A 72089-nucleotide genomic window follows, 5' to 3' on the forward strand; every position below is an offset into this window, starting at 1 on the left:
GACAAAAGGTAAGAAATACTTGCTAGTCAAGTACAAGAATATGATGACCATGGAAATGATTTGTATTACCTGCTGGTGCCAGGGAGACTTGAAGATATTTGTCATCATTTTAAAGTGAGATTCGTCTGTATGTGAACCAGAGAGCTAATTTCCATCCATCTTTGTTCCAAGGTGTCACCAGTGAAATATAAATGGTGGGACTGGCAGGCAGTCTAAAGGAAGAGAGCATGCCCTTCATCTTCACATTCATTATCCTCTTATTTGGGTTGGAGGTGTAATATCTGGAACCTTACCAACTGTATTAGGCCATGGAGATAAGTACACCAGTCTTGGGGTGGTAGAACATTGAGCTGGAGAGAAGTTTACTTCTTGATGATGCCATCAAAGTGCTGAAGCAGTTCTGGTCCCTTTGCCTGCAGACCTTCTCTAATGTGAGCCCAAAACAAACTTCTGTCTTGTCTAAGCTTGTTTGGTAGTCTTTCTTTTGTGCAGACAGACATAATCGTAACTCATCCAAAATTTGTTTCCAAGAGGGGATTGCTAAATGGGGTTCCTGGCTTGCAATCATTCCCTGCTACCTGTATTTTCCTGCCAGTTCTCCGATTTCTTACAATGAGGCTCCTCATCTCAGCAGATCTGCCTTCTTACTGTCTCTTGAATACTTCCTCCTTGCACTCATTTCTATGTCTTTTCTTTTGCATCACTTTTCCTTTGCATGTAATAACCTCTAGTTCGCCAACCTGTTTTTGTAACTCTCTTCAAGACTCTATTTAAAGTTTCATGCCTTCCCAGAAATCTTCACTTACTAGTTTCATCGCAATTGAGATAACTACTTACATCAAGTTCCTATAATATATGTGTATATTTTACCTTCTTATACTTTTAAAATTCTTCACTTTTTTGTTGATTTTATTTTAAGCTTGTCTTAATTATCTATTTAGGATGTAAAACCTTCCTTGTCTTCATTATACATTTAAGGCATAAAAAATTCTTTTACTTAAAGGAAGACAAAATAATTTCTTCTCTACTCTCACCTGTATTGTGTTTTATAGTGCTATGACTATGGGGAAAATTTATTAATTTTTGCACGCTGAATTTAATGTTTAAAAGCCTTTAAATAAATGACGATCGGTACTAAAATGTCCCGTATCTTTTTTTGTTTTAAAACTCTAACAGGCTTAATTACTTTAAACATTTTAACCTAGCTTTATTTTTCTTGTATGTTTTCTCTAAATTCAAAATTTTATATTCCTCTTTAGTTGAAGTCCACAATTACCCACACTGCCATCATGTGATCAAATTTATGAAGAGTTGATTGGACAATTTAATTCCCAATATCTCCCCCTTAGCTTTGCTTCTAATTTTTAATTTTAATTTAATTTTAATTCTAAATGTCAACTTAAGGTTAATCATTTATAATAATGCATAAAGTTGATGCATTATTAATTAGTTGTTATGTCTTTACTATGTATTCTTGTCAAGCCTATAGCTGAACATTGCGTATCTTGATATGTTTGAATAATTATATAAATTGCATATGCACTGGGGGCTAAAATAAAGGAGTAATTAAAGTGGGATATGTTAATCAATGAAAACTTCTTGGACATGTACAAAATGAAAACAAATTGTAGGTTGTATTTATTTTATATTTTTAATTGAAGTGAAATTCATGTAACATTAAATTAACCATTTTAAAGTGAACAATTCAGTGACATCTAATGTAAGTTATATTTTTATTTCACTTTACTTTTTAAGCAGCTTTATTGAGGTTTAAATTACATACCATACAATTACACTCATATACAGTAGCTTTTAGTATATTGACAAAGTTGTGGAACCATCACACAACCACTTTTAGAACATTTTCACTAACCCAAAAGAAACTTCATACCCCATTAACAGTCATTTCTTATTCCCCCATCCATACCAGCCCTAGGCAACCACTAATCTACTTTCTGTCTCTATAGATCTGCCTATTCTAGACATTTCATATAAATGAAATTGAACAGCATGTGGCCTTTTGTATCTGTCTTCTTCCACTAAGCGTAATGTGTTCAAGGTTTACCCATGTTGTAGCGTATATCACTACTGCATTCATTTTTATTGCTGAATAGTCTTCCATGTTATGTATATACCACATTTTATTTATCCATTCATTGTTTGTTGTTCATTTGGGTTATTTCTACTTTTTGATCACTGTCAATAGTAGTGCTATGAAGATTTGTGTACAAGTTTTTGTTTGGATAGCTGTTCTGAGTTCTCTTGGAATATAACTAGATGTGGAATTGCTGGGTCATATGGTAATTCTCTATTAAACATTTTGAGGATCTGCCAAACAGATCCTTTACTGTTTTTTGTTTTTTAATTAAGGTATTTGAGCAACCTACAGATTTAATGCAATCCCTGTCAAACTACCAATGGCATTTTTCACAGAACTAGAACAAAAAATTTCACAATTTGTATGGAAACACAAAAGACCCCGAATAGCCAAAGCCATCTTGAGAAAGAAAAACGGAGCTGGAGAAATCAGGCTCCCAGACTTCACACTGTACTAAAAAGCTGCAGTAATCAAGACAGTATGGTACTGGCACAAAAACAGAAATATAGATCAATAGAACGGGTTAGAAAGCCCAGAGATAAACCCACGCACATATGGTCACCTTATTTTTGATAAAAGAGGCAAGAGTATACAATGGAGAAAAGACAGCCTCTTCAATAAGTGGTGCTGGGAAAACTGGACAGCTACATGTAAAAGAATGAAATTAGAACACTCCCTAACACCATACACAAAAATAAACTCAAAATGGATTAGAGACCTAAATGTAAGGCCAGACACTATCAAACTCTTAGAGGAAAACATAGGCAGAACACTCTATGACATACATCACAGCAAGATCCTTTTTGACCCACCTCCTAGAGAAATGGAAATAAAAACAAAAATAAACAAATGGGACCTAATGAAACTTAAAAGCTTTTGCACAGCAAAGGAAACCATAAACAAGACGAAAAGACAACCCTCAGGATGGGAGAAAATATTTGCAAACGAAGCAACTGACAAAGGATTAATCTCCAAAATATACAAGCAGCTCATGCAGCTCAATATCAAAAGAACAAACAACCCAATCCAAAAATGGGCAGAAGACCTAAATAGACATTTCTCCAAAGAAGATATACAGATTGCCAGCAAACACATGAAAGGATGCTCAACATCACTAATCATTAGAGAAATGCAAATCAAAACTACAATGAGGTGTCACCTCACACCGGTCAGAATGGCCGTCATCAAAAAATCTACAAACAATAAATTCTGGAGAGGGTGTGGAGAAAAGGGAACCCTCTTGCACTGTTGGTGGGAATGTAAATTGATACAGCCACTATGGAGAACAGTATGGAGGTCCCTTAAAAAACTAAAAATAGAACTACCATATGACCCAGCAATCCCACTACTGGGCATATACCCTGAGAAAACCATAATTCAAAAAGACACATGCACCCCAATGTTCACTGCAGCACTGTTTACAATAGCCAGGACATGGAAGCAACCTAGGTGTCCATCGACAGATGAATGGATAAAGAAGATGTGGCACATATATACAATGGAATATTTTTCAGCCCTAAAAAGAAACGAAGCTGAGTTATTTGCAGTGAGGTGGATGGACCTAGAGACTGTCATACAGAGTGAAGTAAGTCAGAAAGAGAAAAACAAATACCGTATGCTAACACATATATATGGAATCTTAAAAAAAAAATAATTGGTTCTGAGGAACCTAGGGGCAGGACAGGAATAAAGATGCAGACGTAGAGAATGCACTTGAGGACACGGGGAGGGGGAAGGGGAAGCTGGGATGAAGTGAGAGTGTGGCTTGGACTTATATACACTACCAAATGTAAAATAGATAGCTAGTGGGAAGCAGCCGCATAGCACAGGGAGATCAGCTCGGTGCTTTGTGACCACCTAGAGGAGTGGGATAGGGAGGATGGGAGGGAGATGCAAGAGGGAGGAGATATGGGGATATATGTATACGTATAGCTGATTCGCTTTGTTATAAAGCAGAAGCTAACACACCATTGTAAAGCAATTATACTCCTATAAAGATGTTAAAAAAATAAATAACAAAAATAAAATTTAAAAAAGTTAAGGTATTTGTCTTTTAATTATAGTTTCAATTTTGCTTATATATTTGACCATGAGGTTACTGTATGATATTAGGTATCTCCTGATTTCTTTATGCTTTGGTTTCATCACTAAGTAACAAATTCCTTGAACTTTTGAGGGACATTACATCATTTATGGAGAAATATGAAAAGACTTTGTGATTCTTAGAGATGGACACTTTCCAAAATAGAGGTACTGTTATCCCCATGGTTACACATTGAGAGAAAAGGAAAACTAGATTTCTAACATTCTGTTAACTTCATTTGCTCTCTATATCTCTTCTGTAATGCTGCCCCTGAATACTTTAGCTAAACTCAAATGCTTGCCAATGGGATGCAGCTGAGAATTCAACTGTGATAGGTTTTTCCTGAACACATATGTTATGCTGACCCTTCTGCTAATTAAATGGATTTGTGACAGTTTGTGTTATTTAATTCCATGGGGAATCTGGGGAAAATATAATTTGCTAAATAAGTGCAGTTGAAATAACCAAAGTGGGTACTGTTCAGATTTTTTGGGAGTTATTCTCAACTTAGTCCACCATGGAATGATGGTTTTTAAACCTTTTTGTCACAAATTAAATAAATAAATATTTGGGCACAACCTACTCACTATGCCATGTAAGTTACTGAACTAACGAGAGAGTGGAAATATTAATTTATGGCTTAGTTTGCATCTTTTAAATATGTAAATGTTATTCTTTGGCATTAGTTGGAGTTTATAATTTACAACACAGTTTGTAATCTTTACAATTCAGAAAGGGAAGAATTCCAACACTAAGCTGGCAAGAGAAAAGCAGCTTGATTCTGCTTGGAGTGAATGGAAGGAACATAATAGTATAAAGAATGTAAACAGCAAGTTTCTGAGTGGGAGAGAAATTATTTAAAAAATACTTTAGGACATGTCTTAATGAGATAACAGACTAGCTAATCTAACCCCAGTTGACAAAGTACTTCCCTTTAAAGTGTTTCTCTTAGAGTTTTAAAGGTTTGTATGTTACAGTAGGAGCAGGCCAAGTCTTGACTGCTTGTCTTTTGTTTTCCTTTATTCATGTCTTGACCATGTTAAGTTTAGTAAAATACAATCTTGGCTCATAAGTGCTTGTTCAAGTAGAAGAACCATGTGCTTGCAAAAATGTTTATTTCCTGAGCCCTAACCTCTTGGGGTGGGGCCGAGGAATGTGAATTTTATCAGGTCACCCCACGTGAGTCTCACATATGCTCAAGTTTGAGAACCACTACACTGCATTGTACATTCTGCTTGTAGTGGCTACAATCTAACAAAATGGACTTTGGTGTCAGGTGTATCTGAGGCCAGGTCTTAGAACTGTTACTTCATTGTGGTATAACCATGGACAAGCCATTTAAATCCTTTAAGTGTTCACTTTATTCAGCTATAAAGTTTGAGATAAATGGTGACCATATCCATATTTGCTTGAGAGAGAGTCCATGTGTAAGGCTATAATGCTGCCCAATTATTAATGGCATCTTCCCTCATTCTCAACGTGATCCTAGTTTGGATTATAAATTATATGATCACTTTGCCATGTCTGTGTATTAGTTTATTGTGATGCTTGTATGATATAACTTATGTGATCAATTTAGCACAATTGGCAGATAGTACATATTTAATAAATGTTCTAATAAATAATGCTATTTTTAAGAAAGCAAATAAAATATGTGGTTATTTATGTATCTTACTAGCATAATCAGGATTGTCTACTGCTTTATTTACTTTAAAAAATGGTTTTTCATGGAAAGGGAGTCTCACTGAATATTGATCGTTGGCCAGTTTTGTCGTCTGTGGGAATAGGTCCTTAAATTAAGTCATTTTGTCTTCGTTGTTTTCACTAGCTTGGTCATGCCATTTGGCACTGTCTTGTTCTAAAAGGCATTTTGGAATAGAGATTTTGTGGGAATAAAAAACATTCAAGAGGAGGACAATAAAAGTCTGTAAAGTGGAACTCTAGCATGACACAAAATATTATCTATAAGCCCCATTATCTACAAAAGAGAAATAGAACATTTTTCTTCTCTTATTAGCTTCTTGATGGAAAACCTCATTATGCTGCCTTCTATTTGCGTTTCATTTTTAAGCAAGTATGTTCCAGCAAGGAGAAAGAGGTATTCAGGGGTTATTCTTCTAGATAGATGAAATTCCTAGACTCTCAACCCAGACAGACCTATGTCTGAATCCACGTACAAAATAAGGAATCTGCAGACCTTATACCATTCTCAAAAATTAATTCAAAATAGATCATAGACCTAAATATCAAACACAGAACTCTAAAACTCCTAAATAAAATAATAACCTCGAAGAGGTATCTGCATTCTCATGTTCATTGCAACATTATTCACAGTAGCCAAGATATGGAAACAACCTAAGTGGCCCCAACAGATGAATGGATAGAGAAAATGTGGTGTGGGTATATATGTACAATGGAGTATTATTAAGCCTTAAAAAAGGAGGAGATCCTGCCATTTATAACATGGATGAACCCGGAGGACATTGTGCTAAGTGAAATAAACTGGATACGGAGGGGAAAAAGCATGATCTCACTTATATGTGGAATCTAAAAAAAAAAAGTCAGACTCATAGTAATGATGATTAGAATGGTGGTTTCCAGAGGTTGAGGGGTAGAGGAAAAGGGAAAATATTAATCTAAGGGTACAAACTTTCAGTTATAAGTTGAATAAGTTCTGAAGACTTAATGTATGACATGATGACTATAGTTAATAATAATATATTTCATACTTGAGATTTGCTGAGAGAGTAGATCTCAAGTGTTCTTACCATACACACAAAAAAGTTAACTATGTGAGATGCTGGATACATTAATTCGTTTGATTGTGGTAATTCACAATGTATGCATATATAAAAATATGTTGCATTCATTAATATATACAGTTTTTATTTCTCAAAAAGAAAAAAAGAAAAAATTTGAAAAACCAAAATGAAAAAGCTCCATAAAACTCCTAGAAAATAACATAGGAGAAAACCTAGATGACCTTGGTTATGGTGATGACTTTTTAGATACAACACCAAAGACATTATCCATGAAAGAAAGAATTGGTAAGCTGGATTTTATTAAAATGAAAAAAAAAATGTTCTGTGAAAGAAAATGTCAAGAGAATGAAAAGACTAGCCACAGACTGGTAGAAGATACTTGTAAAAGACACATCTGATAAAGGACTGTTATCCAAGATACACAAAGAACATTCAAAACTCAACAATAAGAAAACAACTCAGTTAAAAATGAGACAAAACAGTCACCTCATCAGGGAAGATATATTGATGGCAAATGAGCATATGAAAAGTTGCTCCACGTCATATGTCATGGTTTAAAGCAAATTAAAACAACGATGAAATACCACTATACACCTAGTAGAATGGCCAAAATCAGGAACACTGACAACATCAAATGCTGGTGAGAATGTGGAGCAACAGGAGCTCTCTCGTTCATTCCTGGTGGGAATGCAAAATGGTACAGCTACTTTGGAAGACAGATTGGTGGTTTCTTAGAGAAGTAAGTATACTCTTAAGCTACAATCCAGTAGTCACACTCCCTGGTATTTACCCAAAGGAAACTTAGATCCACACAAAATTCTGCACTTGGTTGTTTATAGCAGCTGTATTTATACTTACCAAAAGCTGGAAGCAATCAGAATGCCCTTCAGTAGGTGAATGGGTTAATAAATTGATACATCCAGAAAATGGAATATTATTCAGTGCCAAAACGAAATGACTTATCAAGCCATGAAAAGACATGGAGGAACCTTGAGTGCTTATTACTGTGTGAATGAAGCCAGTCTGAAAAGGGTATATGCTGTATGTCTCCAACAATATGACATTCTGTAAAAGGCAAAACTATGGAGGCAAAAAGATCAGTGGTTACCAGGGGTTGGAATGGAGGGGAGGGATGATCAGGGAGAACACCGAGGATTTTTAGGGAAGTCATATTACTCTGTATACTATAGTGATGGCTGTATGTAATTAAACATTTGGCCAAACCCATACAGTGTACAACACCAAGAGTGAACCATAATGTAAACTCTGAACTTTGGGTGGTTATATGGTGGTAATGTAGGTTCATCAGTGGTAAAAATTTACTTCTCTGATGGGGGGTGTTGATACTGGGGGAGGCTATGCATGTGTGGGAGCAGGGATTATATAGGAAAGCTGTACCACCTTCTTAATTTTGCTGTGAACCTAAAACTGCTCTAAAATAAAGTCTTTTAATTAAAAAAAATAGTATAGCATTAAGTCTGAGGTATCCTCCGTAATATTTATTAACATACTCCTGCTATTAAAAATATAAAAGGAAATTAGAAGCATAAGTTTCTATAGATACTACTCTCATAAATTATAATCTTCAAAACTGTTATAGTGTTTCAAATATATATATTTCACATATGTGCAAATGATGATAAATTAGAGAAACTTTCAAGCATGGATTGTCTATTAAACAATCATACACAGGTTATCTTGAATTATTTTGTACCAAAATTGACTATGTGAGAACCACGTGTTTAGTGTGTAAGCCATACTTTCAGTAATGTTTGCACTTTGTGCAATATTTTTCAATGAACCAGCATCCTTATAATGAACATGGTGTTATTGTAAGGAAGCTGGCAGTACTAGTGGTACTTTGTGTTTTCTCATTTCATGCTTTCATTTAGGTTTAAGATGTTCTTGGTTTCACTTCCAAGTTGGCATGAATTAGCAGTGAATAGGAATCTGCTGGCTTGTGTTAAATTTGCTTTTCACATACCTCTAGGGGAAAGAATAGGGAGAATTCAGAATAGTAATCAGTTTTGATTGAGGTTACCTAGATATAGGTCTTTCCTATATCAAACATCAAGCCAAATTTCTTAGCATATAATCAGAAGGAAGCATGTTGATTTCATAACTTATTGATGGGTGTATTCTTTAATTAAAGAGTCACAGGGAAAGGAGATCGTGATATTCTCATAGATTAATGATTGTGGGTTTTCAGCAGTTAAGAATTTCATTCAACCTAGAAAACAGTTTCTAAGAAGCACTAATCGTGCAGTTCTTAGGAATAGGGTTGATTAAAATTATGAATAATGTATAAAAGGTAATATCTGGCTAGAAATAACACATTGGTTTTAACTCATGATTAGGCATACATGATTAATTTCAGGTCCTTCCTTTAGCATTGACTTTTAGATTTTGGAGAGAGAATGCCTCTAGAGAGTTAAAGAATAGCTTTCCTGGCCCTCCAAAAAGAGCAAAGACAAATGCTTAATAGGAGATACTCCTGATAACTTGGCATCATGTAATGGGTTTCCATCAACCTGACTTGGTGTATTAGTCAGCATAGTCTAGGTTACATTGCAATAACAAACAGCCCCCAAATATCAATGGGCTAAACAACCAAAGATGTGTTTGTTGGTGGCTCTGGCCACATGTCCATTTCAAGATGGCGATAAGGGACGTGGGCTGTGCTGCATGTTTTCCTCACTTAGATTCAGGCCTGACAAAGATTCCAACGAGTGGACTGCTGCTGGTCACTGTGGCAGGAGGAAGGGGAGTGCTGGAAAAATCTTTCAGTTAAACACTGTGGTCCAGAAGTGACCTGTAACACTCTGTCCACATTTCTTTGGCCAGAATTACTCTCATAATCCTTCCCGTGACAAGGTGGCAAAGAAGTATAATTGTCCCTTGAGGCCAGAAGGGGAAAAGAACCAGCCATAGAAGAACATTAGACATCTTTATGATATCAGAGGAACAAATTAATTGCCAGAGCAAAGGTCCAGGCATCACACCTTGGCAAACATAACATGATTAGCCCTAGAGCCACCGATTCTGAGCTCACATTGACCTGATACCCTCCATTCACCCCATACTGGCAGCTGTGGCTTTGCAAACATGGATAATGCTTTTCTGGTCAGAACTGAATTGAGTATTGGCATCCACAGAACCTGCAAGCTGCAGCCCTTTTGTGTATCCAAGCCTAATTTAATTCTTATTGAATGAAATGTGCACTCATTTTATTCTTGTTAGGAAAAAATGACAACATAAAAGCTAGTCCAACTATCAAACCAAGATTTTCTACAAGATTCTGTATTATTTCTTTTGCCCGTCCTTCCACAAGCCTGAAACTGATTTTATTTTTCAGTTGTGATTCCTTTTTGATACTTTGAGTGTGAGAAGCAGACAAACTCTGCACCATATTTATTTTCCTGACTCATGTTTAAGGCAAGAGAAATGTAGGTATCTCTAAAGAATATAGTAACCTAGTTCTATTGATTGCCGGAGGCAAAGAATGCTTTGTGGCCTTACGTGTTGCCTAATCTTGACTGTGCAACAAAGTCCCCCAGCAAGATTTAAAAATACATAAATTCCTGGCCCCTACTTTCAGAATTTCCAATTAAGGAGGTTTAGAGTGAGGCCCAAGCATTCATATTTTTAATGTCACCAAGTGATTCTGATGGGCAACTGGAATGAGAACTGTTGACTTGGAATGTTATGTAAGAAAAACTTACTTATTTTGGACTTGTTTTCAAAATAATTAATCATCCAAATATCATTTTTTAAGCATCTTCCAATCTTAACAATAAGGTCATCCATTTAGTAAAACAGAATCTATGTTTGCATTGTTTCCGGTTTACTTAAGTGACAAACACTGAAATTATTACATAATTCATAGAGTGTTTTGGAATCCTGTCAGTCTCTATATGTTTCATATTCTGGTTTATAAATCAATTGAGTAGGGCTTATGTCCCTCCTCAGTGTGCTACACAGTGTCATATTTAGTGCACAAAGATCCCATTATCATAGTTATTCAAATATTTGATTCACCAAAATACTCGAGAAAATGTTGTAACTAACACTTGATTTGCTTGCTCTAAGCTCTTTCTTTAAAACACTGCAACAAAGCGTGAAGCGTGTTTTTTAAAATATATTTTGAGTTTGGAAACTAGGGTTAAAATGATTCCTAGAAAGTAAACAATGGAAACTCCAATTATGAGGCCACTAATTACAGGAATCCAGGTGGCAGTGAAATTTTCTTCTTTCTTTAAAGGACATTTGCCTCATCCTTTTCAAGGCTACCAGTTGCAGGTATGTCATTTTGGAAGTGAATGAGTCTGAACACCATTCTGATGTCCATAGTTCAATGTAGTAGATAAAATATACATGTTATGAATGAATCTTACACTTATCCATCTCTTTGTTTGCTTTAAAATAATCTTCAATATATGTAGAGGAACATTTCATAGAAGTAAATAGTAATCCACATAATGCTGATATTGTCGAGCACAAACGAGTCTGGATGTAGGTAAAGAGAGACTTTATTCAAAAGGATTATTGCAAGAGAGACTATTGTAGTAGGGAGAACAATCCAATCAGGATATCTCTAAGCATTTCTTTGGTCAGGCAGAAAAGGACTTTTCTTTTATAGGGAGGAGTGAACAAGTCTAGGGAAAAAAAACGGGTGTGGGGAGGAGGGATGAAAGGGTGGCATCATCACATGATCATACAGTTGATTAGGGAATGTTTTTCCCCAAGGTTGGTAAGTGCTCTGGAGGGACCCTTAAGGAGGGGTTGTATGCTGGTCAGGCTGAGGGTGGGTCTAAGTTCAGAGGCCTGAGAGAAGGAAAGAAGTTTTAGTTAAGCTGGTCAAGCCAAGGTATTAAGTATTTTATCCAGGTTGGACAAGGGGCACAGACAGTTCAAGTGATCATTTACAAGACAAAGAATGGGAACTTGGAGGGTCTGTGTCTGGCTTTGTCATAGGTGAACAAGGTGGGACACCTCTGAGTCTGGTCTAAATCATATGGGGAAGGCAGTAAACTTCCGGAACAAAAAGAGGTGGGGGATTTTTTAAACCATCACTGTTTTCTGGGATTGAAGGGCTCGGGTAAAGTTCAACTTCATCAACATAAAGCAGTAGGATCTAGTTGACTCATACAATAATAGGTATCATTTAATGATGGCCTGGCCCTCACCTGAGTACTTCACATGCTCACTTTTCCTCAACCCTTTGTGGTATGAATTCTTATCCTTTTGTTCAGGTGTGAAAATAGAGGCTTAGAGAGGCCCAGTATGTCATAGGGATTTAGTGTTTGATCTGGAATTCAAACTTGTGTGTCCTTACTATACAAGTCAAACTAGTAGGCTGTGGAGTACCTATTCAAGAAAAAGGTACTCAATGTTTAATAATACTATTGGATTTAACATTGAGGCAAAGAAAAATGCTTTATACAGTCTTAAACATGTGTATTTTGTGTTCTGAAATACAGAGATTGAGTGAGAGGGATACACAAATGAACAGGACCCTAAATCTTTACAAAAGCATGACTGTGGAGGAATTCACCTCCCAAGTGAACTTATCAGATTCTCTTCATTTTAAACATTATGGCAAGCTCTGTTCTTCTCCTTTGGACCATGCTGTGAAATCACACTGAGAAAGTTCTCTCTGCAGTCTGCTAACAGACATTTATAGTGGGATTTAAAACTATCCAATTCATATATGAATAAGCATATTGTATGCAGAAGCTACAGATTATATTTTTTGTCAGTGTATGCCTTTGAACTGTTTGCATTAAAAATGAAGTGAAAATTAAGATGTGACTAGGAATTTAAGCTCGATTGTTTTTAAGGAGTGTGATATGTGATATCCAGTTAGCATCTAACCATAGAGTTTAGAATTGTGAGAGAGCTGAAAGGTCATGGAACCTAACCTCCTACACAGCGCTGGAATTCCCTTTGAAGAGATTCTTAGTAACCAGTCATCGGAGCATTGTTTGAGTATCTTTAGTGTTGGGAATCACTCTAGGGGCAGACATGCCATTTTTGATTAGCCGTAATTGTTGAAAATTTTCTCATACTGGTCTGAAAAATAGCTACCTAGCAAAGAAGACTACTTTATTTGCACCAGTGCTTTGAAAATCTGAAAGCAAGTAAATGCAAAATAACAAATAATCTCTAAATTGAATACCAGCTCCATGAGCCAGAATTAATCTTAGTCTCATGCACCGTCAGTGACTCTTAATACTGATTCCCACATAAACCATAATTTCTGTATTATAGGGTTTTCCTACTTTATTTTGTTTACAAGTAAATTTTACGTAGGAAATGTGTGTTTCAGTGAAAGAGTATGCATTTTCACAAATAGCACATACTTCTGGACTTTCATTGCCTTTGAGCTATTGTACAAGTCTGAGTAAATTCTGTCTTGTTCCAGGGAATTTCCCTTGACTTTCCTCCCAATTGGAAATAAACCAGTTTGCCCCCATTTGTGATTCAGTTCATTTATTCCATAGAAATTTCTGCTTTTTGATTTTTCCTTTGAACCAGTTATAACATCTGTCTGGTTTCCTCATTTAATGAGTAAAAATAAAAATTTTAATATGTGCTCATTTTCATTTTTATATCTGTATTAGTCATTATATTATCTTTTCCTGAAAATTATCTTTTAAAAGTTTTGGAGGTCTTCCGGCAAGATTGTCAATGGTTTCACCTACCAGAGCCAGGTAAACTTCCTCACCAGAGAAGAACACCTTGTGGGCAATTTAAATCCAGGCTGTTCCTTTTCTTGGCTCCCAAAGGTGAATCCTTAGTGACAGTAAAAAAAAAATTTGTTGACTCTCTGTTTTTCTCATCTTTATTTTCTGCTCTACTCATCTTTATTTTCTACCCTACCAGTTTTGTGTTTTGGTTTGTTTTTGGCCAATTAATTATTTCCCATTGCTGGCAGGAGAGGTTGAGAATTTTGTTTTATGATCTGACCATTTAGTGAAGTTATTCTCCATCACTGGCAACACTGGCTGGTAATTTGAGCTCAGTCTTATCATTTGATGAGCTTTGTAAATGCATTAATGGTTCATAGAGATCTTATCTCTGTTGGGTGCAAGATGACAGAGAATCTGGTCTGTTAGAATTTTCTGTTTGTCTTATTTGTCTAGTTTGAGCTCACATCAATTATAAATTTCATGTCCACCAGAAAGTGGATATCTAGACTGATGAGTTTTATATTTCTATTTATGCTTGACCCATGGCTGAAATTTTAGAGTTGAAGTTATAAGATTTCCCTGTATATCTTTATGTTTATATGTCTGTAATTCTGAAAGGCCTTTACTTCTCATTGTGCAAATGTGTAATAGTTTCTTATCTTTGGATGGTATTCCCAAATTAGGCTGTAAAATCTCTTAAAAGAGCTCTATTCTAATTGGCTTAGAGAAACAAGAAGTTGAACTTCTAACACTTTCAATGTGCTAAAAAAAGTATGTTTACAGAAATGAGCTTGAAATATTTTAAGATTTTAAGTTCACATAATTTAGGTAAATCTTTAGCATATGAGACTAGTTTAGACTAGTTTTGTTTATTAAAAACAAGCTTTGCTTTCTCTGAGTTATCATCATTAAGTATAATACAAGTGTACATTGTTTATTCTACATGGGTGTATTCTTCCAAACTGTATGAGATTTACTGATTGAATTGTTAGCATTACTTCTACTTAATGTTTAAAATTATTAAAAATGCAGGAAGGTGGTGGAATAGGAAGCCCCAGGCCATCATTCCTCTATAGAGACATTGACTTAACAATAATATATGCACAAAGTTGCCCTTGAGAGAACTTTAAAAACCAGTAAAAAGGGACTTCCCTGGTGGCGCAGTGTTTGAGAATCCACCTGCAAGGGACACAGGTTCGATCTGTGGTCTGAGAGGATCCCACATGCTGCGGAGCAACTGGGCCTGTGTTCCACAACTACTGAGCCTGCGCTCCTGGAGCCCGCGAACCACAACTACTGAGCCTGCATGACACAGCTACTGAGGCCCGCACACCTAGAGTCCATGCTCTGCAACAAGAGAAGCCACCCCAATGAGAAGCCCGTGCACTGCAGTGGGGAGTGGCCCCTTCTCACCACAACTAGAGAAGGCCCACACAGCAGCGAAGACCCAATGCAGCCAAAAATGAATGAATGAATGAATGAATGAATGTTCCTTTAAAGAAAAAAAAAAAGAACCAGTTAAAAGATTGCTGCATCCCAAGTGAGCACAAAGCCGAGAAGACCTGCATCTAAGTGGATAGGAAAATTAGTGGCATGTTGCATGCCCTAGCCTATTCTGCTCTGGCACAGTGCAGTATATATGGAGAAAACTGCCAGCTCCTGGCTTCTCCCTCAGGAGGGAAAAAGAAGAGTAGAACACACATCCAGTGTTCTGGCTTTTTGGCAGACTGCCTGAGGGACTGATTTCTGTCTCACTTAACTTGGAGGGCTTATGGGAACAGTAATTTGAACCTCAGGTTGTAGGCTGCTGAAAAGAAAGGTGAGCACCTTCTTCCCTTCCAATTTGGATGGCTTTTATTTCTTTTTATTGCCTAATTGCTCTGGCTAAGGCTTCTAATATTATGTTGAGTAAGAGTAGCAAGTGTGGGCATTCTTGTCTTGTTCTGTATCTTGGGTAGTTTTCAGTTTTTCATCACTGAGTGTGATGTTAGCTGTGGATTAGTCATATATGGCCTTTATTATGTTGAGGTATGTTCCTTCTATACAAATTGTATTGAGTTTTTTTTTATCATAAGTAGGTATTGGATCTTGTCAGATGCTTTTTCCTCATCTGTTGAGATGATCATAGGATTTTTATCTTTCATTGTGATAATATGATGTATCACTTTGATTGGTATATCACTTTCCAATCTAAACTGGAAAGGAAGAAGTTAAACTGTCACTATTTTTGGATGACATGATTTTACATATAACAAACCCTAAAGACTCCACCAAAAAACTATTAGAAATAATAAAAATGAATACAGTAGAGTTGAAGGGTATAAATTAAATATACGAAAAATCAGTTCCAATTTTATACACTATCAATGAACTAACAGAAAGAGAAATTAAGAAAACAATCCCATTTATAATTGCAATAAAGAGAATAAAATATCTAGGGATAAATTTAACCAAGGAGTTAAGTGTACACTGAAAACTATCTTGTTGAAAGAAATTAAGAAGACACAAAGAGGACTTCCCTGGTGGCACAGTGGTTAAGAATCCGCCTGCCAATGCAGGGGACATGGGTTTGATTTCTGGTCCGGGAAGATCCAACATGCCGTGGAGCAACTAAGCCTGTGCGCCACAACTACTGAGCCTGCGAACCACGACTACTGAGCCCGCGTGCCACAATTACTGAAGCCGTGCGCCTAGAGCCCATGCTCCGCAACAAGAGAAGCCACCACAATGAGAAGCCCACACACCGCAATGAAGAGTAGCCCCCGCTTGCCACAACTAGAGAAAGCCCGCACACAGCAATAAAGACCCAACACAGCCAAAAAAAATAAATAAAAATAAATAAAATTCAAAATAAAATAAAATAAAACTGTATCAATGAACTTAAAAAAAAAGACACAAAGAAATGGAAAAATATTCCATGCTCATGGATTGGAAGAATTAATATTGTTAAAATGTCCATATTACTTAAAGAAATCTACAGATTCAGTGCAATCCCTATCAAAATCCCAATGAGCTTTTTCACAGAAATAGAAAAAAAATTCTAAAATTTGTACAGAACCACTAAAGACCCTGAATAGCAAAAGCAATTCTGAGAAAAAAAGAACAAGACTGGAAGTATCACACTCCTTGATTTCAAATTATACTACACAGCTGTAGTAATCAAAAGAGCATGGTGTTGGCAGAAAAATAGACACATTAATCAATGGAACAGAAGTGAGAGCCTAGAAATAAACCCACATATATATGGATGATTAATTTATGACAAAGGAGAAAAGAACATACAATGGAAAAATGATAGTCTCTTCAATAAATGGTGTTGGGAAGACTGTACAGCCACATGGAAAAGAAACTAGACCATCATCTTACAACATACACAAAAATCAACTCCAAATGGATTAAAGACTTGAATCTAAGACTTGACACCACAGACTTCTTAGAAGACAATACAGGCAGTACCCTTGTTGACACTGGTGTCAACATATAGATGATAGAATACTACTCAGCCATAAAAAGGATGAAATCTTGCCATTTGTGACAACATGGATGGACTGTGAAGGTGTTATGTGAAGGGAAATAAGTCAGATAGAGAAAGATGAATACTGTGTGATTTCACTCATATATGGAACAAAAAATAAACAAATGGACAGACTAAACCAAAAATAAACACACAGATGCAGAGAACAGAAGAGTGGTTACCAGAGGGGAAGAGAGGTAAGGGTAGGGTGAAATGGATAAAGGGAGTTAAGTAACTGTATGTTGATCGATGGAAACTAAACTTTTGGTGGTAAACACCCTGTAGTGTTATACAGAAGTCAAAAGATAATGTTGTACACATGAAATTTAAATAATGTTATAAACCAGTATTACCTCAATAAAAAGTATATGGTTAAAAATAAAATTCTATAAGTTAAAAAAAAAAAAAAAGGTGAGCACTGTGGCTTGTTACAGCACTAGAGAGACTGTAGTACTGTGAAAAGACACCAGAAGGAGGAAGAGATTACAGGCTCCCGAGTAAAAATAGGAAAAACTCCTTAACTGGGGCCACACTACCCCAGAGAAGTTGGATCCTCAGGAAAGTTTTGAGAGGTCCTTGGAATCTCTATCAGGTGGTTGGTAGAGGTCTTCCCCTGTATGAAGCGCTAGTCCATAAAGACTTGGAGAGGTGGCTATTTTTTTTCAAATGCTGAAATATCAACAAATGATCACAAAGCATTCAAAGAAACAGGGAATCATGACCCAATCAAAGGAACAAATTTAATCTCCAGGAACAAACTGTAAAGAAACAGAGTTTAATGAATTATCTGAGAAAGACTTCAAAATGACAACCTTAAAACTGCCTAATTTGCTGAGAGAGAAAAGAGACAACACTATATGAAATCAAGAAAATGATGCCTAAGGAAAACGAGAATATCAAGAGATAGAAACTATTAAAAAAGAACCAAAATAGAAATTCTGGAGTTGAAGAATACAGTAATTAAATTGAAAAATTCAGTAGCGACATTCAACAACAATTTGACAACGCAGAAGAAAAAACCAGTGAACTGAAATACAGGTCATTTAAAATGATCAAGTCAGAGGAGAAAAAAGAATCAAGAAAAGTGAAGAGAATCTAATGTAGTTATTGGATACCATCAAGAGGACCAGTAATAAATTATGGCAGAAGGAGAAGAAAGATAAAAGGGCAGAGAGCTGATTTGAAGAAATAATGGTCAAAAACTTCCCAAATTTGAGGAAAGAAATGTACATACAAATTTAGGAAGCTCAACAAACTCCAGCTGTGATAAATTCAGAGATCCACACTAAGACATATTATAATCGAATTGTTCAAAGTCACGGACAGAGTCTTGAAAGCAGCCAGAGAAAAGTGACTCACCACATACAAGGGAACTCTTATAAGGATATCAGCGGATTTCTCAGCTGAAACCTTGCAGGCCAGAAGGGAGTGGGGTGATATATTCATAGTGCTGAAAGAAAGAAACCTACTAAACAAGGACACTATATTCGGCAAAACTGTGGTTCAGAAATGAAGGAGAAATTAAGACATTACCATACCAGATAAACAAAAGCTGAGGGAGTTGAGTTCATCACCACTAGACACGCCCTATAAGAAATGCTGTAGGGGTTTTCCCTGGTGGTGCAGTGGTTAAGAATCCGCCTGCCAATGCAGGAGACACAGGTTTGAGCCCTGGTCTAGGAAGATCCCACATGCCACGGAGCAACTAAGCCCGTGCACCACAACTACTGAGACCGTGCTCTAGAGCCTGTGAACCACAACTACTGAGCCCGCATGCCACAACTACTGAAGCCCACGTGCCTAGAGCCCATGCTCCGGAACAAAAGAAGCCACCACAATGAGAAGCCTGCGCACCGCAATGAAAAGTAGCCCCCGCTTGCCGCAACTAGAGAAAAGGCCGCACGCAGCAATGAAGACCCAATGCAGCCAAAAATAAATAAATAATTTGATTAGTTAACTAATTAATTAAAAAAAAGAAATGCTATAGGGTGTTCTTCAAGTTGTTAAAAAAAGAAAAGAAAAAAAATGTGAGACAGCAATACCAAACCATATGAAAATATAAAATCTCTGGTAAAGGTAAATATATAGACAAAGAATACTGTAATTTTGTAATGCGGGTGCATAAACTAATTTTAATTCTGATATAGAATTTAAAAGAAACATTGAAACAACTATAAATCTGTGTTAATGGATACACAAGATGAAAAGATGTATTTTGTGGCATCAGTAACATAAAGTAGGGGGCAGAAATGTAAAGAGGTAGAATTTTTTACCTGCTTTATTGAGATATAGTTGATATATAACTGTGTAAATTTAAGTGTACATCATGTTAATTTGATACATTTGTATATTGCAAAATGATTACCACCATAGCATTAGCTAACACCTCCATCTTTTCACGTAATTAACATTTCTTTTTTGTGATGAGAACGTTTAAGATCTAGGAGTAGAGTTTTTGTATGTGATTGAAGTTATTAGTTTAAAATAGTTTCAAATGGATTATTACAACTTTACTATGTTTTATGTAGTCCCCATGGTAACCACAAAGAAAATATCTATAGAAAATAGTCTTGTAAACTGGTTATATGATGTGCCAGGTCTCCTCATTGAATGAGTTAGAAGTAAAATCTTGAACACGTATTCATTTTTGAGTGAATGTGGATGTCATGGTTTTACGTTTTACTGAAAATTATCTCTTTATACAGCCCTATTCAAGGCTCCCTTTCTTTTTGAATAAATGAAGAAGGACTGCATGCATAAACATATTTATAGTGAAAATATTGGCTTTTGTTTGATTTTGCTAAAATTGAATATTAATAATATAGGGTGATATAATATAGCTCTGTTCAACAGAACTTTTTGCAATGATGGAACTGTTCTCTGTCTCTACTGACCAATAGGGTAATCACTAACTAGGTTTAGCTATTAAGCACTTGATATGTGGCTTTTGCCATTGAGAAACTGGATTGATTTAAATTTAAATAGCCACATGTGGCCACATATTGGACAGTGCTGATCTATGGAATGAGACTTGGAGATAATGCTTATGTCAGAAAAAACAAACCTGCCTTCAAAGAGTTTTTACTATCTTCTTCTAGTAGAAACTTCCTAACTATCTTACATTCTTTTGGACTATTTATATTTGAGTTTAATAAATCAAAAAGAACTTTTGAAGGCATCCTTTAAAAGTAATGATTTTATGTATATTTTAATATATAAAATATATCCTAAAATTTTAATCCAAAACTTTTGATCATTTAAAGTAAATGTTATAACCATATTTCATTATTTATACTTAGTATATAAAATTAAATTTGGTAGCATTCTTTGGAAACCAAATGGATATCAAATGATAATTCTTAAAACCCTTATGTATCTTAGAGCTTTTTAATATATAAAATAAAGATATGCTGTACTTCCTTGCTAGTGATCTGAATGATTTAGGAGAAATGCGATATTGGGGAAACTAGATTTGAAATTTGGGGGGTAAGCTGAAAATATGAACAAATAGGTAATTGAAAAACAGTCAGAAAATGTCATCCAGAAGTAGGAGTATTGGTCATCCCAGAAATTAATCATAGAGAAAAATACATAAGGTCAACAAAGTTTTATAAAATTATTTTCAATTATTTAAACTATTCTGCAGCTAGAGATTTGATTAATAATAAGTCAAAGAACTTTAGAACATTTACATTAGAAAAGTGTTGAATTACAGCTTCTGGAAAATACCACCTAAATAACCTGCAGTTGAAGCAAAACTAAGTTTATTGCTTATTGAGGTAATGGAGGGCATTAACCTTGATAGTCTTATTATCGAGCGGCAAGGGTACAAACTGTTTATCTTCTGCTGTTTCATAAACGGTGCAAGGGACAATATTAAAGAATCCCAGAATATCTGTATTAGAAAGTATTTTTCAGATTATTTTGACCAATCTTCTCTTATAAACATGCTTTTAAATTCTGGTATTGCTTGCTAAACAGACATGCATTGTTTGATCTAGCTTTTTATGACTGATCATAAAACATACATTATTGGGACTTCCCTGTTGGCGCAGTGGTTAAGAATCTGCCTGCCAATGCAGGGGACACGGGTTCGAGCCCTGGTCCAGGAAGATCCCACATGCTGCAGAGCAACTAAGCCAGTGCGCCACAGCTACTGAGCTTGTGCTCTAGAGCCCGCGTGCCACAACTACTGAAGCCTGTGCTCCACAACAAGAGAAGCCACCGCAATGAGAAGCCCGCGCACTGCAACGAAGAGTAGCCCTCGCTCACGTAACTAGAGAAAGCCCGCACACATCAACGAGGACCCAATGCAGCAAAAAATAAATAAATAAATAAAATTTAAAAAATACATTATTTTATCATTCAAACTTGAGCTGAACGGCAGATAAATGCCACCAAATATCATTTTTGTAAATTACTTGGTAAAATATAGGTATTTTGTACCTGTCACATGTTAATAAACCTTTTCAGAATTTTTATGTGGAGTTTTCCTAATGTGATTTGTCTATTGGTATGTAGATTCAATGAAAATTAATTTCAAAAGAGGTAATATCATGACTCATGAATGTAAAAAGAACGTGGGTCAAAGATTTTTATTTAGCTTATTAATTAGTGAGGAATCCAGTAAGATGTTAAAACTAGTTAAAAAGAAAATCAACAAAACAAAATAAAACCCAGATAAAGCCAATTAGGAATTCTGAAATGAAGTTAGAAATAGACGCAAAACTGCTCATTATCCACTGGGCAATCATCAATTACATCTCCAGGATGCACTATTTACATTTCTATAGACAAGAATCATTTGCCTTGTAATCAGTGCTCTATAACTGAGTTGTTAGATATCTCAAAGATAACGAAAGGCAGATATAACCCAGAAGAGTGCTCTTGACAGCATACCCAGTACACTTTTTGCCCATATCATGGACTTTAACAATTTTCCTTATTATCCTAATGTGGATAAAAAAGGGTTTCCACCTTGCCCTGGTCCCCATCACTCCATATGAAATGTCTCCTACTTGACTCATTTGTATTACTTGTTTGACCCTTCTAGCCACTTTAGCATAAAAATTTGCTATTCCTAGTCTTGAGTTGAGGATAAAAGAAAATCAAATTCCTAATTATAAAAGATTAAAAATTTACATATTTGTTTTTTAATTTTAACATTATATGCTTAATAAAATAAGAAACATGAACAACTTATTTGTTATGATCTGCTAGTCTGTTGAAATTACTTAATTCGTGGCTTTCAGTACACATGTTGTCATTATGTTACCCTGAGGACAGATGTTCCTGGCATAAAGTTATTCCATATAAGATTTTTTCCCATTTCATGTAAGAAGGATAAATAATGGTCTAGTGGATCCTGCTTCAGCAATGTGAAAATAACATATGAACTACATGTTTTTCAGGGAGTTATGTGTGAATATATCTATAGATATAGATGTAATAGATAAAAACCACTTTAGAAAATCTGACTTTTCTATAGAATCATATTTTCAAAGAATTGCTATTCAACATTTTGAATTAAATAGGAACAAAAGTAAGTGACAAATAGGGTCCATAGAAGATTTAACTTGCCATTTTTTAACTTCTTCAGTTCTTTCATACTGTTCAAACCATAGACTTTTTTTGTTGTTGCTGTTTCTAACCTATAGTTTCTGGCTGAAACATGGGGAGTGATACTCAGTACTGAGTTACAATGGAAATGGAAATGAAAATATGAGAAGTTTTAGAGGGTGAATTAAGTGATACAACACTTGGATAATGATCCAGCCTTTTAAAAATTCTTTAAGAACTAAACTGTTTCTGAATTTTATTATATTCTTCATTTTTCATATTGCTTCTTTTCCTTTAGATCTGATTTTTCAAAACTTTAGTGGCGTATAATGTAAAGCAGTACTTCTTTTGAGATTTTTTAAAATTTAGAAAGCCTCTTTAATTGACGATATGTGGGTTTTTTAAAAAAAATCTTATTTTCTTTGTGTAGAGGATTGGCCTGCATAGCATCGCCGAAGTTGCAAATCATGTAGAAAATCTCTCTGAAGTATGAGTAGGACACAGAAAGGGATCATTGGAGCGATGTTTTGGTAACAGCATCTTTTGGAAAATGTCTCTAAAATATATGGGGTTAGCAGATACACACTACTATATGCAAAATAGATAAACATCAAGGACCTATTGTATAGCACAGGGAACTCTACTCAATATTCTGTAATAACCTAAATGAGAAAAGAATTCGAAAAAGAATAAATATATGTATAACTAAATCACCTTGCTGTACGCCTGAAACTAACATAACATTGTAAATCAACTATACTCCAATATAAAATAAAAATTAAGAAAAAACTAAAAAAATATGGGGTTATAAAAAATTTTAGTGATCTTTCATATTTCTGTCAAATTTTAGACAAATTTGTGTGATTTTACTTAGTTTGCAAGTGTTTATATAGCTCATTAATGAAAGTTTTATCGACGAGGAGTCACATAGTTTGATTTATAATCATTAGCATGTTTAATTTGAAGGATACTACTTCAAAACACTTATTAGATTTTAAACAATTTATTATGCAATATTTAGGGCATACTCAAGCACACATGTAGTCATCACCTGGCTTAGGTAGTAAAATACAGGTTTCTCCACTGTCCAAAGCATAGGTTCCTATGAAAACATACATAGGCCAAAATGGCATAAAGCGAAGAAGCAGTTACTGTAGGACACATCCTGCTAACAGATACACAAAATAAATCGAGGTGAAGCACAGATGCTCACAGTCACAGTTCAAAGCTATGGAGGTTTGATGCTGAAATAATCAGTGTAGTTCCTGGAGAAGGAGATTGGCAGTGCCACTCTTGCTGGTCAGGGTGCATGCTGCCTCTATAAGAGCTTGCCACAAAACAAATGCTAAACGCTATTTTTGGGTTTTGTCTTTTTTCGTAAAAATGAAAATCCTCTTCAGATTTCTTTTGTTTAGTGAAAACAGGTGCTAATGCAGGACTTTAGAAAAGTGAAGTGGCATAAAGTGAACTTTTGAAAAGCGGTGGATACCTGTATTGTCAAAGCAGTTAAATTCCATCCTCTGTGTCCCTTTCCTGATCATCTTTCCTTTCCCCTAGAGGTAGCTACCATCCTGAAATTGGTGTTCATCATGCCATGCGTTTTAAATTATTTTTTTTATGTATAGGTATGCATCCCCAAACAGTATGTAGTATTGTTTTGTTTTGAACTTTGTGTAAATGAGATGATAAAATATATATTCTACGACATAGTTTTGTTTGGCTCTTTGTACTTATGAAATTCATTCAAGTTGATATGTGTAGCTCTAGCTTATTCATTATCAGTGATATGTGATATTCCATCCTTTAGTCTGTATTTATTATCAAATGATCGCCGGTCCAGGAAATTGAAAGAATGTGGTGAGAAACACATTTGGACAATATTCTGATTAATATGATTACTTTTGGGACTGTTAAAATAAGTTTATTATCAAGTTAAGATTCTAATTCTGCTAATAAGTTTACTAGCAGTTAAAAAAGGAAAAAGGAAATATTCATATTTAATATGAGCATAAATCAGCTTTCCTATTGCCTTTGCATCAGTGATTTAAAAATAAGTCAATAATGTGCTGATTCAATAGTAAGGTGGTATTTATCTCAATTCTACTTAATTTGGAGGTAATATATTAAGTGGGAAAACTAAGGGTATCAGTATTGATGAGTAATGTGAGGCAGAGGATGTTCAAAATAGGTTGGGGATTGCCAGGGAGATTCTAGTCTCAGTGATAATGAAGTGACTTGGTTCGCTGTGCCTAAGGACCTTGTCTAATGAGTTGTGTCATTTTAATTGGCCACACACTGGTGAAAAGCATAAAAATAAGTTAATCATAATGATATCTCACAAAAGATAATCAGTTAGCCAATCAGGAGGACCTCAGCCCAGAAAAAGTTTCTGGCCATTTGGCCCTTACTCTACCTTAGCATTAACAGGTAGAGAGATGGAATGTGCGAGAAGTGTACCTGCTCCTCAGTCCCTCTGATTGGTATGCCATGTATGGTCTTGTTAGAGTACAGAGGGCAATAAGTATGTAAAAAACAAATGTTAAACAAACATTAAATTGCCAAAGTGAGTGTAACACAGTGAGAACTGCCCTGCACACCATGTTCCATCATGAAGGGGAGACAATGTGGGGGGCTGTGGAGACAAGAGTGTTGGTGCTACCATAGATCCAAGTCATGGACATTCATGTTTGTTATCCATTATGCAAAAATCCTTTTTAAACAGTGTAAGTCATTTCTTATTAGGAAATATTCTCAGTTTCGTTTGAAACACTTCCTGATGTGTCTCTGCCGATATAACGTTAGATACTTCTGTCATATTACAATCTAACTAGCACTTGGTTTTTCTGTTTTTTTCAGACATGAGTTTTATGTGCTAGTGATTATGCTGTCATGGAAAGGAAACCAGAGCTGACAACAGTTAACAAATGCAGCTCTTTTATTACTTATTTCCCAAACAATCTCCTTTTTATTTACCATTTGACAAATGCCATCTTATTTTATAAGTGGCAAACACTCGGTATGCAGAGTGCCTTTTTTGTAGTGTATTCACATTAAGACTCTTAGGTTAAAAAAGTAAATTATTTCTATCAACTTCAGTGTTTTTGATTATATAGAAAAAGGTACTGTCTGAATTTTCCTATTCTGATGTTTTCTGGGTTAAATAACATGATATATAAAATACTGTATTATTTTACTATATTATTACTACTATACTAATAATATTATATTATTAGAATGTAATTATTTTTTCTTGCCTATAGATATTAGAAAATATATTTGACTTTGCATTTGCATTAAAAGCATATTATTGCATTTGCATAAAAAGCATATTATTGCAATTCCTAACATTTCTCAGATGGTAAAGCAAAGCTATACTCAAATGAGAATATATGTTGAAGAGTCCACATCTACAAGCTTGAGGTGAATTAATGATTTGGTGAATGGGACAACAGAATTTTTTAATAATAAGTTATTAATGCTAAAATATTTGGAGATTTTTGACACAGTATCATTAGCTACATGAAGAAACTTATTTACAGTGAAACATTTCCATCTGAATGGCTAGGCTAGAAATTAGCAAGTTAGTACCCTTTGGAATGAAGCACTTACCTTTTTAAAATATTTTCCTGAAGATATTTTTTTTTCACTCATTTCCTCTCCCCAGCATCTTTCAAGTTTATAACCAGATTGCCGAAGGGAGAAACCATCTCACAATAAATTGTAGTAACTTCTTAAAGGGCTTTTCATACTTGGCTTCAGTTTCTCCTACCTTTTCTAATAGATTCACCCTCTTTATTCACCTTTCTAAAGGAGGCATTGTAAGGAAGCTTTCCTGCAGGGAATTTACAATATCTAGTGACGTCTGACTTATTTTTTTCTTAGGCTAGACACTTCCTCACTGAAAGAAGCCTTTTATCAGCATCTGTTATACTCCTTTCCCACTGCTATAAATCCTCTATATTTTCTTAAATAGGACAGATCATATTAGGAATCCAGTTCCAATGCCATAGTATTTGAATGTAGTTGTGGGTTTTTTTCCCTCCTAATCTCTATAAACTCTGATAGTTGCTTTAAGAGAACTTGCTTTTTCTGTTTGCTTTGTTCAGTTGCTAAGCTTTAATGGTAAGTGATGAGGGAACATAGAAAATCTTAAAAGGCCATGAAATCCTCATTCAGTTTGGAACAAAAACCTTAGCTTAAGTGTCTCTGCCATTTAACATATTTAAGTTCTTTGGTGTGTGAACACTTGTCTACAGTGTTGAATTGAGGATGACTTGAAACTCTCAGGCATTTTTAGGATACATTTTGTTTCTGATCGTGCATTGTTAAATGGTGTGTTTGACTTCAGAGCTGTTTATTACCAGTTTGTTCCCTAATAAAATATCTTTAATTGTGTATTTTTTCAGTCACTATTAAGTGCAAATGAATTTCAGAAGAGAAATAGGTAGTTTTCATATAGAACAATTTATTTTACTTAATATCTTAAATTTATTTTTGGAAAGTGGTTCATTATATTTAAATTTCTCAGATACTCAGAACACCAAGGAAAATGATAGAGAATAACTTTATATTATTGATTTGCGGTCCTGTAATATAGGATGGACTTATTTTTTCTCCTTGGAAAATTTTCTTTTTTTACTTACTATATCATGGCCTTGCTAAATCAGGTAAGTTTTCCCATTAGCTTAACAGTTTTGAACAACACCTTTATTTGACATTATATTTGGTTTCAAAATGTATTAGTGGATCATGACAGTAATTGGTAAACCACTGGGTACTTTACGCACATCCATTTTAGTTATTTTATAGTGAAGTCCCTGATGGGAGATACTAGTTGAGGTGAAAATTGCTCCTATTAATAGTGTAAGTCCAAGAATTCTAGTCCATCAATCAAGCAACAAATAGTCATTGTTACCTCATGAAAAGCAGTACAGTAGCTCTTTTATGAATGTATGGCAGTGTTTCATTTTGTAATTAATAATATCTGAAAACAAGTGAAGGCATTTGTACACCTAGTTGACAGATAGCATTCCTTCATGAAATGCAGAATCACGTCTCTGCAGATACAGTTGGCCCTTGAACAACAAGGGGGTTAGGGTCACCGACCCCACCGCACAATCTAAAATCCACGTAGTGAAAAATCCACATACTGAAAAACTTGCATGTAACTTTACAATTGGTATCCACAATTCCACATCTGTGGATACTGGATTCAACCAACCTTGGGACCGTGTAGTACTATAGTATATATTTAGTGAAAGAAATCCGCATGTAAGCGGACCCATGCAGTTCAAACCCATGTTGTTGGGACTTCCCTGGTGGCGCAGTGGTTAAGAATCTGCCTGCCAATGCAGGGGACACGGGTTTGATCCCTGGTCTGGGAAGATCCCACATGCCGCGGAGCAGCTAAGCCCGTGTGCCACCAACTACTGAGCCTGCGCTCTAGAGCCCACGAGCCACAACTCCTGGGCCCATGTGCCACAACTACTGAAGCCCGTGTGCCTAGAGCCCGTGCTCGGCAACAAGAGAAGCCACCGCAATGAGAAGCCTGTGCACCGCAACTAGAGAAAGCCTGCACGCAGCAACAAAGACCCAACACAGCCAAAAATAAAATAAATTAATTAAAAATAAAATAAAAAACGTTCGGTTGTTAAAAAAAAAAAAACAAACCCATGTTGTTCAAGGATCAATTGTAGTATTCATGTTAAGGGTGTCATCTAGCTTGAGTAGCTTTAGGTGGCATATATGAGTAACCAGTTCAAAAATGCTTATTGAAAGTTCATAATCGTGGTAGGTTATTGGATTATCCTATGGAATCCAAAGTTAGCAAACACAGGCAGGGATTTAAAGGAGAGAAAGTAGAATAGTAATGCTGTCAGGAACTAAGGCAGAACTCTCAATGTAGTCTTGGGCTACTTGGTCTCTTTCATTTATTCATTCATGTGTTTATTTATTCAACACCTGTTTATTGAGAACCATATGTCTGGGCCAGGCACTGGAACTACATCTCAGAACAAGAAAGATTTGATTTTTTAAAATATATAACATGTAGTTCACACACTGTACAGTGTACCCATTTTAAGTCTACAATTCAGTGATTTTTAGTATATCCACGGAGTTGTGCAACCATCACCACAAACAATATTAGAACATTTTCTTTACCCAGAAAAGAAACACTGTACCCATTAGCAATCATTATCTCCCCTCCCCTCAACACCTGGTGACCACTAATCTGCTTTCTGTCACTATGGATTTGCCTTTAAAGGATATTTCATGTAAATGGAACCATATCTGGTCTTTTGTGACTAGCTTTCATTTAGCATAATATCCAAGGTACTTCATTCCTTTATATTGTGGAATATTTCACTGTATGGATACAGCACATTTTATTTATCTTGTCATCAGTTAATGGACATCTGGGCTGTTGGCAATTTTTTGTTTTGGCTGTTATGAATAACACTGCCATGAACATTTATGTGCAAGTTTTTATGTGGAGATATGTTTTCATTTCTCTTGGTTATATACCTAGGAGGAGAATTCTGGTTCATAGAGTAACTTTATGTTTAACCATTTGTGGAACTGCTAGAATTATCCAAAGAAGTTGCACTATTTTTCATTCCTACTGGCAGTATATGAATGTGCCAGTTTCTCCAGGTCCTTGCCAACATGTGCTGTTAGTCTTTTTGATTATAGTCATCCTGGTGGTTATGAAAAGGTATGCCATTATGGTTGTAATTTACATTTCTCCAATGACAAATTATGTTGAACAACTTTTCATGTGTTTATTGGCCATTTGTGTATCTCCTCTAGAGAAGTGCTTATTTGTATGCTTTGGGCATTTTAAAATTGGGTTATTTGTGTTCTTGTTGTTGAATTTTAAGAGTTCCTTATATATTCTGGATGCAGGTCCCTTAAATAAATGTTTTGAAAATCTCTTCTCATTCTGTGGGCTGTCTTTTCACTATCTTGGTGGTGGCCTTTGAAGCACAAGAACTTTTAATTTTAACAAAGTTCAATGTATGTATTTTGTTATCTCTTGTACTTTTAGTTCAGAGCTAAGAAGACTGCCTAACCCAAGGTCACAAAGCTTTTCTCCTATATTTTCTTTCTGAGTTTCATTGTTTTAGTACTTACATTTAGGTCTGTGATTCATTTTGTGATAATTTTTGTGTATGGTGTGAGGAATGAGTCCCACTTCATTCTTTTACATGTGGATATTCAGTTCTCCCAGCTTGATGCCTATTTTTTAAATGTGAAAAAGAATCACCTGGGCTTCTTGTTAAAAATGCAGATTCTGGTTCAGTCATGGGGCCTGATCGTCTGCTTTACTACAAAGTTTCCAGGTGATGTTGCTGATAGTGGTCCTGGTAGTATATTTTGTCTCTCTTTGCTATTCAAAATATACTATTGCTCCCATTAGGTGGGAGACTGTTAACTTTTCTACTGCTGCCAAGATCACATTCCACTAGGTCAAGCCATAAATTGAGAATTGCTAAGTGGTGTCACTAAGCCCAAGTTTTTAATTCCCGGCCGAGACCATCTGGTTAGCTACACAAGAGCCAGGTGTTCAGCTCTTATACCCATCAGCTGTGGCTATAGGGGTCTGGCTTATAGGGGCTCATTATGTGGGTGGTAGGTCTCAGAGAAGAGGGTTGTAGGTAGGCTCACCAGAGACTGAATACACTTCTAATTTCAGAGCTATCTGGGAATCTTTTACTTTTAAATTTGAGAATTTCTAAATGGTAACTAGAGTGAGAAAATCTTCAAATGACTGCTAATGAGTAATTCTGGGCTGAGAAGGGGAAAGTAGAGTTTTCCTTGATTAGCAGCTAACCCCTGCGTTTCATCTTTAGTAATGCTGAGTGGTTTGTGTGACTTGAGTCCTGGTGCAAAGACCTTGGAGGTACTGAGCCTTTTGGAGGCTGTCTCTTTTATAGACTGAGAATAATAGCTGTTCTGTAGAGACACTTTAATGACTTTGTTTCTGGAACGGAGTGTAGGTGCAGTACTATGTTAGTTTTCCTGCCTTCCTGCTTCCGGAAAAGATTTTATGTGATTTACATATAAGTGACCAAGTATAATAAGGCCATTAAATTAAGGATAAAACAAGAGCCATCTAATGGAAAGAACATAGTTTTCCTACAAAATCAAAGCTAAAGATGGTTACTCTAGCTGAATAAAAATTTAACTACAAGCCTTTTGGCAAACATGGTAAAGAGGGAAACATAATTAAACAGCTCTTAATATATGTAGAGATAAAAGAGCATACTAGTTTGTTAGAAAATATTTTTCTTAACATTAAAGTTACAAGTTTAATTATTTAGAATGACTAATAAGTAAAATAGAATGACAGTATTTAAAAAGCATCAGACGATAGACATTTTTTCTATCATGGTCCATAAAATTCTTCTAGACTCTGCCCACTGCCCAATTCCAAATCTTCAGGTATTTATTACATCAGCATTCCACTTCCAGTTACCAAAATCTAATAAACCTTGTATTGGTTTCCCATTGCTGCTATAACTAAATGCAACAAACTTTGTGTACTAAAACAACACATGTTTATTATCTTACAGTTCTAGAAATCTAAATCCAAAGTAGGTCTCACTGGGCTACAATCAAAGTATCAGAAGGCTGAGTTATTTCTGCAGGCTTTAGGGGGCGGAATCTGGTTCCTTGTCTTTTATGGTTTCTAGAGTCAGCCTGCGTTCCTTGGCTTGCGGTTCCCTTCCTCCATCTTCAGAGCCTGCAACATCAGCCTTGACTTTGTCTTTCTGCCATCTTTACTGGTTCTTTTCTGCTTCCCTTTCTCCTTTTATGGACTCTTGATATTACATTGGGCCCTACTTCATAATCCAAGATAATTTCCCTATTTTAAGTTCAGCTGATTGGTAGTCTTAATTCCATCTGCAAACTAAATTCCCCAACGTCATGTAAACTAACATATTCACAGGTTTCAAGGATTAGGACCTGGGCCCATCTTTTTTTTGGGGGGGGCATTCATTATTCTGCCTATAATAATGACCACTTATGATACTAATCCTTGGTAAAATCTGTGAGCGTCATACTCAGTTCTGGTTGTGTAAGGCATTCTTGTAAGGAGCTTAATTAATAGAATCCAAGTATATACCTTTTTTTGTAGTTTTACATCGTCTAAGAATTAACAGATTTTAGAGAAACAGGTATTTACCTCTGGCCACTGTTTTCACTTTTAAATATTCTTTGTCTCAGTTTGCCTTCTCTTCAGAGTTATATATCTGATTGTTTAAAACAAGATTGGGATTTTTGATTTAGAACCACTTAAACTATTTTACCTCATTTATCTGAAGTCTCTGTCCATTCTTGCTCTTTCTTTCTTATGAATGGAAACCAGTAGCCTTTAGTGAAAAGAGTGAACAACTACTAACTTATTGCAAGAATATTGACTTTTACACATCACATTGTAAATGTTCCTGGGAGCTTTCACAGTACAAAGAATAAGTTGCTACTGTGCCAATAAGCTTGCGAATAAATTTGCTAATCAACAGCTGCTAAGATTTATGCGTTCAGCATCTGTTGAGTATTTCATGATGGAGATGCAGTAGTGGAGCTTGGCTCACATGGTATCATGTGAAAATCGGTTTGTTGGGAGGAGACTAGTATGAACCTTATTACCAAAATATGCTCCTGAAACTGTACAATTTCATAAAAATGGATATTTTGTTTGAATCTTTTTATTGGCACACAAAAATATATTTTAAACTTAAAAGGATAAAAAATTTCATTTTTTCTTCATTTAAAAATTTTTCTCTCCATTTCAACAACTTAATTATAAAATGTCTCACACCTGTCAGAGGCAAAAAATACTGACAATAATAATCACGCTGGCAGCAAATCTTTATATACCATGTGGTACATGTGAGGCCCATTTTATAGCTATGAAAACTGAGACAATTAGAAACTTATCTAAAGTCACATAGCTCATAAATGGTGCTGTTCGAATCCAGTAGTCTGGCAGTATGGCTTCAGATACTGTGCTGGTAAACTCTGACTAAACTGCTTTTTCGTTACATGATCAGTATTCAGTCAGCTTACAAATGGGTTTTAGCAAAATTATATTTTATTGCTTTGAGAAAGTACAATACTCACATCTCAGGGCACATTCTACAAATGCTACATAAAATATTTTACATATTAATGCATTTAATTGATATTTAATACTCTAGTTATTGTTTTCTGATAAAATTCAATCTCAGGAGTCTGTGGGTATTAAACTTTATAAGTCCTTTGATGTACAAATATTATTTAGGCCTCATGAACAATTGATAATTTGGGTAGATTTTGAACTATGGCTACAAAATCATTGATGCTTGCAAGGTTCTGCAGTGCTTCCCCAGTATTCTAGGGAACAATATTAATTATAAGATATCTGAATCTTTTTCCTTCACAGAGACTTTTATTTTCCTCACTTGGTTCTTTTTTTTTTTTTTTTTAAACATCTTTATTGGAGTATAATTGCTTTACAATCGTGTGTTAGTTTCTGCTGTATAACAAAGTGAATCTGCTATGCATATACATATATCCCCATTTCTCCTCCCTCTTGCTTCTCCCTCCCACCTTCCCTATCCCACCACTCCAGGTGGACACAAAGCACCGAACTGATCTCCTGTGCCATGCGGCTGCTTCCCACTAGCTATCTATTTTACATTTGGTAGTGTATATGTGTCCATGCCACTCTCTCACTTTGTCCCAGCTTACCCTTCCCCCACCCGTGTCCTCAAGTCCATTCTCTAGTAGGTCTGCATCTTTATTCCCGTCTTGCCCCTAGGTTCTTCATGACCTTTTTTTTTTTTTTTTTTAAGATTCGTATATATGTGTTAGCATACAGTATTTGTTTTTCTCTTTCTGACTTACTTCACTCTGTATGACAGACTCTAACTCCATCCACCTCACTACAAATAAATCCATTTCATTTCTTTTTATGGCTGAGTAATATTCCATTGTATATATGTGCCACATTTTCTTCATCCATTCATCCGATGATGGACATTTAGGTTGCTTCCATGTCCTGGCTATGGTAAACAGAGCTGCAAGGAACATTTTGGTATATGACTCTTTTTGAATTATGGTTTTCTCAGGGTATATGCCCAGTAGTGGGATTGCTGGGTCGTATGGTAGTTCTATTTTTAGTTTTTTAAGGAACCTCCATACTGTTCTCCATAGTGGCTGTATCAATTTACATTCCCACCAACAGCGCAAGAGGGTTCCCTTTTCTCCACACCCTCTCCAGCATTTATTGTTTGTAGATTTTTTGATGATGGCCATTCTGACTGGTGTGAGGTAATACCACACTGTAGTTTTGATTTGCATTTCTCTAATGATTAGGGATGTTGAGCATCCTTTCATGCAATCTGTATATCTTCTTTGGAGAAATGTCTATTTAGGTCTTCTGCCCATTTTTGGATTGGGTTGTTTGTTTTTTTGATATTGAGCTGCATGAGCTGCTTGTAAATTTTGGAGATTAATCATTTGTCAGTTGCTTCATTTGCAAATATTTTCTTGCATTCTGAGGGTTGTCTTTTCGTCTCGTTTATGGTTTCCTTTGCTGTCCAAAAGCTTTTAAGTTTCATTAGGTCCCATTTGTTTATTTTTGTTTTTATTTCCATTTCTCTAGGAGGTGGGTCAAAAAGGATCTTCCTGTGATTTATGTCATAGAGTGTTCTGCCTATGTTTTCCTCTAAGAGTTTTAGAGTATCTGGCCTTACATTTAGGTCTTTAATCCATTTTGAGTTTATTTTTGTGTATGGTGTTAGGAAGTGTTCTAATTTCATTCTTTTACATGTAGCTGTCCAGGTTTCCCAGCACCACTTATTGAAGAGGCTGTCTTTTCTCCATTGTATATTCTTGCCTCCTTTATCAAAGATAAGGTGACCGTATGTATGTGGGTTTATCTCTGGGGTTTCTATCCTGTTCCATTGATCTATATTTCTGTTTTTGTGCCAGTACCATACTGTCTTGATTACTGTAGCTTTGTAGTATAGTCTAAAGTCAGGGAGCCTGATTCCTCCAGCTCTGTTTTTCTTTCTCCAGATTGCTTTGGCTATTTGGGGTCTTTTGTGTTTCCATACAAATTGTGAAATTTTTTGTTCTAGTTCTGTCAAAAATGCCAGTGGTAGTTTGATAGGGATTGCATTGAATCTGTAGATTGCTTTGGGTAGTAGAGTCATTTTCACAATGTTGATTCTTCCAATCCAAGAACATGGTATATCTCCCCATCTAGTCTTGGTTATTTAGTAGTGTATTGCTTAGCCTCCATGTGTTTGTATTTTTTACAGATTTTTTCCTGTAATTGATATCTAGTCTCATAGTGTTGTGGTCAGAAAAGATACTTGATATGATTTCAATTTTCTTAAATTTGCCAAGGCTTGATTTGTGACCCAAGATATGATCTATCCTGGAGAATGTTCCATGAGCACTTGAGAAGAAAGTGTATTCTGTTGTTTTTGGATGGAATGTCCTATAAATATCAATGAAGTCCCTCTTGTTTATTGTATCATTTAAAGCTTGTGTTTCCTTATTTATTTTCATTTTGGATGATCAGTCCATTGGTGAAAGTGGGGTGTGAAAGTCCCCTACTATGATTGTGTTACTGTCGATTTCCCCTTTTATGGCTGTTAGTATTTGCCTTATGTATTGAGGTGCTCCTATGTTGGGTGCATAAATATTTACAATTGTTATATCTTCTTCTTGGATTGATCCCTTGATCATTATGTAGTGTCCTTCTTTGTCTCTTGTAATAGTGTTTGTTTTAAAGTCTATTTTGTCTGATATGAGAATTGCTACTCCAGCTTTCTTTTGATTTCCATTTGTATGGAATATCTTTTTGCATCCCCTCACTTTTAGTCTGTATGTGTCCCTAGGTCTGAAGTGGGTCTCTTGTAGACAGCATATATATGGGTCTTTTTTTTGTATCCATTCAGCCAGTCTATGTCTTTTGGTTGGAGCTTTTAATTCATTTAAATTTAAGGTAGTTATTGATGTGTATGTTCCTATTACCATTTTCTTAATTGGTTTGGGTTTGTTATTGTAGGTTTTTTCCTTCTCTTGTGTTTCCTGCCTAGAGAAGTTCCTTTAATATTTGTTGTAAAGCTGGTTTGGTGTTGCGGAATTCTCCTACCTTTTGCTTGTCTGTAAAGGTTTTAATTTCTCTGTCGAATCTGAATGAGATCCTTGTTGGGTAGAGTAGTCTTGGTTGTAGGTTTTTCCCTTTCATCACTTCAAATATGTCCTGCGAGTCCCTTCTGGCTCACAGAGTTTTTGTTGGAGGATCAGCTGTTAACCTTTTGGGGAGTCCCTTGTATGTTATTTGTTGCTTTTTCCTTGCTGCTTTTAATATTTTTTGTTTGTATTTGATTTTTGATAGTTTGATTAGTATGTGTCTTGGCATGTTTCTCCTTGGATTTATCCTGTTTGGGACTCTTTGCTTTCTGGACTTTATTGACTATTTCCTTTCCCATATTAGGGAAGTTTTCAACTATAATCTCTTTAAATATTTTCTCAGTCCCTTTTTTTTTTTCTCTTCTTCTTGGGATCCCTATAATTCGAATGTTGGTGCATTTAATGTTGTCCCAGAGGCCTCTGAGACTGTCCTGAATTCTTTCCATTCTTTTTTCTTTATTCTGCTCTGTGGTAGTTATTTCCACTGGTTTATCTTCCATTTTACTTATCCGTTCTTCTGCGTCAGTTATTCTGCTATTGATTCCTTCTAGAGAATTTTTAGTTTCATTTATTGTGTTGTTCATCATTGTTTGTTTGCTCTTTAGTTCTTCTAGGTCCTCGTTAAACGTTTCTTGTAGTTTCTCCATTCTGTTTCTGTGATTTTGGATCATCTTTACTATCATTACTCTGAATTCTTTTTCAGGTAGACTGACTATTTTCTCTTCATTTGTTTGGTCTGGTGGGTTTTTACCTTGATCCTTCATCTGCTGTGTATTTCTTTGTCTTCTCATTTTCCTTAACTTACTGTGTTTGGGGTCTCCTTTTCGCAGGCTGCAGGTTCGTAATTCCCGTTGTTTTTAGTGTCTGCCCCTAGTTGGTAAGGTTGGTTCAGTGGGTTGTGTAGGCTTTATGGTGGAGGGGACTAGTGCCTGTGTTCTGGTGGATGAGGCTGGATCTTGTCTTTCTGGTGGGCAGGTCTACGTCTGGTGGTGTGTTTTGGGGTGTCTGTGACCTTATTATGATTTTAGGCAGCCTCTTTGCTAATGGGTGGGGTTGTGTTCCTGTCTTGCTAGTTGTTTGGCATAGCGTCATTGAGTGGAGCTGGGTGCTTAGTGTTGAGATGGAGATCTCTGGGAGAGCTTTTGCTGTTTGATCTTACGTGGGGCCAGGAGGTCTCTGGTGGTCCAGTGTCCTGAACTTAGCTCCCCCACCTCAGAGTCTCAAGCCTGACACCCGGCCAGAGCACCAAGACCCTGTCAGCCATTCAGCTCAGAATACAAGGGAGCAAAAAAGAGAAAGGAAGAAAGAAAAAAATAAAATAAAGTTCTTAAAATAAAAAATAAAAAACAATATTATTAAAATTTAAAAAATTAAAAAGTGATAAAAAAAAATGAAAGAATGAAGAGAGCAACCAAACCAAAAAACAAATCCACCAGTGATAACAAGCTCTAAAAACTATGGTATAAAAACAAACAAACAAACAAAAAATAGACAGGCAGAACCCTAGGACAAATGTTAAAAGCAAAGCTCTACAGACAAAATCACACAAAGATGCATACACATACGCATTCACAAAAAGAGGAAAAGGAAAAAAATATATATATATAAAAAAAAGAAGAGAGTAACCAAATCAATAAAGAAATCTACCAATGATAATAAGCTCTAAATACTAAACTAAAATAAACACAAAACCAGAAACAAATTAGATGCAGAAAGCAAACCCCAAGTCTACAGTTGCTCCCAAAGTCCACCGCCTCAAGTTTGGGATGATTTGTTGTCTATTCAGGTATTCCACTGATGCAGGTACATCAAGTTGATTGTGGAGATTTAATCTGCTGCTCCTTAGGCTGCTGGGAGAGATTTCCCTTTCTCTTCTTTGTTCGCACAGCTCCTGGGGTTCAGCTTTGGATTTGGATCCGCCTCTGCGTGTAGGTCACCTGAGGGCATCTGTTCTTTGACCAGACAGGATGGGGTTAAAGGAGCAGCTGATTAGGGGGCTCTGGATCACTCAGGCCAGGGGGAGGGAGGGGTACAGAGTGCGGGGCGAGCCTGCGGCGGCAGAGGCCGGTGTGATGTTGCACCAGCCTGAGGCGCGCCTTGTGATCTCCCGGGTAAGTTGACCCTGGATCACGGGACCCTGGCAGTGGCGGGCTGCACAGGCTCCCGGGAGGGGAGGTGTGGAGAGTGACCTGTGCTTGCACACAGGCTTCTTGGTGGCTGCAGCAGCAGCCTTAGCATTTCATGCCCGTCTCTGGTGTCCTCACTGATAGCCGCGTCTTGTGCCCGTCTCTGAAGCTCGTTTAGGTGGTGCTCTGAATCCCCTCTCCTCACGCACCCTGAACCAATGGTCCCTTGCCTCTTAGGAAGTTAGCATACTTTTTCCCGGACTCCCTCCCGGCTAGCTGTGGCGCACTAGCCCCCTTCAGGCTGTGTTCACACAGCCAACCCCAGTCCTCTCCCTGGGGTCTGAGCTCCAAAGCCCGAGCCTCAGCTCCCAGACCCGGCCCGACCCGGCGGGTGAACAGACAAGCCTCTCGAGCTGGTGAGTGCTGGTTGGCACCGTTCCTCTGTGCGGGAATCACTCCGCTTTGCCCTCTGCACCCCTGTTGCTGCGCTCTCCTCCGTGGCTCCGAAGCTTCCCCCCCGCCACCCCCTGTCTGCGCCAGTGAAGGGGCTTCCTAGTGTGTGGAAACCTTTCCTCCTTCACAGCTCCCTCCCAGAGGTGCCGGTCCCATCCCTGTTCTTTTGTGTCTGTTTTTTCTTTTTTCTTTTGCCCTACTCAGGTGCGTGGGGAGTTTTTTGCCTTTTGGGAAGTCTGAGGTCTTCTGCCAGTGTTCAGTGGGTGTTCTGTAGGAGTTGTTCCACATGTAGATGTATTTCTGATGTACTTGTGGGGAGGAAGGCGATATCCATGTCTTACTCCTCCACCAGCTTGAAGGTCCCTCCTCCCTCACTTGGTTCTTTTAAAAAGTTGCTCAGGATTCTTTATATTTCCCAGATATAAAAAAACTTCTCTTGCAATTTTGAATTGCTCCATAGTGTTTTCTTTTATCCTCCCTTAAGCCAATCATTTGTCTGCAAGTTCTTGCTTTACTTTATTGAGGAATTTTTAATATTATTTTTCTAATTATATTCTCTCCTGTGTTGCCTCTATTATTTGTTTCGAAAAATAACTATTGGATATGTGCTGGACCTCCTTTATTTATTTTCCACGTCTCTTTACTTGCCTTTTACTTTTTATGTTGCCTGTCTTTTTCACATAAAGTTATAGAAACTTTTCTCAAAATTATCAATCGCATCACCTGCTTGTCTTTGTCCAATGTATTATTCAGTCTTCCCATTAAAATTTTTATTTTGTTAATATTACTCTAGGAAAGGAGTAATGAAGGCAAGCTGAGATTCCAGAAAATAGTTAGAAACTAGAGGTAAAGAGATGTGAAAAAATTAGAAGTTCTCTTGGTCCCTGATTCTGGGAACACATCTTTTCCATTCCTGGCTTTATAGGTTTACTTTATACAACTTGCTGCTATACAAAAATCATTGAAAGATAGTAATAAGACTGCAAATGCCCTTATTAGAGGGTTTAAAAATTCAAAACTGATCTACCTGCAATATATGGAAGACTCAAAATTACAGAGTAGAATGTAAAAGTTAGATATCTTGGTAAAAAAAAAAATGACTAAAATAATTGATTAAGGAATTCCCTGGCAGTCCAGTGGTTAGGACTCTGAACTTCCAGTGCAGGGGCATGGGCTCTTTCCCCGGTCACGGAACTAAGATCCCGCAAGCTGTGTGGCGAGGCCCCCACCCCCCCAAATAATAACTGATTGGAGAGAAAAAGGAAGTTGTAGGTTCTGGGAGTACAGTAAATTCTCACCTTTAATACAATTTACAGATACTGTCAGTGTTTTCCAACCAAGAAAAAATCCTCAAAGATTGGGATAGTAATTGATTTTTTTTTTTTTAATTTTTTTTCTTTTTTTTTTCTTTTTTCTTTTTTTTTTAAACATCTTTATTGAAGTATAATTGCTTTACAATGGTGTGTTAGCTTCTGCTTTATAACAAAGTGAATCAGTTATACATATACATATGTTCCCATATCTCTTCCCTCTTGCATCTCCCTCCCTCCCACCCTCCCTATCCCACCCCTCTAGGTGGTCACAAAGCACCGAGCTGATCTCCCTGTGCTATGCGGCTGCTTCCCACTAGCTATCTATTTTACATTTGGTAGTGTATATATGTCCATGACACTCTCTCACCCTGTCACATCTCACCCCTCCCCCTCCCCATATCCACAAGTCCATTCTCTAGTAGGTCTGTGTCTTTATTCCCATCTTGCCACTAGGTTCTTCATGACCTTTTTTTTTCCCCTTAGATTCCATATATATGTGTTAGCATACTGTATTTCTTTTTCTCTTTCTGACTTACTTCACTCTGTATGACAGACTCTAACTCCATCCACCTCATTACGAACACCTCCATTTCATTTCTTTTTATGGCTGAGTAATATTCCATTGTATATATGTGCCACATCTTCTTTATCCATTCATCCGATGATGGACACCTAGGTTGCTTCCATGTCCTAGTAATTGATTTTTAAAAGAACTGCTTACCTCTGAAGTATGGGCAAAGGAGAGTAGGGGTAGAAGCTTTTTCCCCTTTTATTTTAAATGCTTTTGTTTAATAGGATATTTCTCTGACTTTCAGGTGAAAGCATAAGAACCATGAACTTTTTTTTTAACGAACAGAAAAAAATAGACCTCAGGATTAACATATTTTGGCTTCACCTATCACAAGTAGAAAAATTTCAATAATTTGGCATAATTTATTTAACTGATAATTTTCCTAGTAGTTAAGTCTGAAATTAAATTTTTTCTTTTAATTTATCATGATCAATTTATTTAAAAATACTTGCCATTTTTCCTTCCAGTAAAGGCCAAGCTGCCGTTTAAGCCTAGAGTTTGGTACATGATTTATTTAGAAACTATTTGAATTGATTTCTCTGCTATTTGTCAGTGCCTTTAAATCTGAACAGTCATATCAGAAAGGAATTTGCTCTATAGAAGCTTAAAGGAAAAAGAGAAAGGATCCCTGTATCACATCAATGCCCGTTAAGTCTGCTGTGAGAATCTGTTGCTTTGGAATTTGTAAAAAAAAGAAAAAGTCTTATAAGATGCTATCATTAGATGGCATACGAGATTGGAATTGGTTTCTGAGTGCATGAAAAGAGACTTAAATGAGAAAATGTAAATTGCACTGTTATTTCCCTTAACTTTTCTGTTGTCTAAACAACAGAACAATTTCGTGTCTGTGTGCTTAAGTCTCCTGCACTTAGCACCAACTCTAACCTGTGGGAGTGTGTTCAACCTCAGATACACAGTAAGATGACGACTTCTGAGCTGGGCTTTAATTTCTTTCACTGTTGCTAACTTTGAATGGTGCCACTGAAAATTGTCGTGGTTTCAATAGAAGTTAATTACTTAAAAATTCTAATGAAATTATAGTGAGTAACAACGATGGGTGGGCCTTAGCTTATATCTGAAATCATGGTTTCTTGCATACGAAGTAAAAAAAAAAAAAGAATGTGGATTTCTATGCTAGTCAGAACATTAGAGCCCTCTTTTAGGCACTATTTAACAAACATCAACTGGTATTATAGCATAAAAGTAAAATTTTTAGGTGAAAGTAAACAGTACATTAATAGCTTTAATAAAATTAAATTTAACTTTGCTGTGCTTTACTGTTACTTTTTTTAAATTAGGAGGTATCATGTCGCTGCAAATAGGATTAATATATTATAATTTAAATATTTAGGTACCAGTTATTTTTGAAGAAATGATTATTAAATTTTTTTTTCCATTTTGCTTTTCAGGAGACGTTTAATACTTTTTGTTGTTCTGTTGCCTGTGTTATAAAATCTTTTTTTTTTTTTTGACTTAATTTCTGATTTTCTTCAAGCCTTCCTGAATATTACCACTAGAGTTCTTTCTTAAAGAACGCCTTTTTGCGAGACTCCCTTGTCTAGCATCTGAAACTGATGGTTGCAATTCAGGGCTCTCTAAGAGATGGGAACAAATAACCTTTCAGTTCCACATTTGATATCACTAAATTCATGGAAGTTTGGAGTATAATCTACTTACACAAATTCACCCTGTAAAATTTCACTTTGTTTTTACTGACAGAATTCCCCATAAATAGCATGACCATTTCCATCCCCACCTGCTGAAATAAATATTACTCAGCCCTTTATGCACGTTTGTGAAACTTTCCAAGATGATTTCAGCTTTGAAGAATTTCCTTCATCGAACTCCTAAAGTACTTTGGGTTAACTTATATAAAACCCAGGTATAAGCCATGGCTCCACAAAGCCCCAGCTATGTACAGAATAACGTTAAAAAAAAACTGCCTCTGGTGATTTTAAAGTATAATATATATATTTTTTGCTAAAATATAATATATATTTTAAAGCGTAATATATATTATATTTTGCTAAAGTATAATGTATATATATATTTTTCTATATCATCTACATTTGCTAAAATATAATATGTATTTTAAAGTATAATATATATTATATTTTGCTAAAATAGAATATATATATATTTTTTTCTACATCATGTAGAAAGTTCCCTAGGAATCCTAAGATCTTCCCAAAGTTCCACATTCATGTCAGCCATCAAAAATTCTCTCTAGGCTTCCTTTCATCCATGTCTTTTTCTCCTTGGCCAGATGATAACACCTTACCTTTACCCTTCATTTTATCACATCATGACGTTCTTTATTCTTGCTGGAAGTGGTCATTGGGATTTCTGCTGCTTCCCACTTCCTAGAGAACTCAAATTCCATGCCTTGTCCTTAGCCTATAGGTTTCCCACAGAGAGAAGTTCAAGAAACCTCCAGGTAATAGTAGTTCTTCCATTACTCTCACTGATTTTTGTTGTGAGATATCCATGTGGAGACTATCTAGTAAATAACAGTTTCCACCACTGTCTTCTCTATATCATTTTCAACAAGTATTTTATAAATTGGTAATAGTTCTTGTTTTATCTACCTTTCAAGACTGAAAAAAATTGAGGACAGGGAGCACTTTTTTCCTCTTAGCTAAACCTCTACAATTCCCCAATATATTTATTTCACGAATGAAAACAAAATCTTAGCTATACTTCATTTAGGAGAAATAACCACGTAGTGAGGTCAGCTTCAGTCACAAACTTGAAATACAAACAGATTGTCATTGGCTTTTACCACAGGTCCGCAAAGCCTTTATTCCTTCTGCATTTGGTGTTTAAGAAGGTCTAGAGAAAATTCCTTTCCTTTCCTAAGCATGCACATTTTTTCCCGCTCCTAAATATATATAACAGTGGCTTAATCAAATAAAATAATTTATGTTTGTATATTGTATAATAGATTATGGTATTGAAAGTGGATAAGACAAAGCTTAGTCAAATATCTTAACATTGGTATTTCTTATGAGCTATTTAAATGCATATATTCTATGGGTAAGATGTAACATGTTCCTATAATGCATAAATATATGTATTTTAGAAATTACATTGGTTTATTAACATTATGTAAGTTTGTTGCATACAGCATTATATTTTTACTTCTGTATACACTACAGCATGCTCACCACCAAGAATTAGTTACTATCCTTCACCATATAGTTGATTCCATTTCAGACAAGTGGCAACTTCTTAAATGTTAATTGTAATGTCAAATCTAAAATCGTATCAGTGAACTTTTCATACTCTGCTACAACAAAACACATCAGTCTAAAAAAATTACATCTCTGTGCTTTTTGTTTATATTCAAATCATTTATGAAGAAAGTTAAAATATAAATTAATGAATGAAAGAATATGTGTGTATATATATGTATACACACACACAGGTTTCCTTTTCTCTTTGTCATAAAGTAGACCTATAGTTATTTTTTTCTATGCAAAGTTCCATTGAAGATGTGGAGTACCATAATTTACTAGCTTGCTGTCATATTCAAGCATCATCATAATCATCATCACAACAATGATAATAATAGCTTGTATTTACTGTGCTATTTATTTTATACCAAACACTAAGAGATTTATAAAAATTAACTCATTTAATAATCATAAAATTATGAAGTGAATTGAGCAAAGGTAAGCTCAAGGCCACCCCACTGTTTTTAAGTGGATGAAGCAGTGACAGAAGTATGAAAATTCATCTGAATTTCCAGGAAAAAACTTCCAGAATTCTAACTTGGAGACGTGTATGTAACACTTTGTGCGGCGCTGGGAACTACTGCTATTCATTGTAGCCAAAGTTCTTACAGTGGGTGCTTATTTGAGCTTCAAGCATCAGACCCTGTCCATTGTCACTCAGTAGAATAGAGAAGGTGGCTGTGAATCTGACAGGGCATAGCTTTATAACTGGCACAATACAATCATCATTACCATATTCTTAATGTTACAAATTTGTGAAAACTTAAATAGCTTCATAAAATGGATTACTTTTTAGATTTCTATGTTCTTCGGCAAGTCACACCTCTTAGCTGCACTTTCCTCGCTTATAAAGTGAGAGTATTTGTTAGATATGTAAGGATCCTCGTAGCTCTACAATGTCTACAAATGTGGGATTGCTTTTAATTAACATTTTTATCACCAAACCTAATTCTCTAAAAGGCTGACAATAACCCATTTTGTTATTCTGTTGCATTAAATCCAGAAGACCTATACAGAAAAAAGGAAAATAGTTAAATATTAATATATATAATATTATATATGACATACAATATTACTATATCATATATTTATATAAGCATGTACATATTATATACAATAGAGATATGTCTAATATTTTCAATAATATTTCAACATGTAGGCATACATTCCAGTCAGACTTAATATTTACCATTTAAATAAAGTCATGTGTTGTAACATAGGGTATTAAAGTTGTTTCTCAGAAATGCAATAATCAGACAAATAGGGACTTTTATAGTATGTTGTCTTAAGATTCTCTTTTGGTTTGTTTTGAAGTATCCATTACTTCTTTGAAGTTTTTTTTCTTATATTGAGTTTCAGATCATGTCTCTCCCATTACATTTTTCTTCCAAAGTCTGAGATAATAACATTTGATTTTTACTGAAATGTAATGTTTCACTAGATCTTTAAAAATTCATTACAAATTATTGTTTTCTGTACCTTATAATTATCATCATTAATCTGTAATTTGAAAGTATTGTATAGACTTGTATTTCTACAAGTTTGTGGATCATATTATCTAGACAATGATGAGAAAAAAAGAGCTTCTAGTTAAGTGAATATTTAGAAAGTATCATATAATTATTAATTAATGTTTGCTGGGCAACTTCTCAATGAGCTTTTGAATATATTGTTTATAATGAACATAAAATATGTGAATTTTAAATAATTTTTTATGGCAGAAAATTTATCAGAAAACAGAACAAAACAAATCATAGTATGATTCACAAGAAAAAAAAAATTATTACTTTAATTTGTACCTATATGAGATGATGGATGTTTACTAAAGTTATTGTGATAATCACTTTACGATGTATATAAATCAAATTATTATGCTGTATACCTTAAACTTATACAGTGCTCTATGTCAATTATATCTCAGTTAAACTGGAAGAAAAGAATAAAATTTTAAAAAATCTCAGTAACTTTTTTTTTGTGTGTAAATCATATGGAAGAAAATCTACCAAATGTTTAAAAATGATTTTCCAGCAGTTGGGATGGGAATGGAATGAGAGATTCAGAATGGATTTAATTTTCTACCTTATGTACTTCTGATTTAGAATATTTTGCATAACTTTGCATTTCTGTAATAACTACCAAAATGTGTAATTATATTAAGAATATCTACAATTCCTACAATAATATAGTTCCTGAAAGCACAAATTATATGCTATAGGTGAAAACAATTGGAAATAGATAAAATACTAGTTATTTCCCCAGCTAGCAGAATATTTTTAGGAAAATGAATATATTATGCTTAAAATATTTATATATCCAATCTATTTAGATGAAGAATTTGATTTAAACCAGTTAATAAAAAATGACGGCTTGCAATCTTTCGCTCTACATTTTTTTATTCATTTCATGAGTGTCTGCTATATAGCAAAAGACAAAGACAAAAAAGTCACACCATACTCTCAAACTTACAGTCTAATTAGTATACAATGTACATCTAATATATCCACCCAAAAATTACATTAATTTTTATTTTGTTTGATAAGCAATGTTAGAGTTGTTTAAAGTAAAATTTGGAAAGAGAACCTAAAATGGAAAAGTTCAGAGAGTGAAATGAATAAGTTATTTTCCCCTTGTTACAAATATCATCCTTAATTCTAAAAATAACCTTGATGATACTGTGAGAAAAGTATCATCCAGTTTCTCCCCGTTAAGTATGATGTTAGCCGCAGATTTTTTGTAGATGTTCTTTATCATGTTGAGGAAGTGCCCTTCTATTCCACATTTGCTGAGAGTTTTTAAACATGAAAGGTTGTTAGATTTTGTCAAATGCTCTTTTTGTATCAACTGATATGATCATATGGTTTTTCTTCTTTAGCCTTTTGATGTGATGGACTACATTGATTTTCAGATGTCAAACCAGTATTGCATACCTGGAATAAATCCCACTTGTTCGTGATATATTATTCTCTATATGCTTTGTTGGATTTGATTTTCTAGTAGTTGAATGAAGATTTGGACCCATGTTATGAGAGATATTGATGTATAGTTTTTCTTTGTTGTAATGTCTATCTGGTTTTGGTATTAAGTTACCATTGGCCTCACAGAATGAGTTAGGAAGTATTCCCTTTGCTTCTGTTTTCTGATACAGGTTGGAAAATTGATATCATTTTTTCCTTATGTTTGGTAGAATTCACTGGTGAAACATCAGGACCTTATGCTTTTGTTATTGGAAGGTCATTAATAACTTATTCAATTTTTAATAGGTATAGAGTAATTCAGATTATCTGTTTATCCTTGTGTGAGTTTTGATAGTATATGTCTTTCAAGGAATTGGTCCACTTCAGATAATTTATCAGATTTCGGGGCATATAATTGTTTATTGTATTCCTTTACTACCATACCATATCTGTGGGATCAGTATTTATGAACTCTATTTCATTTTTATACTGGTAATTTGTGTCTTCTCTCTTTTTTTTTTTTTTGGTTAACTTGGCAAGTAGTTTATCAATTTTAATGATGTTTTCAAAGAAGTAGCTTTTGGTGGTATTGATTTTTTTTTTCTATTTTCCTTCTTCCAATTTCATTGATTTCAGCTCTAAATTTAATTATTTCTTTTGTTCTACTTGCTTTCAGTTTAAATTACTCCTTTTTTAATCTATTTTTCTAAGGTAGAAGCTTAGGTTATCATTTTTTAGAGCTTCTTTTCTAATACATGCACCTAGTGCTATAAATTTCTCTCTAAGCACTGCTTTCGCTGTATCCCATAAATTTTGATAAATTCTATTCTCATTTCAAAATGTTTTAAAAAATTTCTCTTTGACTCATGGTTTGTTTAAAAGTGTGTTGTTCAATCCAAATATTTGGATATTTTCAAACTACCTTTCTGTTACTAGTTTCTAGTTTAATTCCATTGTGGTCTGAAAACATACTTCATATGATTTCCATTCTTTCAAATTTGTTAAGATGTATTTTATGGCTCAGAATGTGGTCTATATTGGTGAATGTGCCATGTGAAATTGAGAAGAATGTGTTTTCTGCTCTTGTTTGATGCAGTGTTCCATAATGTCAGGTAGGTCAAGTTAATTGATGGTGCCGTTTAAGTCAACTATATCCTTACTGATTTTCTGCCTGCTTGATCTATTAATTATTGAAATGATATCTTTAACTTTAATAATGGATTTGTCTGTTTCTCCTCTCAGTTCTATCCGTTTTTACATTGTGTATTTTGACACTCTCTTGTTCAGTGCATACACGTTTAGGATTGCTACATCTTCTTGGAGAATCTACTCTTTTATGATTATGTGGTGCCCTTCTTTATACCTGATAATTTTGTTTTGAAGTCTACTTTGTCTGAAATTTATTTTTACTCTTTATATTTAGTAGGTTTATTGTAGAAAACATACAGTTGGGTCTTTTTTTGATCTACTTTGATAGTCTCTGTCTTCTAATTGGTGCATTTAGACCATTCACATTTAAAGTAGTTATGATATAGCTGGATTGATATCTATCATGTAATTATTTTCCATTTATTGCATTTTTTTCTTTGGGAAGTAAAGATGAAAGTTCCTATGTTTATTACTCCTTGGAATATAAATTAATGGCTCCAGGGGAGATGCACACAGATCTCTCTAGGGATTTCTTTCTTGAACTTCCAATTTTCTTTTCTCAGAAAGCCAAGACCATGTAAAAACATGAAAATACTTAAGTAGCTTTGCTTCCTTACAATTTTAAGCCAATCTGTATCAGTTCTGGAATCTTTAAACTTAGAGGGTTTCATTTAACCTCCTTTTTTCCCCTTTATGAACATTTTTAATATTTTAAACACTGTATTTAACTTGATTTTGAATTTCATTCAAAAGGTTAATCAAACCTTTCAGGAAGATGGAGAATTTCAGAAAAGTTTCGTCACCAAACAATATTTATTTGAAATGATTAATGATATTCTTTTTGCCTACCACTCACACTTCTATTTTATAAAATACAATCATCCATATTCAGTGTTTAAAGGATTTCCCTAAAAGATTGTGATGTATATGAGTAGCAGCTTTTGTTTTTAGGGACGTTTTCTCTGGTTCATTTCCCTTCACAAATTTGCATACTCAACAAAAGCCCACAATCTGTTTTTCCACAAAGATGTAACCGAACTTTGCTTTTGAATTGTCAAAATAAAAGTATGATTTTTGGGGGGAAACCTGTATCAACTCCATCTGGATTTATTTTGTGTGACTGTATTTTAAAATTCTTCTTTACTCTCGTGACTACCTGAAAAATTTGGAGTCTTATAATTTAACTAGGCTAATATCATCAGTTCTACCAATTCTACATCAGCCACAAAGAAATGTTGTTTTTTAAAACAAACAAATAAATAAAATATCCCTGATCACCTTTTCACTATGTGAAGTCTGAGAATGTGTGAGTCAGATAGTAATCATTTAGAAAGACAATTTAGAATGCTGCTGTTTGAGCATAATTCTCTTGGCTCTCTGACCTGAAAAAAAACTTTGCTTTTCAAAACTCCAAATCACCTCCTTCAAGAGATTTTCTTCTTTTGATCTGAGAATCACTGACATCTTTTGCATTTCTCAACCCAGTCTGAACATATATCCCTTAGGGTTGTTGTTATGATTTCAACCAAAAAAAAAAAAAAACAAAAAAACAAAAAACCCATTTGATGTTAGTAATATATGGAATCTTAAGATCTGTTTCACTTCTCTTATTTTATAGGCCAAAAAATATTTATTAAATTCCTACTGCGTATATAGAAAAAGGAGTAGTGATGTTTATATACTAAGGCTTTAAGTACAGTGTCACAGTGGCAGGAGAAAAAAAGTTTGAAAAAGGCAGAAATAATCATCACTGCTAAGTTCAGCACTATTTTTTCATTAAAAAAAGAAGAAATGATAATCATTTAAAAAGCAAAAATAATTCTAATACCTTTTAGAATGAGTCTTACTGTACTAATCTTTGTAAAACTGCCTGATCCTGGAAATTCTGAGATGAGTAATGTAGATAGTGGTTGCTGCTTAAGTGTGCTTATGTGCAACCTTAATTCATCACTGTCCAATGGTTAATAGATTTATTGTGGCTACATTAAAAAAAAATGCACTCTTTTTTTTTTAAAACATAATCTGTCTTGTTTTTGTCGTGTTGGCAATGGAAAGTCTAGTTTTATTTTGATAAAGGTTGCAGAATTTATTGGGAATGGGTATCTGATGGTATTAAAAATGTCTTCCTCAAAGCAATTTTTGGTGATACCAGAGTTTCTTACTGATGCTCAATCTCATGACACAGTCATACACCAACAGTTTCCTAAAGGTGGTACAGAATGCTAATGGGTGATTATTTTTTCTTGGCAAAGAAAACACAAATGGATTCTGAATTGAATGAATGTTATACTAAAACTAGACAATGAATATTTGAAATGAAGTAGAAGTTCCTTAGCAGAAGAATTCCGTGAATCGTTAATATTTCCACTATAGAACAAGTTCATTTTTTTAGTTTAGTACAGTAGCACATATTATCAAATCGAGTCATCTTTTGCTTGTGTGATTAAAAGTCATTTTTCAGGAAAGTATTTTACTTCATAAATAAATTACTTTTTCCTGGAAATAATTGGGTCACATAGCAGTGTCTTCAGTATGGTTAATAATCCAGGTGAAAAGAAAACAGGCACAGATTTCGGGAGCAGAAAAATATGGATTTTGCATATATCAATACTTTGTCTTGAAGCATAGGGTTTGTGGGTCCCACATGCTGTTCCCTTTTCTGCTAGAATTCCTCTTCCCCCCAAATCTCCCCTCTATTTTATTCATCCTTAAATTTTAGTTCAAATATCACTTCCACAGGGAAGCATTCCCAGACTCTCAGATAAGGTCAGGGCCTAAACTGTATTTACTTTTACACGGTACTTATCACATATAGAATTAAAGATTTATTGTTTTTTTAAAAAAAAACAATTTGGCAGGTTTTTAAAAAAAGATTTATTGTTTAATGCTGTTAATTATCACTAGAAGGAAAGCTCTCCATGAGTATGGACCATGAGTACATTGTTCACAGTTGTATCCCTTTGGTCAAGAACAGTGCTCTGAACACATTGTCCACACAATAAATGTTTGTTTGCATGACTGAAGGAGGAGATAAAAAAAATGAGAGTAGAAAGTATATTGGATTCATATCATCATGGACTTTGAATTTCTTTTGTTTTAATTTTTTTCTATGCAGTTAGGGGTTCATGAAGAATTTGTAGCAGTACATTGTGAAAAGGAAAGCAGAACTCATGTCAGATTGTGTGTATAGAAAGCTTTGAGGGTAGCAAGACTGGAGGGAAGTAGCCTATCAGAGTATTTATGGCAGTTCACTTTGAAGATGATATGGCAACCATAATATAAGAGATGGTGGCCTTTGGAGTGGATTTATGATATAGTCAAAGAGAAGAATTGATAGCACTTGGCCTTTGATTCAGTGTGGAAGTGGATTATTCAAGATAATTTCAAGGTTTCAAGCCATGGGATAGGATGAATGATAATGACATTACTCAAGAAAAGTAAAGTCGAGAGGACGAGCATGTTTGTAGAGGAATAACAACAGCAATAAAGATAATGAGTTTTCCCTTAATGACAATTTGCTTTCTGTTTTATACTGTGGTAGACACTGCATACATTCTTTCTAATCTGTGCAGTAATTCAGTATTACTCTCATTTTAACCATTACGGAAGATAAGGCTCTTAGCGGTTAAGAAACCCGCCTAAAGTCTCACAGAAAGTATCAGAATTTGGATTTTGATTCTGGATTTTATGCTGATTCTATTATGCCGTATTAGGGAGAATAAGATGCTAAGAGAGATACATGATAGAAGCTAGTTATATACAACGAATATAGTAATACATTAATATGTGTATATATCAATTATATATGTGTGTTCATATGTGTAGGTATATGTTACATATGAGAAGTTAAAACAAATTTATATATGGCTATTCAGCAGGTGGTTGGAATTTTGAGACAAGGTTCTAGAGTGATGTTGAAGTTTGAAATAGGCAATTGATTCCCATATCAAGTTCTTATCTATAAAATAAGCCTGAATGTGTGTCAAAAACTTATCTTGCTAAATTTTAATTTTATTAGATTAATAATAGCCATAAGAAAACATGTGAAGGGAATTACAACCCCCAACCTTCTGAATTTTTCTTTTGTAAGTAAGGTTGGAAAAAGAAGAATCTTTAGCAAAAGGTTATGGTTATATTATTATTCAGAATGTTTCCATTAAAAAGTTCTTATGGTTATTCTATTCACTTTATATTAGAAGTAAACTTTTCATTTTATTTCTATTTTATGCATTTCATCAGATTCTTTTTGTGGGGACAGATAACTTAAAGCCTTTAAAAATAGCTGTTTACAAGATGCCAATTCTGATACTGTGAGTTTCTTTCTCTTTTAATGGGAGGTCCTAATGAGCGATGTAATGATGCCGAAAGATGAGAAAAGGGACTTAATAATTGAAAATTGACTGTAAGGATAGTTCTGTAGAAGTATATTAAAAATCATAAATCATTGAATATTTTGGAGGTGATTATTTTACATTCGAATGGAGAAAATGAAAGTACCAGAAGGGAATATGGGCAATGATTTTGTCTATCCTTGTAAATTCTTGAGCTGCAGCTCTAGAGTATTGGCTCTGACCAGTCTACGCTGAATATTTCCATTTTTGAATTACACGTATAATATTATATTGTAACTTATAGTCTCATGCGTAATAGTGTGTTGCCTTTGAAAGATATTTCAGTTTCAATGTAAGCACAGCTTATCTCTTCAAATGGACAGCAAGCTTCTCCTTTAGGGCCTGCATACATTTTCTACACATATTTATATCTGTACAATGCCTAATGATAAGCTGAATACAGAATAAAAAATAATTCTTAGGGTGTTTGTTAAGGACAGCTACTCTAGTCACATAGAAAGATGGGGATATTTGTTCCTATCAAACAACTTGGGGGAAAATCTGATGAAATGGCATAATCTAAGTGAAGTTCTGGTTAAGCCATGTGATTTCAGTTTCCTTACCTATAAAATAGTGATAATCAAACAATTTACCAGTTGTATGTTAAGAGAATGTGAGTTTTAGATGGTTTTGAGAGCATTTAGAAAATTATTGCTCTTATAATTTTTCCTAATATTATAAGTGATATATACTAAAGAGAAGTAGATAATACTGCTTTGCATTTTTATACCCAGAAAATTCCAGAATAGAAAAATAAGTAGAAAGGTAATTTGAATGAGGTAGTTCTCAGTGATTAGACTGTTAAATTGTGTTGTTTTTACATTTTTTGATATGCTGAACAAACACCTAGGAAACTCAGTGGGATAACAGCAAATACCTATGCACTGTGCTGGTTATACAAAGATGAGTGAGGTAAACATAGTTCCTACACTCATAGAATTTAGAGAATGAACATAGCAAAAAAGAAAATATAACACAAATACCAGAAAATGTAGAGAGTCATACATCATTTGAAAAATGTGAAGTGTTCATCATATAGCCATCTACCATTGAATAATTTTAGATGATCTCAAGTCTCATTGTTAAGTCCCTTTATTTCCCAAACAGCCTTAAATAATTCCAACAACTTTATATCTTACTACTTATTATGTCATAGGGAACACTTGGTAAGTATCAATAAAATTTGAAATGAATTCCTTCAGAATCTTACTGTTACTTCAAACTTTTGTTACCTTCAGCATTTGAGCCTTCATGTCTTCATCTACTTAATAGGGATAAAAATACCTCTATCACTTATACCAATGTTGTTATTCAAGCACTTTGAAACTATAAAGTACTATTCAAATATTGGATATTATTATTTAACTCCTGCTAACCAAACAAGGTTAATATGAATGTTTTCATGTTGCTGCGGCTAGCAAAACATGTTTTAGCTCAGCAAGAGATACTCTTCATGTATTCTATGAAAATACTCACATCATGAACTTTCCATTAATAAAAATTAATAACGTAACAAGGAGACTATTTGTGCTTTAGGGTGAGTTAGGGAAAGTGTAAGTGATACAGTGTAATTGTAAGTCCTCAGGCTCCACAGCCCAACAGACATCCCTTTGCAGCCTGGCCCTGGTCCTAAAGCTGTTTCCTTAGATGAGTAGCTTAAAAATAGTATTTTTTAAATGCCTGTAACATCCCAGGCACTGTTGCAAATGCTTTACATATGTAGGTTATCATATTTTCCCAGCAACACTAGAAGTAAATTGCCACTGTTGTCCTTATTTGATAGATGGGGTAACTCAGCTAATGAATGGTGGAGACAGGTTTTGACCCCAACAATGTTTACCAGGGCCTGTGCTCTTTGCCGTTATACCCTGCCTCTCAGTTTTTCTTCCTCATCTATAAAAGAGCTTTTGACTATAAATCTGTGGGGATTAAATGAGACAGTAGGTGATGAATAAATAGCAACTCAACAGCACCCTGTAAGCACTCATCAGTACGATTATATATAAGTGATATATTCCATACATCTATTGGTCAATATATTCATTTTTTATTAGCTTGGGTAGTGATATTAAAACTAGCCTAACTACTAAACAGTGCAAAATAAAAAGATAACATGGATAGTTGTTCATTTCAAGTAGTTAATAAAGAACTAAGTGAAATCAGTTACTTATCAGTAGAATTGAAAACATTAAGTACAACTTTAGAGAATACAGTGTTTTTGATGGGCCGATCGTTAGTGTGGAGGAGGCTACACTTCTTCCCCACTAACACTCAGTGTTAAATTAGATGACGTTTCCAGTGGTAGTCAGCCACGAATATAAACTACAGAATAACCACAGAGAACAGGAGCAGATGGAGCACACACCTTGACCCCCGAGGGCAAGTAGCTCCAAAAAATCCTGTCTCACCATTCTTCCAGAGCTCACTTCGCGCTGGGATACGGGCTTTTTATTATCAAGGCTTATGTCACCATTCAATAAGTTATAAACTAGCAATGTATGAACATGCATTTAAAGGGAATGGCAACAAGCTCTGTGTTAGCCAGGGCCGCATCTTCATTTGGGTTTAACATAATCAGGAACCCATTCTGGAGGTTGTGACTACCTCCAGCACTCCAGCCAAGGACAGTCCTTCACTCTCAAGCTCTAACAGTCTATGAATGGATGATCTGCGGGTGTTCTTTAGAGCTGTGCTAGAGCTGCTGTACGTCTCAAACTTGAATTTGTGTAGGAAGCATTTAGGGAGCTCGTTATGGTGACTGTGATTCAGTCGGCCTGTGGTGGAGATTGAACTATCTGTATTTCAATCAAATTATCAGATATTTCCCATGCAGCTGATCAGCAGATGATGCTTGGAACAGCAAGGTTTTGAAGCCCAGATTACCTAGTTGAGTTTCTTAGAGCCGCAAGGGATTTTAAGGATCAATCTTGTCTGATACTCAGAGCCAAATCACTATACTTTTAATCTGTGTTGTTCTCATTTTTAAGCTATCATTTATATTTCAGGGACCTTTTATTAGTTATGATTTAGATCTGGAATAATTTTTCTTTTAATGATTCCTCAGGTCCACCAACTATGTTCATTATCATTGTTTGTATCATAGATTATAAGCATTAGAGTTTAGGATTTGTTTGCTTATTTTTCCTACTGAAAAACTCCTTTTCCTTGAATCCTTTCTGATAAACACCATTAGTTTTTCCGCTATGGAGTGATAGTACTTCAGTGTTGGAGTATGAGGCCAAGATCATAACCTCATCAGGATGTATTTTAACTTGAATAAGACTGTCTTCATTGCCTGAGGGAGAATGTGTTATTAGTGGCATGTGCTTTGTTTCTTGATACAAAAAAGATGATATAAAACCTGTGTTTCTACTGTATCTTTAAAATAAAATCATCTTCATATGAACCAACTTTCTTTAATGATAATGTGGCAAGGAAAAATGTTAACACAACTCATCTACCATCTTTAAAATTTTTTTCCAATATAAATCATAATTTTGAAAATTCTCTTTTGCTTTATCTTGAAATCAGATTAAATCCTTTTGTGATATGATACATGATTTGTAATAATTTGAGGTCAACATTATTTTAGGTTTTGAATTGTTAGTTCAAAGTAGATCTAGTGCCTACATGAAATTTATTGAGACCAAGTAACTCTTTGATTGCAATAATCGTGGGTTGTAATGATGGTTTAAGTACAGTGATTCTTAGTAGGGGTGAAAAGGAGGCATAAGGAAAGTTATCTGGAGATTTTTCAAAGGTTAAGGCAATACTTGTCATCCAACCGCTCAGCAGCCTGCATTTCAGATACACTGTGCCTGGGTTGGAAATCTCTGCCTGTGTGTTTCCAGATGGTTATGTGATAATAGTTACTGAGTTACTGTTTTTTTTTTTTTTAAACATTGTATTATGATATACATAGCTTAAAATTTACTATTTTTATTCTTTTAAGTGTATAGTTCTATGACATAAAGTATACTCATAATGTGAAATCATTACCACCATCCATCTCTGGAACTTACTTAACTGCTTTTTAAGATATATTTTTTTCACTCAGAATTTTCTAGAGTTTCTTACTCGTGTTTAATTAAATGTATACATATTTTAAATTGATGAGATTACTTTTTAAATGGCAGAGTTGAATTCCATCCATCTGAGGGCACTGAAAAAATTTGACTTTCAAAAATATGATTCCTGTTTTGCTGTTGTTGTTCCTTGTGACTTCCTTTTTATAGGAATATTTTCTTTAAACATATTGACAGTTAACTTGACAAGCTGTCACTTATGGCAAATGGCACTTTTTCCAATGAGTAATTTCCTTCTTTCAACAAACAGTATTAGTCACTATATCTTATTATATTGAATATCTCCTTTTAACACTGATAATGTAAAATACTTTGATAATTCTTACCAAAAAAATCATACTGAATCAAAAATTAGAGGAACATAGACTCAGAAAGGAACAAATTCTTTTTTCTTGATAATGACAGTGGCCAAGCCAATTAAATAAGTTTAAATTTAAACAAAATGAGTAAATTTTCATCTGAAATGGATGCTACCAATAAAATTGTGGGAATATGCAGTAACAGGCTCAATACCCGCCCCCCCCCCCATGCAAGTTAAGCTTTTCAAGATTTTACAGAGTAAGGAGATTAAAGTATTTGTTACTTTATTGGAGCGACCCTTTCAACTAGTTGTGGGCCTGGTCACATCCTCTTCTCCCACTATAGTTCATGTAGGCCCTGGAAAGACAAGTACAGGATGCTATGAAAGTAAAAACAGGGGTGTTTAACCTTTTTTCAAGGTTTCCAGGGAATTGATTATCAAGGATCAAGGAAACTTCCCTGAACTTTAGAACAGAGGCTTGATGCTGAATAGATGTTTGCTAAGTAAGGACTTAGGGTGAAACATTCCTGGTAAAGGGGAAGCCTGATCAAAAGCCCTGCGTCAAGGAAGGCAACAGAAGGGAAGTTGTTAGGGCTGAAGGCTACCTCAGGAAGGAGAGATTGGTCTGTACATAGATTGTAGATGTCATGAAACCTTGCAGGAGGCTTTAAACTTTTTGGCTCTATAAGTGCAGTGGGAAGCCCCTGTTATATTTTAAGCAGAAAATTAGGATTTAAAATGTTTATTTTTAGGAAAATAACTTTGCTGCTAAATGGTAACTTTGAGGCAAGAATGTTTATGGGGATAAAGTGAGGCTGTTCTTGCTGATGTCCAAGAATACTTATTTTCTCTCTCAGTGTAAATGAAATGAAAGTTACTACAGGAGCACCACATGTGCTCAATAACTGAGGGAGTGATATACTTGCCTACAGGGACCTGAACAAGACTGGAACAGCTGTTAATGTCTGCTGCCCTTAGGAAATTTATTTCATCAAGCATACAGTGTTTCAACCCTTATTAACTTATTTCACAAGGCATTATATATCTGACTGTGATCCCTTCCCTCAGTGCTGCTTTGCTCTTTGTATGTGTGTGGGACACCCAACTGCTCTCTGTAGTCATAGTTTATAAATGCACTATTAAAGACATTTATCATATCTCTGAAAATGCCTCTCCAGTAAAATTAACATTATATTCTCATTAAAGTATTGACTTTGGAATCAGACTTGTGTTTGAATTCTGGCTTTGCCACTTACCAGCTATTTGAACTTGAGTAAGGTATTTATTCTTTCTGAATCTCAGTTTCCTCATCTAGAAATAGGGATAATAACATTTACCTTGTAAAGTTGTTACTTATAGAAAGCCATCTGTGAAACAGGCTTAGGCTAGTGACTGACACATAACAAGCATTAATAAATGATAGATACACAAATAGTGCCAATAAAAAATGGATACTGTAGCTGACAGATGTGCTTAAAATCTACTGTGCAAATTATTTTTATAAGCTATATCTCAGTGACCATATGAATATACTAGGGGCAAGAATGCCTATTAGATTTTCAGACTCAAGAAAATGTATTAAGTTTAAATATAGTTCTCTTTGCTTGGTTAGCTTTACATATTTGCATGTATAATTATTTAAATTCGTCTTATTATATTACTAAACTGCCAAGGAATAAATTGCATTATGCAGACTTAAAATGTGAAAAGAAAAAAAATATTTAATTCTAATGCCTGATCTTTTTGGAAATGCAGTTCACAATATCAGAGAATTCTTTTGCCTTCTCTTCTTTTGTGCACCTAATAGGTTTGTCATTTCTTTTTGAATCAGCCTTTTTATAGAGCTATTTTCTGATAAATCTCAACAGCTTCCTCAACACCTATATTTTAAAATGCAAATCACTCTTAAATGGGATTAAAATACAGTACTCTGTTAAGCTGTAAAAACAGCTTTTTCTCTATACAGTTGTTAAATAACAAAAATTCAACTGAGTAAATTTAAGGATCAAATTGGCTTTACTAAATGATTCATGAATCAGGCAGCCTCCCATCTAGCAAACAGCCGAGCTCCGCTGAGCTGTAGAAAAAGAAAGATTTTTAAAGGTGGAAAGGGGGCAGAAAAAGGAAATTATGAACAAAGAATGCATTGTTTCAGGCAAGGTCACCCTCCTAAGGGGAATGGAGGGGGTCTGTAGGGCAGATTATCTCACTAGTGCTGACCAAGTAATTCCACGTTGAGTGGTTAAAGGTTACATTCCTGGGGGAGGTTACAGCTGCAATTATGTTAGATATTAATTCTTGCTTTGGTGACTTGGGCTTAGCACAAGTGACTCCATTTTGGGCCTGTTGTCTCTTTTTTTTATTTTTTAACACAGTTGAGGGTTGCTTTGGTGTGTCATTTGAACTATATTGCTTCTTCAAATCTTCCTAGGTTGCTCCATTGATGACAGTTTCAATGGTGTGGGTGTTTGCAGTGGAATTGTTCCTAATAAGGAAGTAAGGGTATTGTCTTTCAGACATCATTCAGGCTGAAAAGTACTATTTTTCTCAGCAAGGGCGATAAATGTCTATAATATCTGTTTGGTTTTTTTTTCAATGCAGTAGGAAAAAAAAAAAAACAGTTCCACTAGACTTGCAGCTTTTGTAGTTTTGGATGTTGTAGTTTCCAGGCTAAGACTTACCCATTCTTCCTTCAAAACTTACATACAAAGAGCTGATAGCTAAATGGTGACCAAATCACTTGATTTATTAATTTCTGGCAGTCATCCAATACCTACCAGAATGCAAGACTCTCTGTTAACAATAGCAGGATGGAGAGTAAACTGCTCTGCCTGGGCCTGAAATAAGGCCTTCTGCTGCCTGCCCATTAATTGAAGACAAGTGGGCCAGCAGTGGCTGATGATAAAGCACAAACATAGCCAGCTCTCATCCTTAGCAGTTTCTTCATTTTTTTTTTTTTAACAAACAGAGGCACTACCTTGTATGTGCTGGAGGTAGAGAAATCCCCTGGCCTGGTTCTTACTTGGAGAGAAACTGACCCAATCCAGTAATAAATTCTAGCTCCTTGTGTGTCAAATTCTGATCAATAAGAGTAGGTATGCTGTCTTCTTGAGAGGCGCGGGTAAGAAGATGGAAGTGGAGGGGGCCGAAGTGCCTTGCTTGAGGGTGGGGCTGTGACTAGCATGTCAGATGAGGAGCAGAAGGTTTCCTTGCTGCATAACTAAAGGTTATGCGAATGCGTGTAGGAACAGGAGTAAAAAATCGAGCAGTCGAGCTACAGTTTGTGAAGTCGGTGGAGTGGAGACAGACTGTAAAGATTAAATGTGAATACCTGTAGTTCTGTAACTTGATTGTACCATCATTTAAGTCATGGTTTTGAGAGAAATAACCTTTACATTAGATGGTAGATATTAATTACAAGATTTTCAAAATGTTAAAATGCAAAAAAAAGGTGATTCTTAGAATAAGGCAATTTTTAAAATTAATTAATTAATTATTTTATTTATTTTTGGCTGTGTTGGGTCTTCGTTCCTGTGCGTGGGCTTTCTCTAGTTGCAGCGAGAGGGGGCTACTCTTCGTTGCGGTGCACGGGCTTCTCATTGCGGTGGCTTCTCTTGTTGCAGAGCATGGGCTCTAGGTACACGGGCTTCAGTAGTTGTGGCATGCGGGCTCAGTAGTTGTGGCGCACGGGCTTAGCTGCTCCATGACATGTGAGATCTTCCCAGACCAGGGCTCGAACCCGCGCCCCCTGCATTAGCAGGCAGATTCCTAACCACTGCGCCACCAGGGAAGCCCGAATAAGGCAATTCTAAGTTACTGCAAGGTTAAACCTAAAGATTTCTAAAATTACTGGGAAGTGTATGCCCTGTCTGGTGGGAATCACCTTCCCGCTTTCCTTTTTCTTCCTCCCTGCCCCCTCTCTTTCCCCCCCATTCCTCCCTAAGAAACCACCTCCCTGTGGCCAGCTAGTTCAAGGAAACCGCCTGCCCTGGGAACAAGCTAACACTAGATTCAAACTGCAGAGAAGCAGGTTGGAGGAAAAAGGAAGGGCGGCTTTCAAGTTAAGTAAGAGCATTATCCTGCCTACTCTTGGCAAAGTGTTCTGCCAACAGCATATTTGGCTTCACATTGTGGGTTTAATTCTTTTCATGTAATCCTTTGGTTGACTCTGTAAAGTCAAAAATAACAAAGCACTGCTGGCACTGTTGAAGAGAGATAACTGATTTGTATGGAACCTGTGGGCATTTCAAGCACTAACCCATGTATCAAATTGGGCTCAACTCATACAAGTTAACAGTTTTCCTAAGGTAAAAATCTTGATTTGGAGTGAACAAGTCCTTATACTTGTGAGAGTTTATTTTATGATCCTGTTAATTGATTTTCTGTGAAGAAAACTTGCTTTAGATTGTAATGTAATGGTCAGTGACTAGGGAGAAACAAGGATTTGCTTTTTTTCCCTCCATATTCACTTTTCCCCTATTTCCATGGTTCATGTGGGCAAGAATGTAATGTTAAGTGAAACATAGCACTTTCGTTGAGAGTGGTATAGTCCAGGATATGTATAGTTTCAAAAAAGGAAACTGGTCTTGATCTACTCTATTTTAAAGGAGCTTTAAAAAATTGTATTCATTAAAGACTTATTATTTTAAATGTGCCTATATTTGCAAATATGGTCTAGTTCCATCTTAAGATGTCACTGGATATAAATTATGTTCAATTTTAAGTAGTACTAATACAATGTGAAATCCCTAAATTGTCTGTGAAGGCATTTAACCTTCATGCCTTTATACATCTTCAATTTTTATATTTATATGTATTTCCTTGCATTCTTATATGCATGCATTTGACCCTACCTAAAACGTGGCCACTAAAATTTTTATACCCCCTTTTCTGCTTAGCACAATAGTGTGCGTGTGACAAATATTCTGTAGTTTTAATTTGTGAGCAAAACTGTCAAAGTCGTGGTATGGTGTCTATGCCTTTGTTGTTTGCAAGATAAGGGACCCAACTAGCTTTCTAGCATTGTAACAGAAGAAAAGCACTCTCAGAAGTCAGGGGAGATTGGAAATCATGGTGCTCTCACCAGAGGAGGTACTCTGTGGAGTACCTTATATGCCCTCCCAACCTCAGTTTCTTGTATAACAAGTAGTTTGAAACCAGGTTGTCAAGTTTCATTCTACCCTGGTAGAATGCAGAGGATCAAAACCAATAATGTGATTTACACATTTCAAAAAGCTAGTGCCAAATTTCCACAGCAAAACGGTCATAAGCCTCCAATGGACAAACTGAGTGCTTGTCATTTGGGCAGTGCAGTCACGTGATGTGAAATTCGTGTGTGCATTCCTTTTTAAAAAGAAGCGAGATAGGAATCTTCCATCATCAACATATAGCACATACATTTGCCAATGCAGAAAGTAAAGGAAAGAACTCACAAAAAAGTCTTTTTTTTTTTTTTTGCTGAAATTTAAAATATTTGCCACTATTTTCAAGTATAAAACACATCTTCCTTTGCCAGGTATAATTCTCACTTGAGTCAATTCAGAAATGGGTCATCTTTTTTTATATCCCTTTGGAGTTTTTAAAAATAAATACTTTGGCCAGGAATTGATCATTTCAAACCATCTTGGCCCTGAGCTCCCTGTCAGTTGGATCAGTTCCTAAAAGTTGGAAACCCAGGGAAGACAGTTATCAAAGAATTAAAGTCCTGTCTTGAATGACTAAATTGATACTATCTACCACTTATACAAGAAGACTGTATTCTTGATTAACCCCGAAATCTGCACTTGGACAGTTTATTCTGTGTATTTTGCTATTCTGTGTATTTAAATTCATGACATTTGAAAAATGTAAATTCTGATTAAACATTGCGAGTACTACTTGTGGTTAGTATATATTTCTTAAGTGTTCCATGGTAAGTGTGACCTATAAATCTGTTAAATTAAATGGTCGAGAGTAAATTTACTTTCACTTTCTGTGGAAACATTTGGATTACCCCAGGAGTAAAAATAACAGATTGATAACATAATATTATTTATTTTCAACTTTCACTTTGATATGTATGCCATCCAAATGCCAATGAATAAAAATCATATTAGATTGTCAAAATTCATGGAATGATGTTGGAGGCAGAGATATTGAATAATGTCCTGTAAACTGAGATGGAACTTTGAGAACAAAAAATGAAGCAGGTAACTCCATAAAATGCAATTATGAAGTTTGTTGTGGGGCTTCCCTGGTGGCACAGTGGTTAAGAATCCGCCTGCCAACGCAGGGGACACGGGTTCGAGCCCTGGTCCGGGAGGACCCCACATGCTGCGGAGTGACTAAGCCCGTGCGTCACAACTACTGAGCCTGTGCTCTAGAGCCCGCGAGCCACAACTACTGAGCCCGCGTGCCACAACTATTGAAGCTCGCATGGCTAGAGCCCGTGCACCGCAACGAAGAGTATCCCCAGCTCGCCACAACTAGAGAAAGCCCATATGCAACAACAAAGACCCAACGCAGCCAAAAATAAATAAATTAAAAAAAAAAAGATTATAAAAAAAAGTTAAAAAAAAAAGAAGTTTCTTGTGGGTGAATTATGTACAGGCAGGATTGGGCAGAAGATGATCCAGGGGCATTCTGAGCTGCTCTCTGCAATGTGGAAAGGGGTACAGGGGGACTTAAAGGGGCCAAAGCTAAAAATAGAATCTGATTACCAACTGAGAAGCACATCGGCGCCACTTGGAACTAGGGTTTTTTCCTCCCCCCAGGGGGTCTCATGACCATTAGCCATCTGCGTCAGCAAAAGGCATTGTTCAGTTTTCTTATTAGATAAAGGCAAGGGTAAAAGTTGATAGGGAACTTGTCTGGCTTGGGCACATTCCTAGTGAGTAGGCTGAAGCTCAGTCACACAGAAAGGGGAGGGGGTAGGCCTGTGTGCCCAAGATGGAGCTGACAAAATGGAGTCAGTGTGGTTCAGCCACACAAATGGTGCACTTAAGATTTGTGTGTTTGATTTTATGTGAAATTTCTATTTAAAAAGCATGAATATTGAACTCTAGCTAGTGATATGTATGCTGTAGTGTTTAAGAGTGAAGAGTACTGGTGTCTGCATCTTACACTAAAATAAAATGTTGTGATGGATGGATAGAGGGATGAATAGATGAATATATATGTACAGTAGTCCCCACCCCCCATCCAAACCATTTCCTAAGTTTCAGTTATTTGAGGTCAACTGCGGTTTAAAAATATTAAACGGAAACGTCCAGAAATAATTCATAAGTTTTATATTGCATGACATTCTGAGTAGCCTGATGAAATCTCGTGTTGTCCCTCTCTGTCCTGCCTGGTACGTGAACCATCCCTTTGTTCATCGTATCCCACCCCTTTGTCACTTAGTAGCTGTCTTGGTTTATAGGACCGACTGTCTTGGTATCACAGTGCTTTTCTTCAGGTCACCCTTATTTTTGTTAATAGTGGCCCAAAGCACCAGAGTAGTGATGCTGCAATTTGGATATGCCAAAGGGAAGCTGTAAAGTGCATCCTTTAAGTGAAAAGTTGAAATTTCTCTACTTAATAAGGAAAGAAAAAAATTGTATGCTGAGATTGCTAAGATCTATGGTAGGAATGAGTCTTCTACACATGAAATTGTCAAGAAGGACAAAGAAATTATGCTAGTTTTGCTGTTAGACCTCATCCTGCAAAAGTTACGGCCACAGTGCACGGTAACTGCTTAGTTAAGAAGAAAAAGGCATTAAATATGCACAATAAGATATTTTGAGAGAGAGACCACATTCACATAATTTTTATTACAGTATATTCTTATAATTGTTTTATTTTATTATGAGTTATTGTTGTTAATCTCTTTCTGTGCCTAATTTATAAATTAAACTTTATCATAAGTATGTACATATAGGAAAAACTTAGTATATATAGGGTTTGGTACTGCCTGTGATTTCAGGTATCCACTGGGCGTCTTAGAACATATCCCCCTCGGATAAGGGGGGACTACTGTATGTGTGATAAAACAAGTATAATAAAATGTTACTTGTACAGTGTAGATGGTTGTTATATGGGTGTTTACTGTACAATTCTTCCAGATTTTCTATATGTTTAAAAATGTTCATAGTAAAATTTGAGGAAAAAGCTTACAGCATGCTTTATTAAAATGCTGTAAAGACTATTAAAAGAATATAAGTATCTATGCTTCATCAAAGTTCCTTACATTCACAAAAGTTATTGGGTTTTTTTATTTTTTGGTCTGGAAAGCATGTAATAATGATGTTTTTAACTGAGTAGGAAAAATAAACTTTTCAAAGTTTAAGATACTATGCAGTATGTTAAAGTTTAAAGATGCATTGTTCTTTAGTTTCTGCTGTTAATGGAGCTGTTACCTTCCACTTGTTACTAAACAGTTTCCTCAGTGCTTTAGACGTCCTTGAGTACATTTGATAGCATTTTGAATTAGAATGCTGAAAAGAACCAGTTTTACCTTTAGATTCATAAGTAAATTTCCCATTGAATTCAGGAGATAATTAATCAGTGGAAAGGTCTTGTTAGTAAAATCTTGATGTTAGGTAGCTTTATCTTTATTGTTTGAGGATAGTAATTGGCTTAAACTTCTAAATGGTATGGTCGCTTCACAGCCAGTAGAGCATTGGGCAGGTTAGTTTAAAGAGGTTATATAATAGTTCAACAAGTAAAATGAACACTTGGCACCATGGTTCCTATCATTGGTTTTCGGGGTGGAGTCTCCAGTTGAACATGGTGTCTTCTTTCAACAACTCATATATGCAAGACTTCAGTTCATAGCTCCCTCACCAAAAACAACAAGAAGAGCAACAACAACAAAACATAACTGTTTTCTTTAAAATTCTGGTAAATGTAGTTAGACTACATGTTGGAATTGATCCTATTTGCTATGCCAACATTTGAAAAAGAATCTGTTGGACATCATTTGGTTTACCAAATTTTTTAAAATATAAGGACTCATTTTAATAATAATTTTTTAAACAGATTACATGTATTAACAGCTTAAATGTTAATAGCCATCAACGGAGAGAATCCATAAAGAAAACAATTCAGCACCTCTTACAACTAATTTGAACATCACTAATTACAATACTGATTAACACATATGATAAAGAATATATTTGAACACAAGTACATGTGAACTGTATTTTTATTCTGTCTATGAACACTTAATGATATATGGAATTGTGGGACTCATGAAGTTTTCCCAGAGGTACCCAGAGGCCCCAGGATACCAGATTAATAAAGAAAACTTTGGTGCTTTGCCTATACAGGGACCTTTTCTAAAAAATTTACAAAGAATACATGACCAAATATGAATCCTGGAAAATGAAAGAGATATTCTAAATTTATAAAGGCAAGGTTCATATGACTCTCTTGTGAAACACCCTTTGGCAGGAGATTAGATACATGTTGGGAATACAAAAATTTTAACAAGAAAAACCTGAAAATATAAATAGAAAAGTAAATTTCATTTATACTATTGGAATATCTAAAGGAGGGAAATAGACTACTTTTAATTTGAAAGAAGCAAAGCCATGTGAAGTTACTTCCAGGTCATTTCATTTTTTGATTTCCTTTATAGTGATATTAGCTGGGCTTTTGTTTATCATAACAAATGTTGCTACAGATTACTTTGGCCATTTTGATGTTTAGTAAACCACCTGTTGGGAGGATTTTTATTTTTTCATTCCATTTTGTACATTATGGAAAAATGTACGCAATTGATGTGAACAAGAAAGATAGTTTTCAGGTCTACCAAATACTTGAGTTTTGGTTGCATTTCTAAGGGTTATTACAGGGTTTTAAAATTTCCATATGACTTAATAGCTAGGAGGACATATTAATATTTAAATATTAATTTTAATACCAAAGATAAAGCAGATTAATATGTTTGAATGAATATTTAAAATTCCATAATGAGAAGATAATTATTTTAAATTAACTATGTATTTATAATTTGGTAGGCTAAATCATTCATGGTATGTGACAGTACTATCCACCTGATTCATCTCTTTTTGCCAAATTTTTCTGTATTAGTTCTTGAAGTCTGTTCTCAGCATGTATCACTTTATAGGGTCGGGATGGTGAGGGAGTAGGGCATCAGGCTTTAATGTGAATTTATAATTTATAATGTGAAAATTGCTGGTAGTTAAAATTACCGTAGAAAATCTTGTGAATCGTCTGCTTCAGAATTTGTTTTTTTTGTATATGCAACTCTGTACAGTAATTATGAAGCCTACTAAGATTTTAAAACCACCAAGCTAAACTAAAGAACCAAAGGATGTCTATTTTGCAGATCTTTGGGTATTCATACTCTTTGCTTTTCAAATAACTAGCAAATACCTAATGGTGGATGGGAGATGGATCTGTGATTCTGTAGTTTAGCTGTGCAGTAGGTAGCCATTGGCTACCTGTAGCTATTTAAATTTAAATTTAGGTTAATTATGGTTAAATAAAATAGAGGGCTTCCCTGGTGGCGCAGTGGTTGAGAATCTGCCTGCCAATGCAGGGGACACGGGTTCGGGCCCTGGTCTGGGAGGATCCCGCGTGCTGCGGAGCGGCTGGGCCCGTGAGCCACAACTGCTGAGCCTGCGCGTCTGGAGCCTGTGCTCCGCAACAAGAGAGGCCGCGATAGTGAGAGGCCCGCGCACCGTGATGAAGAGTGGCCCCCACTTGCCACAACTAGAGAAAGCCCTCGCAAAAAAAAAAAAAAAAAAAAATAGAAAATGTGTTTCATCTATCATGTAAGCCACGTTCAGGTGCTCAACAGCCCTATGTGCTTAGTGGTTAGTATATTGAACAGCACAGAAAGATATTTCTGTAATTACAGAAAATTCTGTTGAACAGCGGTATACTAAAGTATGTTATTCTCCCAGGATTTTCTCCATTTTGTTTAGATAAGTTTCTTAAAACATAACATGTTGCTTTGAGAATTATAGAAGCTTTTTGGGATCCAAGTTATTTGTGGGAATAATCAGTTTTATATTTTAGATATTGTTTTTTCTAAAAATATTCAGTTAATATTTTAAAACATGAGCGCTCATGAATAAGAGTTACTGGTGCAGATACTGCACATTCCTTGTCATTAAAAAATGTGGTCAGCACAAGGAGAAAACCCTTGTATAGTCTGATGATAAATCACTTTTTTTATCCTAAAATTACTCTGTAAATTTTGTTTTACAGCCTTGGTTATAACAACCCATCCCAAAGCCTGCATGCAAATAGCTAAATAGCATCAACTGATCTCATTTTAAAGTCAGAGCCACAATTCTCAAATAAGCACTCAGCATCCCCAGGCATCCTGTTCTATTTCTCTTTCCTATTCTCCGAAATGATTTTGTACCTTCTTCTCTCTCTTCAAACCTTCCTCCCACAGTAGTTCCTGCTTCCCACATGGCTTACCTTGCTTCTTACTTGTTTGAGAAAAATAGTTAACATACCCAAGTTCCTACATTCGTCCACCTACAAATCTACTATCTCATCTGGTACTAAATGTACATTCTTGACCTGCTCTGCTGTTTTAATGTGGTTGACAGTATACCTGCTTTCATTCAAGTCCAGTCCTTCCACTTGGGCTCTGGATTTCACTTCTTCTCAACTTATTCATACATTTTCTCCTGAAATTATCCTTCTTCTCCTTTAATATTAATTTCTGTGTATCTACAAATATGTTTTGGTGTCTTCTAACTTAAAAATCGAAACAAAAATAAGCTATTTGATCCTCTTCTCTTCCAGATATTGCCTTGTTTTTCTACTGTCCTTAACACACACATACACACACACACACACACACATACAGCTTATGACTTTGTTAAAATTTGTGAAGTGGAGCACAGGGTGTCGGATAGTGAGCCATGGTTCAACAACAGAGCAAAGAAAAATTGAAATAGTGAAGTTTATTACTCACAGGTCCTACAGGAAGTACATGGCACCCCTCAAGGGGCCACATTGGGAGGACAAGGCAGGGTACAGACATTGACAGGATGTAGGGCACATGCCTTTATTAGTATCTATGGGTAGAGTACTTTGGGGTTCCCGGGCTGGGACCAGATTGCTCGATGCAAACCAGAAGAGTGGGGTTTTGGTAAGCCCCAGGAGGGGTCTTATCTAAGGGCACGTAAGGCATACAGGTGCTGGGGGACAGGGGAGATTGGTGATCACAAGGGCTATTGGGGACGTCATATCAGGAAGTTAATTTGCTTGTGCCTATGCAGCCCACTATCTAGGGTGTGCTTGCTTGAGGGGGCTGCTGTCAATTGAAGGTCCATGCACACTACTTGATCAAACAAAATGGATGCCGAGGCAACAGTACCATGGAGTAGCTTAGCTAAACTCTTGACACTCACACATGCTAACTAAAAATCTTGAAGGAATTATTTATTGTTTATATTGCAGTTCTTTACCTCATATTCTCTCTTCAGTTCAGTTCATTAAGCCTGCCTTCCTCACAAAGGCTTGTTTTCTTTCTTTTTTCTTTTCTTTTCCTTATTATTTTATATATATATATATATATCTTAAGGCCACATGACCATTGTGTTGCCAAATCAATGGCCATGTCTCTGTTCTTCCTGTACTTGATCCCTAAGCAGAATTTGGTACAGTTGACAACTTGATCCTTCTGGAAAAACTCTCTTCTTTCATTGTGAACTACATAAACTTTTCCTAGGTTTCCTTCATCTCAGTTTCCTTTTCTCATCATTTCTTTACCTCCAAATGTTAGTATGGGTCCTATCTTCATAGTTTTTCGAGGATAACTCATCCAGTCTAATGGCTTTAAATACCAACTATATGCAAATAACCCTCAACATTTTTTTATACTTAATCCTACCTTCTCTCTTGAACATGAAATGTGTTTCTCAGACAGCCTACTTGACCTACCCATTGGGGTATGTAGCTGAGATGAATCTCAAGTTTAACATAATCCAAACAGACCTCTTGATTTTCTCTAACAGACCTCCCCAAGTAAATATCAAACACACACCTGCCTAGACTGTTCCTTTTCCAGACTACCCCACTCAGTATGGCACCATTATGACCCAGTTGCTACTGTCAAATTTATAAGTGGGTTTATAAACTTCATATATAATCTGTGAATCTTGTCATCTCTACCCATATCCTAAATCTCTCCACTTCTCTGTGTTCTTCATTATCACTGTTTTATATCCCCATCGTTTCTCACCTAGACTATCGCAGTTGTTTTTTTTAATCTTTTTGCTTTTGTCACACTATAAGTAAATTTCCCTTATCCCTTCCACAGATGAAAGAGTCTTTTATTAGAACAAGTAATATTACTCTACTGACTTCCCATTGCCCAAAGACAGAGATCTGAATTCTTTAACCTGGCCTTCAAATTTCTTCATGATGCGGCCCTTGCCTAGCTCTTTACATCACACCATTCCCTTTTCTGCTGTACTCTAGCCTCAGGCCACACTGTCTCTTGCCTTAGAGTCTTTCTGCACTAGGTTTCCCTGAAGGAAATATTCCTACCTCAGATATTCAGTATGTGGGCTTTCCTTTGTTTTTCAGGTCTTAGCTTAAATGACACTTTCTCAGACATGACTTTGCTGACCAAACTAAAGTAGCTACCAGTCGCTCTCAATCCTTTAAAACTATTACAAATGTCGGTGGAGGATTTACACTCTGTAAAATCGTTCTTATATTACTTATTTACTGTTTTTTTCTTTATCTTCATCTATAAAAATAAGCTCCATTATATTCCCAGTGTCTAGAGCTTTGCCTGTCCCAGAATTAGAACTCTTTGAATGAATGAATGTCTGAAGGATGAAGTCAATAGAAGCTGCCCTGTTGGTTTTCAAATGCCAGGCGATATCTAACTATTTGAGATTGTGAGGCCAGGAAAGATCCTCATTCTGGTTGACATTTCACTGGGACAAACATTGGCGATGTGAAAATTTTATATTAGGATCCATATGTGGCTTTTTCCAGTGTATCACCTCCCTCTTCTCTTCATCCTTTACTGCAGTCACCACGGCAGTAATGAATCTCTGGAATCAGACTTAGGACACATTCCACTTGGTATATGTGACTTTTCTGAGAAATATGTGTTGAAAGGCAGCCTCACCACCTGATGATTATTTAGTAGCTGTCTTTCTTCACTGAACAACAGGGAATAATACCCTTGATCTCTGCCACCAAGAAATAAACAGAACCCTTTCAGAATTTAAGCCCTGGGAATGATTTTTGCATTTGCAGATATACAGATGTTTGCTTTTGAAGCTCATCTGGTTTACATAATGATTTTTATCTATTTATTTCAAAATGAATAGTAAATCATTTTTGTGGATAATATGAAGAATTTGTAAAATGATCCTGGCCTTCTAATATTGCTGTGTTTTTGGAAGAGGACTTCTTACATCTTCACCTCATAAAGTTTTTTTCCTCTGTGTTCCAGTGTAACAAAATGGAAGTATGAAGGAATATTTTGGTTGTGCTTTTTAAAGGAAAAGTCAGTGTTTTATCAAAAGCTTAGATAACAAAGGTGAGGATCAGTATTCTGCGGATACCTGAACTCCACACCAGGCTCTCTGTCCATCTTGCCACTTATTTTCCATACACTTCATAGATTCAGTATCTAGTGGCATTTTGACGTAAGCATTACATCAGTACTGTAGTCTTGCCCCTTCTCCTGAACACCATGTATAAGGTATATATTAACTTTAACTCATATCTAAGAAATTAATTTCTAAGTATAAGAAAAATATTGGAAAACCTTGAATATAAGTTAGAAACTTGACTATGAATTTTTTCTGCAAATACAAATTGAGGAAGGTAGTTGGGCTTTCAGGGAAATAACAGTTATAAGCTGTGCTATAACATTATTGGATATTTTGGTGGCATAGATTATTTGAAAATATATGTGTAAATAAATGAGTGCTACTGCATAGGTATTGTAACTATTTAGATTAATTGTTTAAACTTGGTTAGTATAAAATGAGTTAAGGAAGTGGCCTGCCTCACTCCATCATTTCTTTTTTAAACAGTGTTCTTTATAATTAATTCCAAGCAAGTCTCGGAACATTGGACACTTTCTCTCTCTCCCCCTGTAACCATGATGGAGCCTTATTTTGTTAGAAAGTTGGAAAATTGAGCTCTTTTAACTCTAAAGACTAAAGCTATGGGAAAACTTTTTAAGTTCAACTAGGCAATAAGGCTATGTTTGAAAATATTCAGAATTTAAGTAGTTCTCTCTACAGATTACATCATTTATTTTTGGTTTATTATGAATACAGCTTCTAGTATGTGTAAATTATTCACTTTTTAATTGTTAAAATGTTTTCCTCTAAATCCCATTATTAATATTGGTAAATATAACATAAAAATTTTGAGCAATATTTCATTAGCTATCATTAATAAGTATTTAACCACACTGTTTCAAATTAGTTATAATTAGTTAGCTAATGACATATAAATTATTAAATTAAACTTGGAAAATTTATTGAAGTATTATATAGTAAATTAAAAATGAGTGAAATGTGATTGAATTGTTACTCAATATTTAATATTTTATTGCCTATCCGTAGAAATAATAGCCACACAATTTTTTCCAAACAGTATTGTTTTATATTTAA

The sequence above is a fragment of the Eubalaena glacialis genome, chromosome X (genome assembly GCF_028564815.1).
Source record: "Eubalaena glacialis isolate mEubGla1 chromosome X, mEubGla1.1.hap2.+ XY, whole genome shotgun sequence".
Classification (NCBI taxonomy): Eukaryota; Metazoa; Chordata; class Mammalia; order Artiodactyla; family Balaenidae; genus Eubalaena; species Eubalaena glacialis.